This window comes from Chiloscyllium punctatum, chromosome 37 (genome assembly GCF_047496795.1).
Source record: "Chiloscyllium punctatum isolate Juve2018m chromosome 37, sChiPun1.3, whole genome shotgun sequence".
Classification (NCBI taxonomy): domain Eukaryota; kingdom Metazoa; phylum Chordata; class Chondrichthyes; order Orectolobiformes; family Hemiscylliidae; genus Chiloscyllium; species Chiloscyllium punctatum.
In genome coordinates this window covers 63,959,318-64,022,852 of record NC_092775.1, presented here as the reverse complement: position 1 = coordinate 64,022,852, position 63,535 = coordinate 63,959,318, and the positions used below count along the sequence as shown (strand labels likewise).

The following is a 63,535-nucleotide window of genomic DNA, read 5'->3' as shown; positions in this document are numbered from 1 at the left end:
CGAGCCAAATTTAGGGCAGCCCAACATCTGTCTTGACACTTTCTGCCTTGTTGGGGGCTGATTTCTTCCTAGGATGAGAAGGGGTGGGGTCAGTGGGGGAGTGGGAGTAGGTCTTTCTCATAGAATCATAGAGATGCACATCACAGTAACAGACCCTTCGGTCCAACTCGCCCATGCCAACCAAATATCTTCAATTAATATAGTCCCATTTACCAGGATTTGGCCCCCATCCCTTCCTCTTCATATGTCCATCTGGATACCTTTAAATATTGTAATTATACCAACCTCCATCACTTCCTCTGGCAGCTCATTCATTACACACACCATCCCCTGCGTGAAAAGGTTGTCCCTGAGGTCCCTTTTAAATCTTTCGCATCTCACTGTAAATCCTCTGGGGAAAACAGCCCCAGCCTATTCAGCCTCTCCCTATAGCTCAAATCCTGCAACCCTGGCAAAATCCTTACAAATCCTTTACGAACCTTTTCAAGTTTCACAACATCCTTCCTATAGGAGCGAAACCAGAATTGCATACAATATTCCAAAAGTGGCCTAACTTGTGTCGGGTACAGCTGCAACATGACCTCCCAACTCCTATACTCAATGTTCTGGCCAAGAAAGGAAAGCATACTAAACATCTTCTTCACTATCTTGTCTACCTGTACTCCATGTCTCTTTGTTCAGTAACAGTCCCAAGGATCTTACCATTAAATGTATTAATTGATGAAAAGTAGGTACCACAACCATAACAAGTAGGGAAGTACCCTGACCAAATGAGCAGGCAGTCAGAAGGTATGCAGGGTTAAAGATGGTCTGAGTGAGAGAGTAACAGCAAATGAGGGAAGATATTGCAGGCATTGGTGAGGGTGCTAGAACATGAGTCTGAGCAAGTGATGGGTACTTTAGCAAATATAACGTGAGTGATTTAGAGGTGCTGGACTGGGGTGTATAAAGTTAAAAATCACAGAACACCAGGTTATAGTTCAACAGGTTTATTTGAAGCACTAGCTTTCAGAGTGTTGCACCTTCATCAAGTGGTTTAGTGTGCGGTATTAGAAAAGAAGTGGTAGTACAGATACACAAACCTTTATCCGAAACCCTCGGGCCAGCTGGATTTTCAGAACATGGAATTTTTCTGATTTTCGAATATGAGTTTCTCAATGAAATAAAAAGTCTTACCGAACAGCAGACACACCTGTAAGTACGAGGACTGAGACAAAATTGATGCCTGCCAGTGCTGGGCCACACCACCACATCACATCTGAGTGACATGGGTTGAGCGGGTGTGAAGTTGGTTTAACTCTTTGCACGCCAAACAACATTGTTATGGAGAAATAAATTCACGCAAGAAACTTCGGATTTCAGAGCTTTTCGGATAAAGGATTTGTATCTGTACTTACACTGGTGAAGATAAACTTCTTCCCACATTACTGCACTGACCCAGGCAGCAACCTTGGACCAGGCTGGCATAGTCTGATTGAAAAAGTGTGGCACTGGAAAATCACAGCAGGTCAGACATCTGAGGAGCAGGATAGTCAACGTTTTGGGCATAAACCCTTCAGCAGGGGTGGGGGGTGCACATTAGGGAGTCCCTCATTAGGTCCATGTCGGTTTTACACCTCCTTTCCCTCACCTGCATCCAAGGCCCCAAAGGACCTTTCCACATCCGGTAGAGATTTTCCTGCACCTCCACACACGTCATCTCCAACGTCTTGTTGTTTTCAAAGTGGTCTCCTCTACATTGGGGAGACAGGACACCAACTTGCGGAACGTGTCAAAGAACATCTCAAGGACACACACACCCAACAACCCCACCGCTCTGTGGCCAACCACATCAACTCCCCCTCCCACTCTGCCAAGGGCATCCACAGTGAAATCCAAGCCACCTGACGCCTGGAGGAAGAATACCTCATCTTCCACCTAGGGTCCTTCCAGCCACATGGCATCAATGTCAATTTCACGTGTTTGCTCATCTCCTCTCCCCCCACTTATCCCAGATCCAACCTCCAATCGGCACTGCCCGCTTGAGCTGTCCTACCTGTTGCATCTTCCTTCCCACCTATCTGCTCCATTCTCCTCTCCGACCTATCACCATTACCCCCGCCATCTACTTATTGCCTTCCAAGCTACCTTGCCCCCAGCCCCATTTATCTCTCAGCCCCTTTGGAACCACCGCCCAGCACCCCACATTTCTGATGAAGGCCTTAAGGCTGAAGCATCAACTCTCCCCCTTGGATGCTGCCTGACCTGCTGTGCTTTCCCAGCGTCACACTTTTTGACTTTGGTTTCCAGCATCTGTAGCCCTCACTTTCTCCTGGCATAGTCTAATGTTGTGCCCTCCTCTGGTGATCCTAATAAACGGGATGTCCTGTGCCTGCACTACCCTCCCCAGCAGGATATCCCAGGTTACTTGTTGTAAAGTAATTTTTCCCTTTATCAATTTTCCCTTCTCTGCCACATCTGGGGCAAATATCAGGATCTGAGCGAGGCATCTCTGAACTGACAGCATTTGGCCTGGGGCAGAATGTCTTTTCAAAGGTAGTATTAATGCCAAAGATCCTGTTCCAGTTCACAATATACCACCAGTGGTGACTTGTATGGAAAATGATAGAATGGGGCAAGAGGCGCACCACAAGGGTAGACGAGGTAGTCGCGGAAACAAACTTGCTAGGTCTCACAGAGAAACTAGGCATGAAACTTGACAAAAATGTCATTGTCAAAAAGCATTTAAGATTCAGCCCTTGTTTACAAATATAAGTGGCTGCAAACTTCAAGTTCTAGTTTATACTACATAAATTCTTCAGCTTTAGATTTGCTTCCTTTGTGCATCTGTAATGATGATAATAGCAATTGTATTGCCAGACTTAAAATATCTTGTTGCTGGCTTGCTAACAAATGAATTGCACTACTTTGACAAGGCTCACTGCCTTTATTCCTGAAGGGCTTTTGCCCGAAACGTCGATTTCGCTGCTCGTTGGATGCTGCCTGAACTGCTGTGCTCTTCCAGCACCACTAATCCAGTATTTGGTTTTCAGCATCTGCAATCATTGTTTTTACCTACTTTGACAGTTGACAGTTCTCCATTGGAATGTGGGCATCACTTGTTAGGCCAGCATTTATTGCCTCATCTTAAATCATCCTTTGAGTACACTGTGGTGAGCTGCCATTTGAACTGCTGCAGTTTATGCGGTTGGGGACACTAACATGTTAAGCAGTATTCCAGAGTACTGACCAAGGAGAAATAGCAGAATACGAATATAGTTCCATGTCAGGACGAGGCAACTTCCAGGTGATGGAGTTCCCATGCACCTGCAATCCTTGCCCTTCTAGAGTCACTGACAGCTGGCTTGTGATGCAAAATAACATATAATGCAGTTTTGATTCCCACATCAACATGTTACCACGAAGCTCATCTTCTCAACCTCTGCCTAAAATATGGTGATCCTCTGTGTAAATGCACTACCAGATATGTTTAATTATAGAACAGCCCTGTGTGACCATGACTTTACATTCTATAGGTGGTCAAGGCATTGGTAAACTGTGTAAGATGAGCCTTGCTAAGTATATTGTATGGTATGCACTGATATTACTGTGCCTCATCAGTGGAGACGGTGGATGTTGAAGTTGTTAGATGGAGTGCTAGTCAACTGTGTATTCTTGCCCTGCATAACATAAAGCTTCTGTTGCAACCATCCAGGAAAGCACTTACTATTGAATTCAGAGCCTCTGATTAAATATTGTGACTACAAGAAGCAAACAGCTGGTCCAGTTTAGTTTCTGATCTGTAGTAATCACATGCAGTGATGCTAATGCCTTTAAATATGATTATCTCCTAGTATTGATGCAGTAATAATTGGGCAGGATTCATTTGCCCTGCCGTTTTAGAATATCATTTCTGGACAATTTTCCACATTGTCAAGCATCTACAAGACTTCTAACTATACTGTACCATCTTATCTAGGCTCAAGTTCTGCAGCACAAACCTTTTACTTTTACCAGAAAGTTGTCAGGGCCCATGACTTCTGTAGCAGTCAGTACCTTAAGCCATGAGTGAATTGTATTAGGTAAACAGTGGAATCTGCCCTATTTGGGATCTCAAGAAGTGGAGGTAGACTGTCTGGCACTTCGCCTTGAGCTCCATGAGTCAAAATAGGGATTCTTGTGGAGCTTCTTCTCTCATTCTGTAATGACTAATGATGGGCATGACAGGATTGCAGAAGTTACACCCAAGAGATAAATAAATATATTGGCAGTGAGGTCAATAGCTTTACAAAACTAGTCCCATGTTGTACCATCACAAGATTGGCACCTTTCAGGTATGCTTTGTGCTCCTCCTGACATACTATTTTGCACTCTTAATTGAAATGGTTTGAATCTTGGTGACAGTGGCAGGACGTTGGATAATGACAATGTTAGAAATTGTCAGTAGCAAGTTGCAATTGACTCATCACCCACACCACCGCATAGATGCCCAGTACTAAATTGCTTGACTTGTTCTAAATCTGTCCCACACAGCAGTAGTAGCAGCATAATGAATGTGAAGACAGTATTTACTCTCCATAAAGACAGTGCGATAGGTGCACCCGATACTGTAAAGGACAGATATCTAGAGGTAGATTGAGGACAAGGTCAAGTAGATCATGGTTAGTTTGGTTCCTTAAAAAAAACAGGCCCAATCCAGCAGTTATATCCTTCAGCACTCTGCTCTTTGCTAGCCTGGTCAGCAGTGGTACAACCTAGCCACTTTTGATTTTAAAAAACAAGTTTGTGTTGAAGTACAATGAATGGTTCTGTAATTTTCAATTTGCAAATCTGTTGTTCAACCAGCAATTGAGCCAATTTAAACTAGTACATCTAAATAGATTCTCTGTACTGCAAAAGCTTACTTTGTCTAGTCATTTTTACAGTTGCAACTTTTAATTCTAATCCACTCTCTTGCTCCCCAGAATGGCTCATAACCTTTCTTAAACTCCTTATGCCATCCCAACTTCAAAAATTAATGCAGATCAAGAGGAGATAATGCAAGACTGTTTGAATTTGTATGAGGATAATGCTGCATTCCATGTTCAGCACCTGACAATTAGCACATTTTTGAAGTGCAGTTCATGAAAACATCCACTCCCATATAACTAGTACTGCTGAATGCTATTAAACTAAAACATTGCTCACTCCACTATTGTGACATGCTGCTACCCTTTCCTCTTCCCTATCCCTCCCCACATCCACGAAAATGACTGTTTGGAAGAGTTAAACCTTGCATTTCAAAATGAAAAAACACAACACCACTTAACAATGAAAGGCCAATCAGCCTGCATTTATTACAAACAAAAATCCATTGAAACAGGCATGAGAATTCTCCCTGTACTAGTCTGCAAGTTCTCTCAAAACTAACAAGTCAAATATACATACTGTATAGATACAATTACACTCCACCCCATTTCAACTTCCATTTTGTCAACATGACAGTATTTCAGCTGCAGTGTATTGGTATGTCAGCAGCTGCTCAAGGTGGCAATTTGACATATCTTCCCCTGTGTTGACCAACAGATGAATGAACCTAACTATAGGCAGGCCATTTGTGTAGCAGCCACTTACTGGTTTCAGGTTACCAGCCAACACAAGAGGGAATGTTAATCAGGTGGGAAACAAGCTAACTACCATGCATCAGCTCTTCCCTCAAATAACATTTCAGACTGTCCATCAAAGTGGTATTGAATAAATCTAAACCAACATCAGTTAGGTAATCACCTCTACCAATAAAAAGACCTTGACGCTTGACATCAAAAGGGTGTTCTATGAATTTTTGGCCCTTATATTCCATGTATTGTTTTAACACCCCATTTATAGTTCTCCTATCATTCTCAAGTGGAGCACCAGGCTCAAAAGCCCAATGGGGTCGTGGGAGCAATTCTGAACAAACCAATATAGTCTTTGGTAACAGGAATTTCAGTGCTTCAAGCACTTCTTTTGCCGTGTATATTATGTCACTAGCCTGGATGTAACCTATGTCATTATCTCCCAAATGAATGACCAGGTACTTTGGGGGCTGGTATCGTGCCAGATGATGCATTAATAGGTCATGGAGCTCGTGCCATCTCAGGTCAGGTGCGCTCAGCCAATGAATTGAAAAACCACGTTTATCAAGGCCAAGATTGATCCCGTACGGTTTGGTCTCTGCTCTGTCACGTGCCTGGCTGATGATCACATGTCCTGCTATCCACACAGTATTCTGGGTGTCTGAAACATAAATAATACCCTGTTGAGCAATAAGGAATAAAAGTATGTACTACCCCACTGCTTTACCAGAAAAGGGATACAGGGCTTGTGCGCAATTTTATCATTGCTTTAGGTCATCAAGTGCAAGAGAGGTCATTATACTTGACAGGGCTTCTAAAGATATATATGATCAACAAGTCTTTCAAACAAACAGGCTTAATTGGTAATTGCTGTTGCTCAGATCATGAGCGGTCATTATTAATAGTAGCAATGCAGCAGTGCCATTTAGTTTTTCTTCCTGCCCCTATCTGCGAACTCCTCTTTGATCAATCCTAAAACACACCAAAATAGAGTGTTAACATCACAGGCCTACATGTGAGGCTATAAATAAAGACAATCTCTCCAGTCTAACTTATTTGACTTTCCCTTTTCAAAATAATCACAAGGTGGAAAACACTCTATTGCACTATCACTCAAGCTGAGAGCACCCATTTCTGCACAAATATGAATTTCTCAGTTATTATCTTAACCAAACTTGCCAGCCTTGCATCAATTTCTACATTGTACAAATGCACCTACAGAAATAAGATTGATACAAATTGCAACCCCAAAGATTGAAAGTCTCAAAGCTTATTCCATACATACACTCTTACAAACACAGAAGACCATTCTCTTTTAGTACTAATGCACAAAAATATTGCAGAAATATCCAAGTATGGTTAAGAAGAAGTTACCACTGGGCATATGTTTGCTATCATTACTAAAACTAAGAAAATAAGACACCACAACTGCTTTAATCCATTGTTTCTACCTGCACCCTGCATCATTTTGTTTTGGAGGTGGGGGGGAGACAGCACACGCGAGTGCGAACATGCACCCATTCTAATTTTTCATTATACAATATTCAGAGACTGAATGGACTGGTTAATTGGCAGTTTTTCTTTGTTTGTGTGATGAATAAGAGAAATGTAGAGGCAGATAACAAAGAAAGAGCAACATTCAATGCTCAAGTGCATCTGAGAACTAATGACCTTCATCAATTAATAGGTGATGGACTGTTAAGCCTTCACTGGTTATCGTGAATATTTCAAGTCCTCAATAAGACAAGTGATGTATAGGTTTACATCACTGATACACTGCTCACTAGGCTGAACTTCTGCAGGGAGGGAGAACAAGTGACAGTAGTCAGTACGTTGCAAACCACTTAAATGAAGAAACATCATGGAATTTAACACATAGGCAATCTAAAGAGACTGCCCACAGACAATCCTACCATACATTGCACTACATAACCTGTCACAACTGTTAAAAAATAACTTCACAACTATTTGTCCAGAACCTTCAAGTATTTTGACAGGTATACAGATTCTACAAATCCATTTAAACTCTCTCCGCCACATTCTCAGTACATAACCTTCAGTTCAGCAATCTTCGTCTCCATTTTAAATTGAAAAGTATTAATCTAGATCCCCAACTTAACTACTTCATAGTTGGCCTCAAGTACATTGCTAAGTTGATAGGCAACAGTCCATGAAACCCAAACCTTGACAGCATTATTGCAATGAAAACTGACACTCCACTGCCATTAATTTTAATTATTTCAGCAAAATCTCTTAAAAGTTTTGAATTTTTATAACATTCTCCAGTGTCTCCCACATTAATTTCTGGTGCCACAATTCTCTTGCTGATCAATATTTAACTTTACACAATGTTTCTGCGCATTTCAACAATGGTAAGAAGTTTGCCTGGAATCAAACAGCAGTGACTCCCGAAAGGTTGCCACTGGACTTCTGCCATCTTCCTTTGTCAGGTTTTGGATCTTTTGAGTTACCAGTACTTAAACAACTACCTCCCACCCAAAATACATACGTACATACATACATACACATACACACACACACATACATACATACATACACACACACACAACCAAGGGGAAAAAATGGAAGAGAAACCTTTATTCTTTACAAACCAGATGAAAGTAGTGACTCAAACATTGAACTACCAAGAAATATACAACAGCCACCATTCCACAACTGCAAATGGCACTGGCTACAAATTAGGCATGTAAAGCACTTGCTCATAGCTGGAGAATGTACAAAAGGAAAAGGGGATCACAAATATAACAGGAAAAAAATAAAACTTACAAAAGTCAATCTTACATGGCTATTATGACAATGGACAACTTGTCTGGCCTAGAATTTAGTTATAAAAGGAAAAAAAGGTGACAAAACATTAAAATATAAAAACTTGTTTAGTTAGATCTGCTATCCTGGATTTTAGTTACATCTTTAGAAATATCCATTTAAAAACACTGGATTCAGACTGCAGCATCATGCTTTAATTCTTTAATACACAGAATCATCTGGTTAACATTTCAATTTTTTTTATTTTAAAAGATCAATGTCAACATAAACCAAGTGATTACGATTAAGGCTTTGTTCATGAACAAATGTAGATCTTTTATATATATACACACATTTGCAAGATGAGACTGCTTTTATAAAACATTGCCAATTGCCTGGTTACTATAAAAACTGGACTTTTTCAACACTGGAACTAAACAGTAACCAGTTTTTAATGAAGCACTCTTTCAATAACTTACATTTGTTTATGAAACCTTAAACAGGAAGCCTTAAAGAGTTTCAGTGGATGTGCTGACTGCTCCTCGATAAGAGCATCTCCCTTACTTCCCCTTTACACCCAGGCTCAATAGTGGCGCTGGTAAGATGCCATAGAAGCCTGGTTCATTGGCTGCCCAGAGCGTGGTACCTGGGTAGAGGCTTGGTTTACCAAGTGGGACAAAGACGGACCACTTTGAATCAGGGTATCCAATGCTTTCTGCACACTAGGATTATCAAAGTTTATACCTGTTGCAACACCAGATCTCTGGGCCTGAGACAAAGCACTTGACTGATTTGGGGTTGGACCTCGAGGTTGCTGCTGGCCATAAAGACCTTGAGTTTGAGGCAGAGGCGAGCGAATAGCAGTGGCTCTCGGTGCAACTGCTTGACTCATTAAAGGTGGAAGTTGTGAATTAGGACCTGTCATGCGCTGCTGAGCTTGAGACAGATATGAAGAGTTATTGAGACCTAGCTGGCCTCCTCGGTTTTGAGGTTGGGTATTCAGTGCACTTCCATAGACTGGGCCCTGTGCCCCTGCAGTATTTGTATTTGAGCCAGATGATCCACTGTTGAAGAGGCTTAGAATCTTGGCTTGCAACTCCTGCTGCTGTGCTGCCTGTGTGTCTTGTGGCCCTCCCTTTAAAGATGGAGCAGGTGGTAGCGATGGCTGTGCATCAAGTGGGTTCATTCCTACGGAACCCATGTTTGGTCTAGGCATGGGAGCTGGATTGTGAACAGATCCTGTCAAGAAAATTGGTAAAAAGACATCTTTATCACAAAAATCTCAACTTGCTTTAGATTAATGAAAACCAAAATAATCAGTATTTAATTATCTCTGAAGATTAGGTTTTGTTACAAATTGTATTAGATCAACTAAAGAGTCTGTTGCATTGTGGATAATGGACTCTTTAACTACTCCCCATAAACTAACTTAACATTTAATTCATAGCATGAATATTAGATCTTGTACCTGAAAAGACAGTAATTCCTCTTATTTGCTCATGAACATCAGAGCTGATATATCTTCCAAGCAAGCCATTTAATGACCAGGAATATTTATGGTGAGGTTTTAAGAGGTAATCAAAGTACACAGTTCCTTCAAGGGATATACAACTATCCTTTTTTGAGCCATTTTATTAACAAAGTTAATTAGATAACAGTTGGTCTAACTTGCTACAGCATCCAAAACAAAATAATTCAATCATTATTTACTATCTAAACAGCTAGCCACAGGACTTCCCATTACAAGTTACAAAACATTACCATGCAAGGAGTCTCCTCCTCGAAGTAATCGCTCCTTCTTTTCTCTCAGATATTCTATGATCTTGTCAATTTCTTCTACAGTAAGGTATCTTCCATCAGCAAGCAAATTCAACAAAGGCTGAATGCCAGGAGGATTTCCTCGCTCTTCCATAGCCCCTTGAGTAGGCTCCCTTTCCCGCCCTATTACTTCATCTGCCATTTTAGCTGCCTTTCTTGCAATCTCCTCTCGTTCCTTTTCACGTGTTTCCGTCTTATACCTCTCATAATTACGTGCAACTAAGATCATTGCATCAGCCATTGGCATGTTACGATGTTCTGGATATGAAAAGAAAAAGAATCTCAATGTACACAAAATTACTGCAAGATTAATAACTGAAGTATTAAGATTAGTTTACCTGAAATAAAAGCAGTAATAATTTATGCTGTACTAAAGAGGAAACATCAGTTTCCATTTCAACAGCAAAGAATGTTGGTAAGCTTTGCCTCACTTATTCATTTCAAATTATATATTAGCTATTTTGTGCAATAATCACTACATCAATTTCTCAATGCCTTCCCATTCTTAAACCAGATACAATTTGCATGTACTACCCACTGATCAAAGGAAGTCACCATTCTAGCATTTGCAATCACAATAGTTCCTGAAAAAATTGTAATAAAAGTTACTAGTGAGCAAAAGAACTTTCACAATGCAGCCAGCTACTACAGATCAAAATGACTGCTGGTTTTATACAGGAACATTTCCCAAACAACTGTCTCTATTGCCAATGCAAAACAAAATAGATAATCAACAAAGTTAGTTAACACTTGCCTTGCATTAGCCATGTGAATGCAAAAATGATCATTTAAAAAATCTTGAACCCCTTATTCCTATATTCTCACCTACAAAGGGAGCAGCTAAATAATGATGCATCTTTTACTGTAAAGGCCAACAGGTTTGGAGTGGGTTTTGCCAAATAGAATGAGACCTTGGATACATGCCAGAAGCCCCAATATTGAATAAAGACTTGACAATTCAACATATTAGTTGTGGTTGAGTTGCAGGCAAACTAATCAGTGCTATGCCTCCACTGTGATGTTCAGGAAAAATTATATTTTTAACCAACAGCGTCCTCACCACCATCCTAAAGACAAAAATAATTCTTCTGGGAGAATAATGAAAGGATCATATCTATACCGAGAGCAAAACTCTTCAGTATTCTGCTGGCTGTCAAGAGCGCACTCAGCATTGTTTAATTATAACACCCTCATTAGTCAGAAGAATACAAATTCCATATGGGAGCATGCGAGAGATTGGCACCTCCTGGATTACATCTTTGTCATCAACACTTGTTCAAATCAGAGAGACTTCTGTATCACTTGATTCACATCAGGGACTGAAACCCACTGAACATGTTGGTCGACCAGGTGTTGACAAGGCATTAGGTCAGAGATGAACATCCAAAGCACCTAGATACCGATCTTTCTCCTCGATCTTTTGGTTTTACAATCTCTCAGCCCTAAGGCAGCTTAACCAAAGAAACACATTCCACTTGCAGCTCATGCCCAATTTGGACATTCAATTCTAGGAAAGTGGGATCAAACTAAGCCATCTCTTACCACATTACTGTGCTCGGACTACTGGTGCTGGTATCAAAATGCCTGATATTAACAGCACTGAACCATGCAACTTCCTAAAACAAACACATGCAGCTTTAATTGTTTAACACAATGCCCCAAAGTTGCATGTCAAGGCAGCAGCATTCCAAAAGCTCAAAGTTACAAATGCTTCAGGATAACATTAATGGATAGCCAGAATAGTCCAACAATTTGCTGACCATTATGACTTCATCACAATCCAGCTACTGTTTCATAATATGACTGCAATCATCTTGAATAGGAGTCTTGAACTCCTCAAGCAGACATTTCAAAAACCAGCATGAGGTGCAACAGGGTTACGTCACAGCCCTGATGCTCTCTATAATCTACTCAAGTGGTTGTTCACCTCAAAGATCAGATGCCCTCTGGAAAGAAAGTCACAAACATCATGGAGCTTTCATGCTAAAGATAACAGAACTTTAAGAGAACAAAAACTGCAGATGCTGGAATCCAAAGTAGACAAGCAGGTGGCTGGAAGAACACAGCAAACCAGGAAGCATTAGAAGTTGGAGAAATCAATGTTTCGAATGTAACCTTTCTTTAGTACTGGAGGTGGGGGTAGGGAGTAGCTCAGATAAAGGGGGAGACTTGGTGGTGGGGTGGGGTGGCATGAGGGCAGGACGAGGGGGGAGTGGGTCAGAAAGGAGGGGGGAGCAGATTACTGAGTTTGTGGATACGACCTAGTTGGTCGTGTAGAGGTCCTTCACACGTTAGGGAAAAGGGGGGCCTAGAGTGGGGAAGGGATGGAGGAAAGGGAATGGAGATGCCTCCACATTAGAGGGTTGAGTGGAGAATCCAAAGACAGAATTGTTTGTGGAGACATTGGAAGTATTGAACATTGAAGGTGGGTCAAAATTTAGATGGTTTAACATAACTGAATACCAGAGACACAACTGATCTGCAGTTTACAAGTCACTTCATCTCTTCAGTCCAGAACGTGAGAAATTCTATCTGGATTCCAATATTGCCAAAACAAAAAACTCAACCCATACCAGATAAAGTAAAAACTAAAAACCACTGCAAAGGTAAACACTGAATTAACTTAGAGGGCAATATTTACCTTGTGGTGTTCCAAACAGGATATTGACAGTACATGATCTGTGTATTTCATGTTGTTGAGTGATGACAATAGCAAATGCTGTGCCACCTCTGCTAACATCCTCAAGAGCTTGTGTAAGTGATACTTCAGTGTTGAGGAATATCAAATCGACAACCATACCAAGGTCACGAACTTTTCGACCAACAGACTCTGCATATTCTCTGACCAAATAGAAAAAGTCAATCTCAGGGTCAAGGTAAATAACTGAACCTCTTTAGGAAAGTAATTTACAGAAACAAAACCATATTGAATGTAGTAGCTTTGAAATCTATTAGCTTCAGTATCTGCAGTTGAAAAGTAAAATGAACGTTCTGAAAAAAAAGCCAGAGTTTCAGATGTAATTGGATGTGTAGCAATACTGAAAAGTGTCACTCTTTAAAAAAATGCATTTCCACCAATGAGTACCTTGGGAATTAGTCACAGCATTCAAGACACTCAGTAGGAGAATACCGTGTGTAGAGAATGAACAGCCTAATCAGACTCTTAACATTACTTCAGTTTCTGCCTTCACAGATGTTGCCAGATGTGATTTTCTGTAGCATTTCACCAGCCCCAGTATTTTCCCTTTATTATGGCCATTGTCCATGTCCACAGGTCACTGAAGATAGGTGGACAGATAGGCAAGATTATTTTTCTTAAAGGAGACGTATGGATGCTATCTCTTTTCAAAAAAAAAAGCAAAACACAAATCAGGGATGTTACACTAGAAATAGTGCAGAATACTATTTAGACCACAGTCAGAATTCTGCATACAACTCTAATCACTGAAGTATAAGGAGGATGCAACTGCACTAGGAGAGACTTAAACATTTAAAAAAATGATTAGATAGGCTGGGATTGTTTTCTTCAGAACAGAGGAGGCGGAAGCGAGATTTCGCTATACTGTATAAAGTGTTGAGAGAACTCAAAAGTGGTTAGGAGAACCTATTTCTTTGAAAGGAATCAGATCCAGTAAGTGGTAGATGGGGAAAAGGGGAGTAAAGAATTTTTTCATCCAGAAATTGAAGGGGGGAGTTGGAGCAGAATATTTGAAAGGACTGTTACAGAAAATAAAAAATCAAGCTTGCATCCTTTATCTTTTAATGTCCCAAATTTAGCTGGATATCACTTTGCTGTTGTTTGTGGAACTATGCTGCATTTAAAATAACTGTGAGGCTCACTTCTCTCGTAGAAGTACGGCCCAAAATATTTAACTGGCTATTATTTGAGTGTGTATACACTCAAAACGATACACAGGCTTACACCGACTACATAGACAAAAACTTCTGACTCACTTTTGTTGTTTGTTAACAACAATTACGGAACAATCCACAGGTCTTTCTGCATCATAACGTCTCTGGATTTCATCATAATACTGCCGATATAGTTCTTCTCTACGACGCTCCCTTCTCATCGGATCTTCAAATGTGTTTTTTTTTGCGGGTGGGTAGGGGAAAAAAAATCAAAATAAATTTTAAATTCATCTGACCTATACTGCTCACTGCAACTTAAAGCAAGCTAAATGAAGCCCGTGGGAGTTACCAGTTTGAATAGCAACAAATGGATTTCTTCCATTTACCCCAAAGATGGGCTTATAGACTTAAGAGAAATGTCCTGGCAGGAGTTGCTGATCAGACACCTTGGTGTTTAGGTTCATAATGTCCTTGAAAGTGGAGTCACAGATAGACAGCACAGTGAAGGCAGCGTTTGGCTTGCTTGCCTTTATTGGTTACTGCACTGAATACAGGAGTTGGGAGGTCATGTTGTGGCTGTACACAACATCAGTTGGGCCACTTTCAGAATATTGTGTTCAAGAGACTGAACAGCCTGTGGTTATTTCCCCTGAAGAAGAGAAGACTAAGAGGCAACCTTAGAGGTTTATAAAATCATGAGGGGCTTGGATAGGGTGAATAGCCAAGGTCTTTTACCCAGGCTGGAGGAGTCCAGAACTAGAGGACATACGTTTAAGGTGAGAGAAAAGATTTTAAAGGCGGGGTAGCGCATGTATGGACTAAGCTGCCAGAGTAAATGGTGCAGGCTGATAAAATTACATTTAAAAGGCATCTGGGTAAGTATATGAATAGGATGGGTTGAGAAGTAGAAGGGCCAAATGCTGGCAAATGGGACTAGATTAATTTAGGATATCTGGTCGGCATGGACAAATTGCACCGAACAGTACGTCTTATGTTGTTAGTAGAGGCATAACGTAGTGCTTTCCAAACATCAGACTGACAAAATCCGGAGGGTGTAAAGGACTTAGCATTTGGTCTCAACTTAATTTCTGCATTCCTGCAGAAAGCATCTAGGTTTGGAACTCTGGACTAATCCTCACATCCATTTAGAAGTCCCAAAACTGGCAAGTTGCCAATTAGCAGATGACCAGAACAGGACAGAAAGAAAGAAATTTTGTTGCACCTGAGACTCCAAGATCATTCTTTCTTCTCTCCATCCCTGCACTAACACTAGTGAGGTATGATGCTGTGCTGTTTTTGTGGAATAGGAGATTAATCAAAAGGTCATGGCTTCAAAAGTATTCTACCCATTGCAGTGAACCACACAAGCAATCTCAAAGACAATGTACGAGTGCTAGCACAAAGCATGTTTCGTACAGAGATCTTGATTCCAAGAAAGTGATCTTTTCCCACCTGCGTCCTTGCTTTTCCCATATAGACTCAGTGAATTAACAGATCCAAAAAATGTAGTCTCCAAGTGTATGTAGCTTCTTTCAAGTTGCAACCTGAATTTATCAAGGTTATTTAGGATTGCTAATAGTGTCTATTTACAGGTACAAATTTGCAGAGGTTACACTTCTGTTTCTTTCAAATCACACAGCTGATCATTAAACAATAAAGCAGCATGGAGTCTTAACTGAAAAAAAAACAACAGCTAGTAAAGCCATTTTTACCATTTTCTTCACAGCAATAGCACTGCTACCAAAACTAGAACTTGTTGCCCAACTAAAAATGCCCTCAAGATGTTGCTCAACAGTCTTTGCGAACTTCTGCTGTTCAAATGGTGCATGTACACACAGACAGGGTCAGAATGTCAAGATTTTGGCTCTGTAATAGTAAAGAAACAGTGATTTAGCTCCAAATCATGATTGCGCATGTTCCTGTCTGGAACATGCAGATGTGCCGTGGCATCCCAGTATCCTGTGCCCCAACATTCTAACCAATAGCAATGGCAGATTTGGAAGTTGCTTTTGGAGGAGGCTAAGGAAGTTACTACAATGTACCTTGTGTACGGTGGAGGGAATGACATCGAAAGTGGTAGATAGAGTGCCAAATGAGCAGGCAGCTTTGTTCTGGATAGTCTTAAGAATTTGTTGAAGCTGCACTCATCCACACAAGTGGAGAATTCCATCACACTGCAGACTTGTATCTTGTAGACAGGATTTTGGAAGTGAGGGTTTACAAATGACAGAACTCCCAACCTCTCAGCACAGTTTTACATGGCCAGTCTAGTTCAATCGTTAACCCCAAGGACGGTGATTGCATGAGATATTCAACAATGGTAATATGATTGGTAATGCTTTGGGAGATGGCTAGATTTCTCGTTAGACGATAAAGCCTGGCACTTGTGTGGTTCAAATGTTACTTGGCACCTCTTGGCTCAAGCAGTTGCAAGTGTACCCTGCTATTTCTTGCCTATTTAGTTTCCCTTCAACTGAGTTCCTTGTTGGACATTTCAGAGGACAGTTTATTTTTAACTATGGGTCTGGAGTCATACATTGACCAGACCAGATAAAGACAACAGATGATCTTCACTAAAAGAACATTCGAGAACCGGATGGGTCTTTATCACCACCAAGATGACAGTCTCTAAACCTAAAACTGCTGGAAAAACTCAGCAAATCAGGCAACATCTCTGGAAAATGCAGAGTGAAATGTTTCAGGTCCAATGACTCTTCTTCAGAACTAACTGACATAAATGTTAATGTGTTCCTGAGTACAAACAGGGGGGTGGGGAAGTAGTAAACGAGGTCATTGAAATGGAACCCAGAAAGGGAAAGCAGTTCAGCAGAAAAAGGGGTGAGTAAAGGTCAACTAATGGAGACCGTTAAGGGCTGCCATCAAGTTGTTTGTTGTAGCAGCCCATGTGATGACAAGATCTGGGTTGAGGTAAGGAGGTAGGACAAGGTGTAAAGCCCTAAAATTATTGAACTCAAAATTGAGGCCAGAAGGTTGCAGGGTTCCCAAATGGAAAACAAGGTGTTCTTCCAGCTTGCGTTGAGCTTCACTAGAACATTGTAGCAAGCCCAAAACAGATGTTAGCCAGAAACACAATGGTCTATTCAAAAGTCAGACAACTGGAAAGCTCAGCATAATTCTTACAGACAGAACATCTACTGTATTTGCTGCTCACAATGTTGCCTCCTCTACATTGGAGAGACCAAGCGCAAACTGGACAACCACTTTGCAAAACACTTACATTCGTTTTCCTACGTACAATTCCGAAGGAGGATCATTAGACCAGAAACATTAACACTGATTTCTCGCTATAGATGCTGCCAGACCTGCTGAGTTCTTCAAGCATTCTGAATTTGTTTCCAATTTTCAGCATCAACAGTTCTTTGGTTTAAGGTTACTGACTCAGCTTTCAGTTCTAGGTACCCATTACTGACAATAATGCATATTATCACATTATTATTGAATTTCAACGTCACCAGGCGTCATGGTGGCATTTATGCCCACAGCGTTAGCCTGTGCCTCAGAATTACCAGTCCACTGACATTAGCGCTTCTATCCACATTATATGGTATTGAACATTATACTGTGATTTTTCAAACTTCTGGTCATGTGACAACAGGTTGTCAATAAAACAGTTGACTGCCAACAATCACAACCTTCGTACTTTGTGTCACTCCAAAGTGGCTTTATTTTGGTTGAGGCTCCTTGCTGCTAAACTTAGTCAACTCACCTCATCATGAGCATTCAGCTTTGCCCCTGCTTGGACCAAAATGCAATAAGGTCAAGAATCAATTGGCCCCAAAACCCAAACTGAATATTAACGAAGAGATTACTGCTCAGTAAACACCAAAAACAGTATCTTCCACCAATTATAAAGAGTGGACTAATGTGCATTACCTGGTGAAGTGAATTTGAGCTGCATTTTCCAAAGCAATATAGCTGGGCAATTTTTAATACTTTGGGTTAAAATTGGTTGTGTGTACACTTGAACAGTTCGGCTAGAGCTAGATCTGAATCAACTCATTACGATTACTGCCAGAATGTTGACAGGACACCATTACTGTATCCACTAACTTCAATTCAGTTTTGCTATCACATGGAATGCTGCTAGAGAATGAGAGAGAATTTAGAGTCCAATCCATGAAAGTAGTTGCAAATACTTCAACCCAGCTTTTAAACTGATCTCTCGTTATTAAAAACTTGTTGAGCTGCTCCTGACATGCCCTTTTGCACTCATTGTCAATGCAGGAATGAACCCTGGTTCAATAAAGTGACAGAGTTTCTAGACAGAGGTTGCAGCTTGGCTAGGCCATTGCATAGGAGCAGTTAACAGTGAATACTGCTGAGAGCCTGGAACCAAATGTAGGCGACACCAGCAAAGAACAGCAGATTTTCTTCCTATAGGATATTGTGAACCATCGATGATTTCACTGTCATCACTGCTTGGACGAACATTTAATTCTTAATTAAATAATTAAAAATTAGCTTGATTTGAATGAGAGACCCTACAGTATAAGCTTGGGCCTCTGACTTTCTAGCATAGTGACATTACTAATGAAGTCACTGCCATGCTGTGTCCAAAATACCCAACCAGGTCAGGAATTTTCACAAAGCTCACAATGTGACAATTGTTTTATTTTTTGAAAAAGGACAGAAGTTCAAGGAGGACCAATGTGTTAACCAGCATATCATGTTGGTTACCAATTATAAAGAAAACTGTAATAATTTCTGCTCAAATGTTTACAATGAAATCTAGGAAAATGTCACATGCCCACAGAAGCTTGTTGGATTGTTGAACCAGCTACTCTAGTATTTCAAATTTCCAGAAAGAACCTACCACATTTTCACATAGAAAGGAGGACTGGTTCAGACAAAGCAGAATGTGAAGTTTTATACGCAAAATTCTGAGACTCAAAGTGCTTATTCACACGCAGGATGAAAATCAAAGGAACTTATAATCGTGGTACAAACAGATAAGTTATAACTTAAGCGCCTACCTCCCAAAGGATTTTCTAGGCCACAATAAAATAAAATTCATTCCACTACTTGGCACAGATCTGTTTATTACTTACCATCAACTTCACGAGGTGCCCTGGAATCCCATGGCTCCCGGAATCGTTCCACATACGGTTCCTCCTTCCTTCGCAAAACATCGTCAAAGCGATAATACCTATCATAGACTTCTTCTCGTCTACAATACACAGTTACAATGGTTACACACACATTATAAAGGGGGCTCAGAGAAAATGTACTGCTGACTTAACTTTAAATATTCTCTCATCCTTTAGTCAACTCTCAGTGCTACTGTTATTATCATCATACCCATATTTCGCACCCTCAAAATGAATGCGAAACTTATCTTACAAACATATAGTAGGAAGTAAATTAATTCCATCTCATGATGTTGCCTAATCAGTCCAGAGAGCATTGTTTGAGAAAACTGACCCTAACTTCCTTTATATACTCCTTTCTAACTTATCTGAAGATTAAATCAGCGTACAATACTTCCTTTGCTATACATGCTGGAGTAGGAAGATATGGTCAGTAAGAGACTCACTACAATTAGGTGAGAATGAAATGACAGTGAAATCACATCTAACAGAATGACAGATGTAAAAACGTTGGTGTGGTTAGTCACGTCAAAAAGTGCATACATGAAGGAAGTTTATTTTTATCTCGGTTGCAGCAACTCCAGTGGTACATCACACAATGGGCTTTGGGCTATCTGATATTACTGTTAACATCACAAATGGATTTTTTTGAAGAAGCACGTGCCCATAGAATTTCACATTTATGATAGCTGCCAATCCTTGTAAAATTAATAAATAACTGAACCCAGTCTCAAAAAGCAACATTATACACTAATAACATAACCCCTGGCCCACAACTTACCTCAATCCTCCACCCAATGAATCAAGTAAACTTTGGAAAAAAAACACTATCCTTGGTCCAAACTATAATCTCTGTTCCTAAATACCCATTTCTGACTTCATATGGAATCTGTGCCTAACCTGTATGTCATATCTGATTCAAAGGATAAGCTTCCATCCCCACAGCTCCAAATATCACCGAACCAATTTCCATCTCTAACCTGAAGTATAATCTGACTCTACCACTGCCTAAGTTCATCTAAACAGTCATTATTTTTAGTATTCAAATTGCCACATTCAGACTTATGCCAACTAAAACTGTCAGTGCCCTTATTCAGTTCTATTCATTACCCAAGAGCAAGGTTTGTCTGTCTACTTCACCTCAAAGTTAAGGAACACCACAACTTCCAAATTTTCATCTTTGTGCTACCCTTTCTTCGAGAAACTCAAATTACTCCATCACGTCAATTCTCCAAGATATCAGATCTCATCTAATCCCAATTTCCTGAGCACCCCTAGATTTTAATCACCCCTCCACTGGTGGCTGTACTTTGTTGCCTGGACATTCCTAAATCCATCAATTTTCTTTATTACTTCTATATAACCCATACCTAACATAGCAGCCATTTGTCCAAAAATTTCCTGTAAATCACTGGCTGTTTTATAACAGATCTGTGAAGAACATGTATATACAAGTAGAGATGGCAGTTGACAAGGAGGGTAGACAAATATACACATTTTCAATACTACTGGGAGTTGGAAACCAGTCAATTTTGCCCAGGCAAGGCAGAGCTAGGAGACTGAAGATGTTTCTTAGTTAAATTCTAACTTCAATTAAAACTCAAAGTTGAGAAAAAAAACTGAAAGGTGTATACGGAATCTGATCACCAAATGTAATAGTTTTTATGTTGCAGTTAATGGGGGAAAAAAAACCCACAAGCCCCAAAAGCACCAAGTAATTGTCACTGTTGTTCTGACCACACTAATTGAGGGGATTGCTGGATTATCTAGATCAAAATGGTCACCACACACGCAGACATGACCTACAGCCATCAACAGATTCCAACAGGACATTGGTCACATTCTGTCTGTGGTTATGTCATCAGTTGTAGAGTCCAGGGACAGAAGTCAGAGTCCTAGCAGTTGAGAGTGGAAGCAACGATTGTTGCAATAGAATGAAAGGTTGGCGGGCCGGAGTTCGTGGGGGGTGGGGTGGGGGGCATGTTTGTGATGCTGGAGGAGCAATGGGAAAGAGAGGAAGGTCAACAGAAGGAAAGAGAAAGGTATGCTGCAAAGAATTCATCTAAATAAAATCTTAAATTTTGTTATATAGGGTATTCTATTTTACATTCTGAAAGTCATCTTTAGAAAGACTGCTGCTTTCCAACATTCAAGAATAATATCAGCTTTTCTTCTACTTTTGGTGGCCTCACAAGAAACTCTGTCTAAACTATAATTGCTGCAGGACATTAAAAAAATCATACATTGGGGTACTGTGCTTCAAGGTCTCAACTTCTGATTTCAGCAAAATAAATCAACTGTTATTAATGCTGGATAGGAAAAACTGTTAAATGCTCTTTAAAGAAATAAACAGATTTACCCCATGACTGAATTTCTACATGTCAGTGTCACTTAGAAAAAATGACATCATCTTTGCTCCACTCTCTCATCTCTCCAACTACATTCTAACACCATACATATTTAAATGAGTAAAGACTCATTCATAACTTTTGAGGTATTAGTTAAGAGTCAAGCTCTGAAAGGAGACTGCTACCTATCCCCACTTTCATAACATAACTCAAAATTTGCCCCTCAGCTTATCTTAACTACCACAACTCTGAACAATGGGTCTCTTATTTATAAGCTCGACTGCAGGATCATCTCAACTATTCCCCATCACTTTGTAGTGTACATAAACCAGTGCTTGGCCATAACTATCTCACCTACATACCATCCTCTGTGTGAAGCAGCTGACCCTCAGGTCCATTTTAAGTCTTTCCTGTTACTTTAACACCTGTGCCTTCTAGGTTTAGACTCCTCTACTCTGCAGAAAAGACTTTGACTATTCACCTGATCTATGCCCCTTATGATATTATACACCTCTACAACGTTAGCCCCCCAACCTCCTACAGTCCAGGAAGAAAATTCCCAGCCTCTCCTTTAAACTCAAACCTTCAGATCTTGGTAACATCCTTGTAAATCTTTCTTGCACCCTTTCCAGTTTAGTAACATCCTTCCTATAGTAGGTCAACCAGAGTTGTTTGTGTGACTCCGAATGTGGCCTCAACAATGTCTTGCACAGCCAAAACATGATACTCTAACTGCTGTACTCATGAAATACTCAACTGCTGGACCAATAAAGAAAAGCGTGCTAAACACCTCCATTACCCTGTCTATCTGGGATGCCACTTTCAAGACACTATGCAGCTCCAGCCGTAGGTCTCTCAGTTTGACAACACTCCCAATGGCCACCATTATCTATGCAAGTCCTGTCAGGGTTTGTCTTACCAAAATGTAAGATCTTACATTTATCCAAATGCAACTCCAATTGCCATTCCTTGGTCCATTGTCCCTGTTTCTCAAGATATCGTCATCTTAGATAACCTTTTTCACTGTATGTTATAGCACCAATTTTGGTGTGATCTGCAAACTTATTAATCGTGCCTATTTTCTCAACCAAATTATTTACATAAAATGACAAACAGACCAGCACCAATCCTTACAGCATATTGTTCACAGGCCTCCAGTCTGAAAAAAAAACCCTCTGTCACCACTATCTCTTGCCTTCAAGCCTATTTTGCATCCAACTGTCCAGTTTTCCATGAATCCCATGCGATCTAACATTACTGACTCAACCAGTCTACCATGCAGAACGTTGTAAAAAGGCCTTGCGAAATTCCACGTATACAAAATTTACTGCTCTACCTTCATCTATCTTTCTCATCATCACTTCAAAAAACTAAAAACCAACTTGAGGAATGATTTCCCATACACAAAGCAATGCTGACTATCCCAAATTAGACCTTGACTTTCCAAATGCACGTAGATCCAGTCTCTCAGAATCTCCTCCAGCAACTTACCCACCACTTATATTAGGCTCACCTGTCTGCAGTTCCCTGGCTTTTCCCTGCAGCCTTTCTTACATAATGGCACATTAGCAACCCTCCAGTCTTCCAGAATCTCACCCATGGCTGTCGATGATACAAATGTCTCCGCTAAAGACCCACAATTTCTACCCCAGCTTCCCTACTCCTGCCAGCCTTACCTTCTCACCATCGGGAACATGCTGCCTCTAAATTTCCATTATCTCATGTTTGAAAGCCTCTCACTTTCAATGTGCTTGGGATTCCGGTTCACATGGTGGCACAGTGGTTAGCACTGCTGCTTCAAAGCGCCAGAGATCCGGGTTCAATTCCCGCCTCAGGCGACTGTCTGTGTGGAATTTGCACATTCTCCCAGTGTCTACGTGGGTTTCCTCCGGGTGCTCCGGTTTCCTCCCACAGTCCAAAAATGTGCAGGTTAGGTGAATTGGCCATGCTAAATTGCCCGTAGTGTTAGGTGTAGGGGAATGGGTCGTGTGGACTTGTTGGGCCGAAGGGCCTGTTTCCACACTGTAAGTAATCTAAACTATACAAGAAGGAGGTGTTAGCAATTCTGGAAACTGTGGAAAACTTGGAGTGGGTACAGTGCTGAAGCATGTTGCAGGTTACAGAGGGACATAGATAAGCTGCAGAACTGGGCAGACGGGTGATAAATTAAGTTTAATGAAGAAAAGTGAAAGAGATTCACTTTGAAATGAGCAACAGGAATAAAAGAGTACTGGGCTAATGGTAAGATTCTTGGTGGTGTAGATAGTAGAGAGATCTCAGTGTCCATGTGCATAGTTCCCTGAAAGTTGCCATCCGGGTTGATAGGGTTGTTATGGCATATGGTGTGTTAGCTTTTATTGGTATTGAATATCAGAGCCACGAGGGCATGCTGCAGCTGGACAAAATTCTGGTCCGGCTGCAACTGGAGTATTGCATACAGTTCTGGTCACCGCATTATAAGGAGGACGTGAAAGCTTTGGAAAGGGTTCAGGAAGATTTACTAGGATATGAGGGAAGGTCTTTAAGGAAAGGCTGAGGGACTTGAGGCTGTTTTTGTTAGAGAGAAGGAGGTTGAGAGGTTACTTAATTGAGACTTACAGGATGATTAAAGATAGGGTGGACAGTGAGAGCCATTTTCCTCAGATGATGATGGCTAGCACAAGGGGACAGAAGATAGATGTCAGAGGTAGCGTCTTTACTCAATAGTAGTGACATGGAACGCACTGCCTGCAACAGTAGTAGACTTGCCAATTTTAAGGGCATTTAAATGGTCATTGGATAAACATATGGATGAAAATAGAATAGTGTAGGCTAGATGGACTTCAGATTGGTTCCACAGGTCAGCGCAACAGGCGGCCAAAGGGCCTGTACTGTGCTGTAATGTTCTATGTACTTGCCAGACATCCCTTTACCTGCAAACAGCCTATTCCAATCACCTTTTCATTGTTCCTGTCTGATATCATCAAAATTAGCTGTGCCCCAATTTAGTCCTTTACTTTGTGGACCACACTTATCCTTTTCCATAATTCTACAAGGTTTAAAATAGTAAGGGTCATTGCCCCCAGAGTGCTCTCTCACTAACACCTTAGTCACTTGACTTGCCTTATTTCCCCAAGTGGAGGTCAGATTTTTCTCCTTTTCTCACTTGGCCAGATACATTTTGATTCACAAAGATCTCCTCAACAGACTAATTCCTCATCCATTCCCTTAAAAACCTATGGCAGTCTCCGCTATTACAATCCTATTATTCTTACAGTTGTGATCTCCCTGTATATTTGCTCCTGTATTTCCCACTGATTATTAGGGGCCCTATAGTACAATCCCATCAAAGTGATCTTTTTTCTCAGTTTCACCCATACAGCCTCAGTGGATGATCCCTCAGGTATATTTTAAGTACTGCCATGATATCTTCCATAATCAAAATGACACTCGCATTCCATCTTGCCTTCCCTTATATCATTCCAACCACAGAACATTGAGGTGGTGGTCCTGTTCCTCCCTCTGCCATATTTTGTATTAGCTAAGATATCCCAGTCCCATGTTTCCATCTATACCCTAAGATTATCCACCTTACCAGTCAGGCCCCTTGCACTGAAATAAATACAGTTTAATTCAGTCTTCCCTCATCCCCTGCCGTGCCTCTAATTTGTGTATTGGCCTCAACACTGTCTTTTGTCTCATCACAATTTAGGGTGTCATCCCCATACTAGACTAGTTTAAACCTTCCAGAGTAGCTCTAGGAAATCTCCCTACCAAGGTATGGGTTGCCATCTAGTTCAGTGTGACCAGTCCATCTTGTACAGGTTACCTTTGACCCAGAAGGGATCCCAATGATCCAAAAATATTACACAAGTTTGTACCATCTACAAGCTGTACTTGTTTAGCAGTCTGCAGAAGATGGTGTCTCAGGGTACAAAATAAAATACCAAATACAACAACAAAAAATTCAAATGGTACCATTTGGAGTCAGAAAGAGACTAGTCTCTCTCAAGACAGTAAAAGTACAGCTTGGGTTGTATTCTCTACTTACAGAATGATATGATTAAAACAGTTTTTTTTAAATAAACAGCTGCACTTGTGGTTATTCAAGTTATTTTCTTTAGGACATTTAAAATATCAAAGCTGATAAAATAAAATACAGAACTCACAAGCTAATCTATCCAATGTTTCATAACAGATTCAAATTACTTTAACTTTGAGAGGAATCATCCACTTTAAACAACTTTTTGATATTTATTAAAGGAGTCATACAATCGCACAACATGGAAACAGACCCTTCACTCCAACTTATCCATACCGACCAGTTATCCCAAATTAATCTAGTCTCATTTGCCAGCATTTCACCCATACCCATCTAAACACTTCCTATTTATATACCCATCCAGGCAACTTTAAAAAATTGTAATTGTTCCAGCCTCCACAATTTCCTCGGGCAGTTCATTCCGTACACACACATGAATAGGTTGCCCTTAGGTCCCTTTTAAATCTTTCCCCTCTCAGCTTAAACCTATGTCCTCGAGCTCTGGGCTCCCCTAACTTCAGGATTTTATAAACCTTCAACACTCCAAAGAAAATAGCCCCTACCTAATCAGACCCTCTCTGTAGCTCCAATTCTCCAACTCTGGGAAGGTCTTTTTAAATCTTTTCTGAACCCTTTCAAGTTTCACAACATCCTTGTTATAGAAGGGAGACCAGTTGCACACAGCATTCCAAAAGCGGCCTAACCTATGTCCTACATAACTGCAACAAGACCTTCCAACTCTTGTACTCAAGCCCCGACCAGTAAAGAAAAGCATACTAAACGCCTTCTTCACTATCCTACCTACCAGAGACCCCACCCTCAAGGAACTTTGAACATGCACTCATTGCATGTCTTGGTGTTCAGCAACACCCTGCAGGAACTGATCATGAAGTGTACAAGTCCTACCCTGATTTGCTCTTCCAAAAATGCATCTCATACCTATCTAATTTAAACTCCATCTGCCACTCCATGGCCCAATGACTCACCTGGTCAAGATCCCATTGTAATCGGAGGTAACCTTCGCTGTCCACTTCACCTCCAACTTAGGTATCACCTGCAAACTTACTAACTATACCTCCTATGTTCACATCAAATTCATTTATATAAATGACCAGCAGCACTGTATACAGCGCCAATCCTTGTGGTACACCACGAATCAGAGGCCTCGAGTCTGAAAAACAACCCTCCATTACCATGTCTTCTACCTTACAAAGATACAAAGCTAATTTTGTATCCACATAGCTAGCTCTCCCTAAATTCCACTGAATCTAAACTTGCTAACCAGTTTCCCCATGCAGAACCTGTCAAATATCTTGCTGAAATCTATATAAATGATGTTTGCCAATCTGCCTTAGTTGATAGATTTGTAAGTTTTACCTGTAGTTTGGGTCCCTAGGGTCTCTAGCATCCCTGTATCGATCAAATAGGGGATCCCTTGCATCACGATCATCTCTGACAGGTCTGAGTGGAGAGCGTTCACGTCTTACATCACGTTCATCACCAAAGGCAAATGGGTCCCTATTGAAATCAGATAAAACAAGGTGCAAGTTACAACTTGTGCTTTAAAACCCAAGATCAGTAGAGCCTGAATCTGAAAATCCCCAATATCAAATGAGTAAGGGTACTATTTCTCAAATTGGAAATGCTAGACAGGGCAGAAGTCTCCAAACCTGAACCACTATCTGTAACCAAATGAAAAAATTGGTAATGTTTGTTTGAACTTCTAATTCCAGATACATAATACTACAGATTACGTATTTGCAAACTCAGATTAAATGGAGTCGATGTTTACGGATTGAAATTTCCCTGGAAAAAAAAAGTGAATGCTTCAACTCAGTAGCCGTTAATTGCTCAACAGTGGTAAATATCATGTAAAATCTAACCTCTAACCCCTTTCCATACCTCAAACACCTCATGATGAAAACAAGAAACAATCCAACAGGAGAAATTCACATCCTTGATGCTGTTGATTTAATATATTTGATTATGATGCATCTTGAAAACTGTCTTTCAGAACAGTATCATTCAACAGTGGATAAAAAGATTGGTCTGGAAACAACTGAAGTTTCAGACTTTATGAAATAATGGTCTTCTATTATGTAACATCTAACAGCAGATCACTCATCTGACAATCTTTATAACCAAAGAAACATAAAAAAATGTCAATACTATAAATAGAACCACGGTTAGGTGAGCGCACTGAATCAAGATCACTCCCATATCATCAATATACTGGGTCTTCCTAAAAAATTTAGTTTTTTCTCCCCAGTGAATCAAATCAGGATGGAACTGTAGCTATAGCTTCTACAGGCAATAAAAATCCAGTTTAACCTAATGTTTTTTTAATCCCCCAACAGCAGATTCATCTTATGTCAAACTGTCTTTGCACAGACTTCATGCAGATGTTGATTTTCTTTGTATTCACTTTCTAATCATTACTTCCATACACGTCCAAATTAAATATTTCACTAATCAATTTTTACTTACCTTTAACTGAATATCTTAGATGAAAGAAACAATACAAATGAAAGAGGAAAAAGAGTGTGTTTGTCCCTACAAAGAGAATGTGATGTTCATTAAGAACGTGGCTCCAAGATCCACATATAGAAACATACTAAAACATACAAAAGTGTCACAAGAACTCCAACGCTGCTAGGATTGCTCAAACCGCTCCTTTCAAGGAAGTTTCACATGCTACGTTGTTGACACCAGTAGCCAAGAATATTTGATGTTGGAGTCTACATGCTATGACAAATGGAGCATGCAGGACAACAGTGATATTTCTATATCCTTTAACGTAGAGAATAGGCTTCAGCATTCTCAAAAGATTTGAGAATAAGATCTGCTTCAAGCCATACTGCACGACTGAAGTTTGATTCAGTTCATCTGAACTGAAATTATTGATTTGGCATCTGCTTTTAATTTAATCTTTTTAGTCTTCATCACGGTCTGTGTCTCAAGATGACAGGAACAATGGAAGGATGTATCAGTATGTACCATCAGGTTATCAAGGCAACAAGCAATCATTGCCAGTTTCATATCAGCCTCGTCCTCCCTTCATTTAATTCTCCTCTGATACTTACCTAACTAGAACACAGTTAATAAGCCCAATCATGAAAAGTGAATGGACGCAATAGCAAACAAGACGTGAGGTGATGTAAAAAAGAAGCACACTGATAAGAATCACTGGGACACATGACACATGGTCAATGCCCCAAAAGAATACTTGGAAAATTCATTGCAAATTGCAATCCATTTCAAAATGCATCAAATTTTATTATTTTGTATAAAAACTAAATTACATTGTTGACATACACAAGTATTAATGCTACATACTTGTTATAAACTTGCAGAATGTACAACTGACTCACTACGAAAAACGAGAAGTAAACAAAATTAACTTATCATTTAAAATGTAAAACTTACATCGCAATCAAATGGAGGATAGCCATAGCAAGCTGGCCAGTTTTAGAACTTTAATATGCTGATAACAAAAGACGAGCGTCATCCCATCATTGTCTTGTCTTCGTGAAAAAAATGCACAATTTTATTACCTTCTCGGAGGACTCGGTCTCCGTGTAGTTTTATTCGAATTTCTTCTTTCAGCTGCCATATTAACATCTGAAAAGAACCAACCAACCAATTTGTACAAAACAAAAATACACTTAAGAATGCAAACATATCTGAAAAGACTGATGTAAATGTTTATTAACAATGTTTTACCGCAATAAACAAAATTGATTACAGACAGGATTTTCAGAAAAAGTCACAAACTGGCATCTGAATTATGTACTCAACCATACAAATTTCTGGTGAAAATGCCACATTTGTCACAAGCTTGGAATATTAGCAAATTAGGAAGTAATGCTTCAGTACAGCCAAAAGTAAACTAGTTATCACAGATCTTCACGCCCAAGATTTGAACAAAACCGATAGCAAGAAGTTATCCCTGGAAAACGAAACTCTGCTTATTCCAAGATAAAAATTCTCAGATGTACCAAACATTTATTAGTTTGAACGGAATGAGTGGTGCAATGTTACCACATTCAGAATAAACGCTGGATTACCACAGCATAACATTCTTGGATGCCAAACATGCCAAAATAGTGTTAAGATACAAGTGCGCACTTTCAATTCCATTCATTTGAAAATATGGGCCAATGCACAAATACACAGAGTCCAGAATAAAATGAGCGTAGTCAACAGTTAAGCAGTACACTCCTTTAGAAAGATTCTTTAAAGGTTCATAAATCCCAATGCATTCACAATATACATTTGAAGACACTCGCAGTTATCTCGAGTTCTTACCTAATCTGTACCCTCTACACATTCGTTCCTTCTCTCCTTGCACGGCAGCTTTAGCATCCTCAACACGATCAAACTGCACAAACCCAAATCCATGGTGCATTGACAAAGCTGCAAAATTAATGTTGTTAATGAAAATGTACATACCTGTGGGATGGAAAAATTCCAGATGTTCAAAAATCTCCAGTCAATAGAGCAAAATAATTTCCCTTGACCCTTGCAAGTTAAACTGGCAATGTCTAGTTCACAAAAGGTCAATAGAAACGATGTTGAAGTCCAATAATTCTTCACATGGTCAGACAAAATTCCTGTGCAGAAGAAATAACTCCAAAAAAAGTTGTGGCCTCAGCAGCTTAAGCATCAGCCACTTGCACGAGAGTGATGCCCTTGTGCTGAAGCCAGGCACCAAAACCAACAGCATGATCACTATTAAAACCTTTACAACTTCCTGAAATTAAAAACCAGCTATTAGCTAATTAAAAAGCAGACTTCAAGTCAGTGATTTATGATAGTAAACTGGGATTTGCAGAACATCTTTAAGATAGCGACATGGGTACCATTTAAATATATTCCAATTTGTTCCAACTTTCAAGATCCAATTCTAGCTCGATGCAAAATTGTGAACACCTTTTGGTTTACCTCCCTATTGCAGTCAATTTCTATATTTAAACAGTCCACTGCACGTTTATTCCATATAAACCTGAACAAATGTTTTCATTTTAACATATCCAATAGACCACTCAAAATTTAATGAAAATCAAATAAGTAAGGTACTGCATGAGATGGCAGGGTTTATATTTTTTTGATCAAAGGCAACTGGATTCCACATTAAAACGTGTTAACAACAGCATCTTGCATTTAAATATTAGGAAATATTTAGGATAAGCTTTAAAATAAGAAACTAGCCAGCAGCTCAATAAGTATGTAATTGTCAGGGTAAAATCCAAAGTGACAAAAGCATTTCTTAATATAAAAAGTTCACAAACATTAGGAGGGCAGAATTCGGAGTCAGGAAACTGCAACCAAACAGGAAATCAGGAATTGTAATGGCAATTCATTTTTACCTGGATCTCATGGGATTTTCAGCATTGAAGGAGAAAGCACCACCAACAGCAGTGAGAAACCATAAATGCATTTTGTGCACGCACGAGCATTCAGCCAATTAACTGATCTCTCTAAGCATAAATGGAGTCACAAAGAGAAACCATGGGAATGGAGGGTTTGAGCTCTAAAAATAGGCTGGGACATTTTGCACTGGAGTATAGGAGGGTGAGGGGCTTAGCTAAGGTGAATAGCAAAATTCTTTTCTGTAAGGTGGTGGGCGGGGGGGGGGGGGGGGGGGGGGGGGAAAGAGTTCAAAACTAGGGGACATATTTTAAGATGAGAGGAGAAAGATTTATAAAGGACATGCGGGGCAACATTTTTAACAGAGTGGTAAGCGTGTGGAATGAACTGCCAATAGAAGTGGTAGAAGCAGATATAACATTTAAAATACATTTGGATCAGTACATGAAAAAAAGAGGACGTTTGGACAGATATGAACCAAATGCAGATGGGTGGTCTAGTTTATTTTGGTCTAAAAAGGACCAAAAGGGCCTATTTCCATGTTGTACGACTCTATGACAAGTTCTCAGCTTAAATACAGAAAATTTAAAAATTGTTAATAAAGTTAACATTGTTAAATATGGTCATACACTAGCTTAATGTGTTACACAGGTGACAAACTGAAGTAGCTGAGAAGATGGTTTGGTTACAAAGAATTATTCCACCAGGATATTATTTAGTAGACATTGCCATTTTAACATCAATAGAAGCGCTGTTTTACACAGGCCAATCTCCAAAAATCCACATACAAGCTAATAAAAATACAAGTATGACTATCCAACATGCAATATCTTTTACTTTGAAAATTAAACAGGTTTTAAAGCAGTGCACAACTAGTTGTATCTCTTTCCATCACGCAGATGCTAGAGTGTCAGAAGGATGGTTCACTATCAAAAAATAACGCAAAAACCTCTAAATCCACTCAAGTTAAATTTTTAAACCATGTATCGAAATGGTCAGCAGCAGGGAACCTAGATATCTAACAGAATAATGAAGCAAAAAGCCTCACATTCCAACCATATCCCTCGTAACGTGGCAAAACACTTTTGTGCATAATATAGAGGAGGGTTTCAGTGGCTGGTAACAGCCATTATAGTTGAAGACAGCCAATGCAATTAGAATAGCGTGTTTGAAAGCAGAAAGGTAAACTACTTTGAAACAGCACAACTACCCTTGAACTGAGGCTCAAGATGTTTCTGGGTGGGCGTGCCAAGCATTTGGAAACTCAAATCAAGATAGCACGAACAGTTGACAAATTTCTTCCTAATCCTTTGACAGAAGGACTCAAAAACTGAGGACAACAACTAAAAAGGTGGCAACATACAAAACTGGCAAAGGAAAGACATAAATAGAATACCTTTCTTGCCATTAGCTGTCTGATTGTACATAAACTACCCAGGTGTGGTAGGCATAAATCCAACACGTTCCCCAATAAAAAATATGAATTATCTCAAAAGATTGTAGGACAACAAGGAAAAGGGCTGAGCAAGTCAGTCTTATAGACAGCCAGTATGGAGTCATTGACCCAAATGACAAACTTCTGTGCTGTAACCATTCCATAGTTGAAACTCAATGTGTCAATTCAACTTTTAAAGAACTGAAGAATGCTAGACAATGCCATAGAAAAATGGAAATACAAATTTTCAATATCACCCACCAACCAACTGACCCAGAGGACTAGGATATGTGATCAAAAATTAGAAAATGAATGACGTGTTCCAAGGAGTGAGTGAAGATATGTGCACATTACAGAATAAAGCAGAAAAAATTATGTAGAAAAAGGGGTCAGGAAACAATAGCATAGTTGCATTTCTCTACAGACCAACAATTTCTCGGTACCCAAACAGACTTCAAGTGTATAGAGTCAGGTTTACCCACTAACTGTCATGACAGTGGATCAATAGTCAGTACAAAGAATACAGAATGAAGCCCAAACTAGGAAAGCATGGTTCTTTCAGTACTAAAATTTTACAAGTTTACTGTTACCATTTAGCAGAGCCTACGTACAAGGTCATTCATATTTTTCTTGGAATTTTAATATGATGCAATAAAAACTTTACATAAAATCTTTAACAGAAAAATTATTGCACTAAATGTGAAGTAGCATTAGGACAGAAGACTAAATACCTGGATAGAGGTAGGTTCTAAGGCAGTTTAGAATGTGGCAGTATTAACAGCCAGTTTGGTTTCTATATGGAATAAACAAGTAATTAACTATCAACAAGAGGCATACCATGTTAGGCAAACATGGTTCAGGATGGAATTACTACACCAGACAGTTTAATCATACTACAAACATGAAGAGTATACAGCAAACTATAAACAGCCTATACACGAGCAAACAAGCTGGAGAAAAAAAACCCAGGCCCAAGTCAGAGTACACATTGTCTGAATTGAGTAAAACTATATTTGAACTATTTTAATTGATAATCAAAGGTCAATGAGAAGTGTTCTCAGTGTAAAATTGTTCTCAGTGTAAACCAAATAAACTTCAATATTGCAGGTCATAACAGAAACCCGCAAATGATGGAAGGGACTTGTATCAAACCATGCTCAAAAAGGTAAAAGCAATTCAGTTCTTTGCTGTAGAAATTGGTAACAATTAAATGACAACTGTAATTGCCAGCAATCTAATTACTTGATCGGACCACTTATTGACCACAATAAACTAGCATCTCAAGAACCAACACAGAAACAGTTTAAGCAAAACCAGAGATAGGAGTTGCTTAATCTTCCTCCACTTCACAGCACACAATCAAAAATGCATATCTGGCCAACACAGGACTTGGAGCGATTTCTTCATTGGAACATAGAAAATAGGAAGATTAGGGCATTTGACCCTTCAAGTCTGCTTTGGCATTCAGCATCATGCCTGATCACCTTACTCAGTGCGCTGTTCCCACTTTCACCCACATCCTTTGATCCCATTAGCCTGAAGAACTACACCTATCTAGTTCTTGAAAATATTTACTGACTCGACATCCACCACTTTCTTGGGTGGATATTTCCAGTCTCAATGCTCTCTAGGAAAGAATTTCTTCAACCAAACTCAGTCAGAAGCAATCTACTCCATATCCTCAGACTGTGACACTCTATTCAGCAGCCATCTTCAGTGTGAGCTAAAACTATTCACATGCACTCCAGGTCTGAAGAAAGAAAGTAGCATATTCTCAACCTCTGCAACAAAAAAAAATCACCACTAGTCTTCAACACAGCTCCACTGAGCCAAGAGAAGAGCAACTTGGGAATCTGATGGATTCTACAAGTCTAAACAGCCAAGAGAAGCAATGCATGGGGATAGAGTAGCTGAATAAGTTGCATTATTTTTGTTCAAGAAAGGTAGCAGCGGTGGGATTGCAAATTTCAATTTTTAACTGGGAAGAATTAATAGCCATGCCAGTATTCTACCAAAGGGCAGAAATTCCTCATGAATGGCTCAAAGTTTAATTTGAAATCATTGTTGAGAACTGCTGAAATATGGTGCTCTTTGCTGTATATTTGCTACTGAAATTGCTCTGACATTTAATTCTCTGAAGATATCAGTAAATGCTGCCATAAGTGCAACATGCTGTCACTGAAAAGTTGACACTTTTCTAAAGCTCTAGTGCATGGAACAAAATGAGACAGACATCAATCTTAACATCAACAATCCCATAATTGTTATGCCCATCAATTCATATTGAAAACCATTTTCAATTGCAGGTAATCACAGGCAAGATTTCAGGTGCTGAAAAAAAATAAATCGCTAAACAAATAAAATATACATAAACCAAGTGAATATAATTTTCAGTTGGATAGACAAGGAGTCAACAAAATTTCATCTTTTGCTTGAGAAAACCAGTCTGGACAAATATCATCAAATGTGCTTCACATAAATAACATTTGATCTCCAAAATTACTTTTCTTTACAGTTTTAATTTAATGACCACTTCATTAAGTATTTTACATCCTTTAACTTGACCGTGTCAGTCTACTAGCCCAACCTGTTTTGTTCAGAGAACTATAAACTAAAACATGCCATATTTTGTCTCAACTTGCAAACCTTAAATATAAGATTTGTGTCATAGGCACTAACCATAAAGTTTCGCAGTAGATCACTTGGAGAACAGTGCCCATACATGACATCTGAAACTTGCAAAAGGTTTCCAAGTTTGGTAAAAATAGAAGGGATGATACTGTAAAGTCACAGATCATACAATCTTCTTTCACTTTGACAACCACAGACCTAATCAAATACTTCTGGTTCAATACAAAGCGAACTCTGATTTGCCATTGCCATATGTAATCAGCAACAAGCAACTCTTAAGCTGGCAGATAAAGGCCAGCACTTGAAACCTCATCAGATTGAGCAGTTGTATGGAAGAGATCGAGATACTGAATGTCCAATTCCATTATAGGAATATCTGACCAACAGGTGGTATTCGGGGATAAATAGATGTAAAGACAGGGAGTATTCAGCAGGTTTGCTTGAGAAGAAAACTACGGAGTAAAAAAGAATACTCAGAAGGACTAATCAATTTTCTTGCCAACATGACCCCTATACTGAACAAGACACTAAGCTAAAGAATCTACAACTTAATAAGGCTTGGTACATTGATCCAATTCCATCCCTGATCCAATGGAAAGAGAACATTCCCAGAATTACACACTTCATTGCTGCATTGCACCTTATAAGCAGCATGCATGGGGCAGTAGCAAACAGGGGGATATGATCAAGCAGGCTATTTTGTCCTGGATGGTGTAGCTTCTCAAAATGTTGGAATTGCTTTCATCCGAGCAAATAGAAAATATGCGATCACATTACAACTGTAACGCTTAGAGATGGTGGACCAAAAGGTTGTGAGCGAAGTTAGTTGCAGATTTCCACTTTCTAACTTGTTCTTGTAGTCAGTCATATCTCAGTGGCCTAGTTCAGTTCTTGTCAGTGTCAGTTCCCAAATAATTATCCATTACTTCAAAACAGAATCAGCTAGGGTGATAAATTCAATTATTGTTCTCCACAACTTGAAATCACAGGTTATTCCCAGTTTCTTCCTTCAAAACCAAGGCAACTCCTTAACAGACATCCACCTAAAAGTCAGCCAAGTGGAAACCCATTTCCTAAACATCACACATCAGTGGACTCAAACAAAATCATAGCAAAAAATTTGATATTACCAGTTTCACAAATGCACAACCCATCAGTGTCAAACAATATTGAATTAAAGTAAAGTAATAGAAAAATTCACTAGGTCAGTTCACAATATTTAATTAGAAACTTTAATTTGTTATGCCCAGCTGCATGAATAACCTTGTCTAACATTTCAGAAAACGATTGTAAGAACTTAGTTCACACAAATAAACAATTAGCCATGCTAATTAATGAGATTCAAATGAAAGCCATTAAATGAAAGCCAACGATATAGGAGAATTCAAAAGGGAAAAGATAATTCAAGCTACAAAACATTTAAAAATTGTAAATTACAGTCCCCTTCCTCAAATTAGTAAAAATGTGGTATTTCTTGACAAAAGAGCACCATCTCCAAACAAGAAGAGAGTTAAGATCAAAGTACCCAAGGTCAGGTTTTGTAACACTGTAAATTTGTGTTCAGTGACATGTTTAAATTTTGACAAGTGTGGTCATATTGGAAGATGGTCTAAGCCTGAGTAAATCAATGACCTACTCTTGTAAATTCTCTATAACAAAAACAAATTTGCAATTCAATGAGAAAGGAACATGCTGAATTAAGTCAATTCACATCAGAATGCAAATTTGCATGTTGGACAATGACTCAGAATGCAAACCACATAGAAAATTAACTGTATACAGAGGAACATCAATTATCCGGCATTCGATTATCCAGCAAGAATGTATGGTCCTAATGCTCGGCTAAACAACTTTCCAGAATTTGATTAACCGAACTGCCTGTCAGTGTCCTTTGTATAATCAAGGTTCCCTTGTACACACATTCTCCCAGCAGTACTTATGTGACAATAACATGGAACAGTAACAGTAAACAGGCGAAAATAAGTATCACACATGCGAACATTCTACTGGCTGTGCCTGCACAGCAAAATTCATTGTTGAATTTCATTGCAGCAAGCAGGTAAGAAACCTGCAGGTCATATGCAAGAACCCAGTCATCCTCCTGCACACCCTAATTCCAAAGATAGTTAATCCTATTTTGGGCAAAAATGGCCAAACCCATGACATATCGTGCATCATGGTGTGGTACATAACTTCAAAGAACCAAACTTACCTATTCTAGATAAATCCATTTAAACACACCTCTCTTACAAGTTTTACAAAATGTCTACTACATGCAGTGGAAATTCAGAGATGTGCAGGCAGCAGAGGTGAACAAACCAATGCTTCCAGTTGTTTTAGCATATTGCTCCACCCAATCTATTGGGTCAGAAGTTCTCTCAGTCTTGGTGCCTTCCAATTGGAACCGTTGCAAACTTCTTGGGAGCAAATGGCATCGAACAGTACGACGAAGGTATAATAGTTCAACTCTGAAATTGTGGTAACATACCTTTGAAGTAGTAACAGGTAGGACATTAAAAATCAAGTACTAGATTCAGATGGAATGTCTAAGGTTTCCAGATACTAACCATTTATCTTGCCGTATTTAATGAACATATCTTCCAAATCCTTTCTCACCATGGAATCAGTGGGCAAATTTCCAACAAAAATGCGCCTCTCAAGATCTCGAGGATCAGCGCTGTCAGTCTTGTTACTTGCACCACGGTCTCCACGCATTCGGCGTTCTCGAGATGGGCTTCTGCTTCGTCTCCGGGACATCATTTAGAATCCTTTACGTGCTTTACCACGTGAAACAAAAGAGAGAAAATTGCCATGTGCATTAGATTTTGAAACTGAGGGGGAAGTAGTTACCAAAAAGTGCCCTGCAACTTACAGATTAGATGACACTTTTAGATAATTAAGAGCTACCACTTTTCGAAAACATTAATGTGAACAATTGTTCCCTACATTTCATTGTAGTCAGTAGGTAGCTAACAAAATCCCTCGATTATTACACAACTGTAACTTCTGATAAATATTTACAAAAATCAAGTAAATATTTTTCACAATAACTAAATTATGTAAGACTCCTATACGTTGTTTTCAAAACAGTTGTACATGCCAGCTTGCCCACTTAGTTCTCATTTCCTGAAAAATCTGATCCTTGGGTATCATAAAACTGTTTAAAGATCAGTGACTACTGCAGTTGTATTAAAATCAGTTGGCAGTTAGCTAAAGGTAGAAAACTAAGTAAGAGTAAGTTATTGTAATTCATTTTTGAAGTCCAGCTAAGGTTGCAGGTTGTCAGGTTATATGTAAAACAACATACAAAACCCATGATCTGGCGTTACCTTTGATGGACAGCTTTTATATAAAAAACCTCTTGAAAAATGAAGTCAACATGAATCCGCCAGTTAGATTGCTATGGTTCACCATTATAGCCACGAGTGTATTCATTTCTATTGAGAACACAAATTACTGCATGTTTGGAGCTCACATTATAAATTTTTACACAAGAGCAATATTATAAATTGATAAAATTTGCAAGAAATTTATATTCATGAATCAAGTACTAGATTCAGATGGAATGTCTAAGGTTTCCAGATACTAACCATTTATCTTGTGCTTGATATTTAACAGAAGGTATTCAAAAGTAGCTTGCACAAGCAAATGCGGAGTACAATTCCGCTGTTCTAAGAATGCTGTTCAAATTAAAATACATAAAGACCAAATGGATTTCAAGCTTTGTACCACTTTGGAAATCATATTCAAGTTACCATGTTAAAAACTGCCTCACACTGCATTGCCCTCGATGACAATGGTTCTTACACAAACATCTCTTTAAAATTTCCTACACTCTAAATTATATTTTACCAGAGCAAAAGGGAACTACCATCCCCTATACATGCTGTCAGCAAGTTCAACTCTTGTGCATTTCTTAATTGCTAATAATGAAATACTTTTCATGATGATAGCAGAGAAATTGTATCTGGAATACACATCCTCATGGAATACAATTGACCGAATCACTCCAACTACTTAGCCCCAGACTGCAGTCAGCAGGCAAGCTCAATCAGCCATGAGGATAAGCTAATCATCTTCTGATGTAAAGAATGCCAATGTGATTCTGTAGTGTTTTCATATTTTAAATCTTTAGGTTACTGCAAAAGTCACAAAACTTGCATTTAATGCAAATTACACTGCACAAATTTTTTCTGGATCATCACTTCACCAAACAGAAGCCATGGGTAGATTTTCCAGAACCCAAAGATCTCCCAGGTTACCTCAGTATGGCCTGACAAGTACCTGATGGTCCTTCTTGCATTTTGCCCATATGTACTTAATTCCTTTCAGTTTGTGATTTGCAAACCCCCATCCTGCTATAATAGCATTTAACACACTAGACAACAGCTGAGGTAAGAAGCACAAAAGCCACAATGACACAGAAAACTGTTATCTGTAACCGCACAGGATCATCTTAAGGTATCAGTTACCTATAATTTGTTACTTGCAGTCACATATGGATGGAGAGAAATGTTTCAATGTCCTCATTTTTGCTGTGTACCTCCATAAAAATGGCAGGTAAGAAAAAAAGGCAAGCTTGGAAAGGAATTGCTAAAGAATTATCAAGCTGAACCTCATGAACCAGTTAGTGTAGACTTGCTGTCTCTCAACGCAAAGAACAGGATGTCATCTGTGGGATGAATTCTATTCTGTACTAACATTCCAAAAGTATCAATCATTGAAGTTCTGTACTGTACATTCAAGATGCTAATAAGTGTTTTAATATACCCACATATTTGAGAAAATGCTGTCAACAGCTTTCACTTATCACACTTTGCATCTATTGAGCTCTATTTCTTGACAAGTACAGAAGATTTTATATATTTGATAACAAATTACTTCAGTGCTGATCTGCAGCATGTTAAATTTGATCTCACCGTTGCGAAGTAATGCTCTGCCTGTAGAATAAGCTGCAAGCCACAGCTTTGTCAGAGAAGTGGAAAGAAACCAGACTGGTCGACCCCATACCTTTGCTGCATTAGTAGAACAGAAAACGCTTACAACGTGGACAAAACGGTACTTTATTAAGAAATGTACAGAGAACGTAATTCCATAGGAGGCAAAAATGCACAGTGAAGAGGGGAAACAAATGTAGGCAGACATCAGAAAATGAATTGAACCTAGAAAAACACAAATGATTATGGAAACTATCGGTATGCGTAACGAACAGTTTCGCTAAACCACGTAAAGAGTAAATTTCATTGGTCATTGCCAACCCCCCCCCCCCACCAAAACAAAAATTGATAAGCGAAATACTATGAATCCCAACACCAAGCGGAAAAGTTCCGTAAGGAGCGCGAAGACAGATCAGCCATTTTAAAACGCAGCAGTGTTCAGTCTTCCCACAAGATGCCGCCTCTTCTTTTGCTCCCTGCTCATTTCACGGTGAGGCAAATGTCACGGAGAGAAAGGTCGCACAGCTGAGCGACCTTTCTCCATACCACCTCTGCTCCGGCCAATTTACGGAGAGGAGGGAAAGCTGGAGTAAAAACGACCCCACCGTGCGCACCCTCGCCCACCACCACCCCCCCAGCACGGTATCCAACCATTTACCGGGCCGACGACCGCGAGCAAGTTAAAAAGCGCCTCAACTGCGTTAGTCCCGGTGGAGCAGGCATCTTGCGCGTGCGCAGTCTGAGTCCACCTCCCGGGAGGGTAGACTGCGCCAATGGAGAACTGGATCCGCGCACGCGCGTCGTCCGGCCCCGATCCTTTCAAAAACGAAGCTGTTAGTCCGTCCGAAAAAATATAACACGCCAGACAGCGTCACGTAAGTAGTCCGACGAAGAGTGTGATTCCCGACCTAGAACCGCCGGGCAAATCTAGGGCCCAGCTTGCGTACACGGAGCTGGCGGTCTCTGAACACCAGCGTGTGATCCAGAGTCCCAGTGAGTCGTGCATCGCCCACCCTCAAACCCCTGCCCAGGTAGGGGGGCTCGTCCGCTCTGATCTGTCTTCAACCCGCGCAAGTCGGAAAAGTGCTCGCCGAAAACGGTCCCCCTCGTGAGTCACGACCGCAAGAGCGAGAAAGATCGACGGGCGAGAAACTGCAAGGGAAATAAAGCTGAAGATCCGGGATGAAGGCGCGAGGTACAGTGAATGGGCGCGGGATATCAGATGTTCCGCGGTAGCCTGATATAAAAACGACAATACTACTCGCCGTGCCTCTTCTTCCTCCCCTCCCCAGGAAAGTGGAGAGACAAGACGATGACTGACCCGTCAGGGAACAAAAATCGTCCGCCATTTTGTCATTCTTCTCCCCTTCCTCCCCCCTCCTCCTTCACTCAAACGTCCCGGTCACACAGCTTCTATACAACAGCAACTCAACCTCCACCAGACACAATCTGTCAAGATTCATAACCCCCCCCCCCCCCCCCCCAACTTCATCCTTAATACCACTCCTAACCCCCCCCCCCCACCGAACCCATCCTCTCCCCAGCCTCCGTCGCCTTCCCTTTCCTCTTCTGTCGGCCATGTTGAGCGAGCTCTCCCTTTGTAGAAAGGCGATCCAGCCGCCATCTTACAGGCAGCGACTTTCACTAACGGCCGAAAAGCTCCGTTCACGTCCCCATCCCAGCAAGGGAACATTCCCCATTACCCTCCCTCCTAACCCCTTACCGTCGTCCAAAACGAAGCTACTGGCCACTTTAGTGTCTGATTACGATGCGAGGTATGCTTTCAATCTCTCTCTGAACTGGCTGCTGCTGGACACTCCGCACTATCTCCTCACTGAGAAAAACCGCGGCTCCTGTCCAGCGCATGCGTACACTTTGGTGAGGGGGGTTGGTGTAGACGGCAGATCCAGAGTGCTCATGTGCACGAAGGAGACATCAGGCCCGTGCCGTGTCTGCGCAGGTGCCGTGTGTAGCCCCGTGCAGAGCATGGCGCATGCGCGGTTTTCGAGATGTACAGGTCGGTTGGGGATAGTGCGGTGGTGCCGCCAATCCTGACAGAGATGGTGGTCCCACAGACTCTGCACGGAACTGCCAGCGGTGTTGGAGGCTTTTTGTTGTGTACGTCTCAGAAAGAGGTACTTTTTTTTTCATTTCGCTCGTGTCCCATCGAGCGCATACCTTCTAATCTCGTTTTCCAGCAGTTGTCCCACAGCCTTCTCATGATAAATTTCTCATTAACCTGTATAGATGTGTTAGGTCACACCTTTGGGAGCAGGTGGGCCTTACAGTTCCGAAGTGGGATCGTTGGACTCGAAATGTTAATTCTGCTTTCTCTCTACAGATGTGCCGGTGTTGGACTGGGGTGGGCAAAATTGTGTGTTTTGTTTTAACCATCTCTCTACAGACGCCACCAGGCCTGCTCAGTTTCTTCAGCAATATGTTCTTGTTTTACATTTCCTGTTCGCAGCCCTTCCATTTTCACTGTCCGCAGTAGCCTTGCCTATTATTGAGTTTCAACTTTCGGCTGAATGGCGTTTTAACTGTCTTGAGGGTTCATGTCTCCACAACACTTGTAGGCGGAGAGTTCCAGGTAGCCACCACCAGGTGAAAGAAAACTTTCCTCAAATCCATCCTAATTCTGGATTAGTGGTGCTGGAAGAGCACAGCAGTTCAGGCAGCATCCAACGAGCAGCGAAATCAACGTTTCGGGCAAAAGCCCTTCATCAGGAATAAAGGCAGTGAGCCTGCAGCATGGAGAGATAAGCTAGAGGAGGGTGGGGGTGGGGAGAGAGTAGCATAGAGTACAATGGGTGAGTGGGGGAGGAGATGAAGGTGATAGGTTAAGGAGGAGAGGGTGGAGTGGATAGGTGGAAAAGAGGATAGGCAGGTCGGACAAGTCAAGGAGTCAGTAACTGAGCTGGAAGTTTGAAACTAGGATGAGGTGGGGGAAGGGGAAATGAGGAAGCTGTTGAAGTCCACATTGATGCCCTGGGGTTGAAGTGTTCCGAGGCGGAAGATGAGGTGTTCTTCCTCCAGGCGTCTGGTGGTGAGGGAGCGGCGGTGAAGGAGGCCCAGGACCTCCATGTCCTCGGCAGAGTGGGAGGGGGAGTTGAAATGTTGGGCCACGGGGCGGTTTGGTTGATTGGTGCGGGTGTCTCGGAGATGTTCCCTAAAGCGCTCTGCTAGGAGGCGCCCAGTCTCCCCAATATAGAGGAGACCACATCGGGAGCAACGGATACAATAAATGATATTGGTGGATGTGCAGGTGAAACTTTGGATGTGGAAGGTTCCTTTAGGGCCTTGGATAGAGGTGAGGGAGGAGGTGTGGGCACAGGTTTTACAGTTCCTGCGGTGGCAGGGGAAAGTGCCAGAATGGGAGGGTGGGTCGTAGGGGGGTGTGGACCTGACCAGGTAGTCACGGAGGGAACGGTCTTTGCGGAAGGCGGAAAGGGGTGGGGAGGGAAATATATCCCTGGTGGTGGGGTCTTTTTGGAGGTGGCGGAAATGTCGGTGGATGATTTGGTTGATGCGAAGGTTTGTAGGGTGGAAGGTGAGCACTAGGGGTGTTCTGTCCTTGTTACGGTTGGAGGGGTGGGGTCTGAGGGCGGAGGTGCGGGATGTGGACGAGATGCGTTGGAGGGCATCTTTAACCACATGGGAAGGGAAATTGCGGTCTCTAAAGAAGGAGGCCATCTGGTGTGTCCTATGGTGGAACTGGTCCTCCTGGGATCAGATACGGCGGAGGCGGAGAAATTGGGAATACGGGATGGCATTTTTGCAAGAGATAGGGTGGGAAGAGGAGTAATCCAGGTAGCTATGGGAGTCAGTGGGTTTGTAAAAAATGTCAGTGTCAAGTTGGTCGTCACTAATGGAGATGGAGAGGTCCAGGAAGGGGAGCGAGGTGTCAGAGATAGTCACATTTGGTCACCTATTTTGGAATACTGCGTGTGATAAATTTTGTCTAATAAAGTTCTTCAGAGCATCTTGGGATCTTCATACTACATTTAAAAATACTACATAAATGCAAGTGTTTTGTTCCAAGGAGTTTTTTTTAATTGTCTGACAATGTGTCACTGTACAGGTAATGGATAAGCTCTGAGCATATGATTTTTAATTGTATATTTAAGGATCATCCATATATTTTCATTCCCTTCAGTACATACTTTACTTTATCCTTGTTTGTCATCATTATAAAATGCCAATGATTCTATTTCTTAGAATGTTCTCTGCAGTCACTAGGTTTCCTCCTACACATTTGTCTGGCTTTCTGAATCATCTTTTGATACTGCTGTAGCATTTTGTTAGTTTCACTTGTAAATCTCAACTGAATTCCTAGTTCTGGCCATTTGCACAGATTGTATATCGTTTAACAGTTCCATACTTGCCTCTGTGATCTCACTGATTCTGTTCTGTCACCTTTCACACTGACAGCTGGCCACCCTGACTGTTCCAACTGGGTGAAAATGAGAACTGCAGATCCTGGAGGTTAGAGTCGAGGGAGTGGTGGTGGAAAAGCACAGCAGGTCAGGCAGCAGCCGAGAAGCAGGAGTTGATGTTTTGGGCAAAAGTCTCCAGTTTACCTAATAATACACTCAAATGTTGAGCTATATACAATTTAACATTATGGAAATGAGTTTAAATATTAAAATTTAATTTTCTTTATTTCACCAGCTGGTGGGATGAAATTTGAACCTTTATCCTCGGAGCATTAGCGTAAGCCAGTGGCTAGTAAGTCCAGTGGTATTTCCACTATGCCATCATCTGCCCCAAGTGAAAACATGTCAGTGCAAGCTATCGAAACATTTATTAATTTTATAGACCTCTAAGGCAGATGGCACGGTGAGGGTTCATGGTAATTTTCGGGATATGGTCAACACAGCATTGAGGACAGATTGCTCCCCCTTCCATTCGTTCAGTCGACTGGTGGGAGGAAAAGCAAAAGTGAATCTGTCACAGGCCCAACTACAGCTGGCTGTTATGAAGGAGTCACAGCTGCTGCTGGAAATAGTGACTCAGAACTCCTCCACTCCAACTTCCTTTCAGCATCATGTCCCCACCACCTCTGTTTTAGAGGTCCATGGATCACATGTTAAGTGGGTTGCTAGGGGTCCACTGTTATCTGGATAATATTTGATTACTGGATCCCCTGAAGAGGAGAATTTGAAAAACCTAGAAGGGACCCTAAAGTGATAGCAAGAGCACAGCCCACAAGTAAAAAGGGAGAAATGCAAGTGTTTTGGAGATTTCATAGAGTACCTGGGGCATGTTATCAATGGCAATGGAATACACAACCAAAAAGGAGGTTCCCCGAGAGCAGAGAATGTCAGTTGAGACACATTGTTCCTGGGATTTGTCATTTAGATTAGTTTAGATTGAATGGATTTTATTGTGTCACATAAAGTTAAAAGATGGACAGCACGGAAATAGATGCTTCTGTCCAATTCGTCCCTGCCGTACAGATATCCTAAATTAATCTAGTCCCATTTGCCAGCACTTTGCCTATATTCCTCTAAACCCTTCCTATTCATATACCTGATGACTTTTAAATGCTGTCATTGTACAGCCTACACCATTTCCTCTGGCAGCTCATTCTATACATGCACCACCCTTTGCGTGAAAATGTTGCCCATCAAGTTTCTTTTAAATTTTTCCCCTCTTATTCTAATCTTATGTCTACTAGTTCTGGACTCCCTCAAGCCAGGGAAAAGACTGTCTATTTACCCTATCCATGCCCCTCATGATTTTATAAACCCTTATAAGGTCACCCCTCAGCATCCAACGCTCCAGTCCCACTATAGTCGGTCAAATCTCAGATGGTGAGGAAACAGGCTACAGTCAGGAGGTGGCAGATCTGAAAAAATGGTGCACTGAGAACAACCTAGCTTTCAATGCCGGCAAAACTGAAGAACTCATTGTTGACTTTCAGCAGGATGTTACTTGTGTCCCCGCACGCATTAATAGCACAGGTGGAATGAGTGGAGAGTGTCAAGCTCCTGGGAGTGGTCATCCACAACTGGACTTTTCATGTGAATGCACTGAATAGAGGCCCAGCACCATCTTTTCTTCATGCAGCTGACGAAATTTGGCATGATTTTTGCCAACTTTTATAGGGGTGCCATCGAGAGCATTCTGTCTGGATGTATCACTACCTGATATGGCAACTGTACCATTCAAGATCGGAGATGGTTACAGAGAGTGGTGAACTCGGCCTGGACAATCACCAAGGTGAACCTCCCAGCTATAGAATCCATCTACCAGGCCCGCTGTCAAGGAAAGGCCACCAGCATTCTCAAAGATCTATCCCACCCTGGCAATGTTTTTCTCCAACCTCTACCATCTGGAAGAAGGTACAGAAACCTGAACACATGCACCAGTTGGTTCTGAAATAGTTTCTATCCTACTGTTGTGAGAATACTGAATGGATTCACAAATGCTTAACACCCATCTGTACCTGTGCTTTTGTTTTTGCTGCCATTTACCTATTATTTACTTATCTATGCTACTTAACAATGTGATTTGCCTGTATTGCTCGCAAGACAAAGCTTTTCACTGCCTCGGTACATGTGACAATAAATTCAATTCAATTCATGTAGGGATTGCGAGTTGTTATTTCTCCCCAATTAAGAAGAAAGGTGCTGAAACAAGGGCACCTTGGTGTATTGTGAATGAAAGTGATAGACAGAAGCTATTTTTCATGACTGAATGTGGACTCCCAGATTGAGCAGAAAGTGGGATCATGCCACCATTGTTGCCTCTTTACTCATGAAAATAAATTCAAGCATGGTGGCAGTGGATTTACATTGATTTTGTAGGACTGGTAGAGGGACAGGTGCTACTAGTGCTCATGGATGCCCAGTCCAAGTGATCCAAGAGACCAGAGAGTTAGAGCAAAATCAAGAAGGACAGATGGCCAGAAAGGTGGGAACCTCAAGATCTGGAGTGTTCCAAAGTGGAGCAACCATGTGCAGAGTTGTGTTATATATGTAACTGAGGCGATGCATGATTAAGACCAGCAAGGGGTGGAGCTGGAGGCTCTGTCTATAACAGGCTCTGGAGGTGTGAGCTGTTCTGAGTCTTACCTGTGCCTCCCTTTTGTATAGTTCCTGATTGTCAGTGAATTGTCAATGTAACAGACTTTCATTGTAATTCTTTGCAAACTCAAATTTTTTTTTTAACCAAAAATAGAAATTGCTGGAAAAGCTTAGCAGGTCTGGCTGTGTCTGTGGAGGGAAACCAGAGTTAACATTTTGGGTCGAGCAATCCTTCCTCAGAACTGATGTCTCATTATTTCTTGTGCATTCCCCGATGAGTGCTAAACAAAATGTGTTTCTTCTTCAGTAATACTCAAGTTTTGTATAACTGTGCAACTAATATCTAATTTATAAGACATAGGAGCAGACATTGGCCATTCAGCCCATTGAATCTGCTCCACCATTCAATCATGGCTAATAAGATTTTCAGTCCTATTTTCCCACTTTCTCCCCACAATCTTTGGCAAGGGGATCAATCAAACTGATCTCAATCTGTTTTAAATATACCCAGTGACCTGATCTCCACAGCCTTCTGTGGCAATGAATTCCATAGATTCACCACACTCTGGCTAAAGACATTTCTCCTTATCTCTGTTCTAAAAGGTCTTCCCTTTACTCTAAGGCTGTGCCCTTGGGTCCTTGTCTCTCCTCCCCAATGGAAATGTCCACTCTGTCCAGATTGTTCCGTTTTCTGACAGTTTCAATCAGATCCTCCTGATCCTTCTAAACTCCATGGAATGTAGTCTGAGTCCTCAACTGTTAAGGCTTTCGTTCCTGGGATCATTCTGATGAACCTTCCCTGGACCTGCTCCAGGGGGCCAATACATCTTTCCTGAGGTATGGGGTCCATAATTGCTCACAATACTCCTAAATGTGGTCTGATAAAAGCCTTATAGAGCCTCAGAAGTGCATCCCTGCTTTTATATTCTAGTCCTGTAAATATACAATAAGGGAGAATGGGTTTGGGTGGGTAGCTCTTCGGCGGGTCATTGTGGACTTGTTGGGCCGAGGGGCCTATTTCACACTGGGAATTCTATAAAATTCGTAAAAGGCAGCACAGTGGCTCAGCGGTTAGCACTGCTGCCTCACGGGCGCCAGGGATCTGGGTTCAATTCCCCAATCAGTGCTAGACAAATAGCTTCAACACAATGTGTGTCTTATTCAGTAATACTCAACTTTTCTATAAATAAACAACTAATTTCTAATTTCCTCCCACTCATAGAGCTTTAGAATCATAGCAACACAGGAGAGGTCCCAATGGCCCACCTGTCTGCACCAGTCATCAAGCATCTTTTTTTTTCTAATCTCATTTTCAAGCAATTGGCCCATAACATATGCTATGGTATTTCAAGTGATCATCCAAATACTTAAATCCCTTGATGGTTCCCGTTTCTGCAACCTTCTTAGGCAATTAGTTCCAAATCGCTTCTCCTTACCACCTACTCCTTACCCTAAAATTGTATCTCTGGTTATTGACCCGCTCTATAAAGGTGTGTGCCTCTCATAATTTTGAACCACCTTCTCTTTCAGTGGTTATTCTCTTCCCCAAATACATTTTTTAAAAACACTTTTGGATTTTCCCTAATTTTACCCACCAGTGTTTCTTTATGTCCTCCCTTCACTCTCCTAATTTATTACTTAAGTAATCCCCTGCACTTCTTGTGCTCCTCTTGAGCTGTGGGTATCTGCCATAAGTTTCTTTTTCTCCCCTTATTAATCCTATTCATCCCTTGATATCCAGAGTTCTCTGCACTTGTTGGTCCCATCTTTCATCTTTGTGGGAATATGTCTGACCTGCACTCTCACTATTACCTGTTTGAAAGACCTCCACTGCTTTAATGTGGATTAACCTGCAAGTACTTTAGCCAAATCCTTTCTTCTCATTTTAAAATTGGCCTTCTCCCCAAGTCAGAAACTATTTCTGGTCTATCCCTGCCATTACTCATGATTGACTTGAATCTTACTGAGTTATGTCACTATCACCAAAATGCTGACCCGCTGACCCACTGACACATTAATACTTGCATAACATAAAGTCAGATCCAGAACCGTGCCATCTCTTATCCTAATGAATATTGTGGAGATTGAAATTTCCTGCTACTATTACCCTATTAATTGTATGCTTCACTGAGATTTGCCTGCGTATTTATCTTTCTATCTTTCCCTGACTATTTGGGTGTTTATAGTACAGCCCTGTCAAGTGATTGTTCCCTTTTGTTTTTAAGTTCTACCCATGTGGCTTTGGTTGAGGAATCTTTTAAGCTATTGTCCCTCCCTAATGTAGTAATTAACTCCTTGATCACTTGTGACACCAGCACTTCTTTTATAACCCCACATTTGTCTCAACTATTATTGAGCTTAGGATATTGAGCTGCCAATCCTGTTCCTCCCTCACCATGTTTCTGTGATAGCAATTATGTCATATTTCTATGTGTTATTCAGTACCCTAAACTCATTCGCCTTACTTGCAAAATTCATTGCATTAGAATAAATGTCATCCAGCTTTGCTATGCTCCCTTGTGCCTTAATTTGGCTATATTCACAATGCCTTTCAGATTGACTTGGATCATCTTCTACATTTGTGTACATGTCACCTCGCACTGTTCCTCCACTCTGAATCCCAACCCCCTGTGGAATTAGTTTAAACCCTCACCAACTACACTAGCAGCAAAACCACCCCCAGAAAAGATGTTGTTCCCATTCCAGCGCAGATGCAACAATAGGGTAGGTCTTACCTTCTCAGATGGTCCTAGGTGTCCAGGAATCTAAACCCCTCCCTCATACTCCATCTCTTCAGCCATACATTCATCTATTCTGTCTATCTATTCCTGTACTCATCAGCACATAACACCAAAAGTAATCGAGAGATTGCAACCTTTGAAGTCCTGCTTTTTAATCTGCTACCAAGCTCCCTATATTCTTGTTTCAGGACCCCATCCCTCTATGTACCTTTGTTACTGGATCAAGTGAACCACAATCTCTGTTTGCCTTCCCTCTTCAGAATGCCCTGCTACCTTTTAGTGACTTTCTTGACACTAGCCCAGTGAGGCAACACATGTCTATGGCTGCAGAAAAGCCTGTCAATACCCCGCCATTTGTATCAACCACCTGCCACTAATGTTCTCCCTTTCTTTCTGCTATCCCCTTATGCGGCTAGTCTGTGGCTGCACTCCCCAAAGCAGTTGCCTCTCTCACAGGTTTTCAACACACAAAATCTGTGCTTGTGTGGGTTGTACTCTGGGCTTTCTTAACTACTTGCCTGCCTCACTTCTTCTGAACAGAAGACACACATTCCTTCTCCAGGTGCACTTACTTGAGTTGCAGGATGACTACATCGAAAGAAAAATATGGTATCCATGTAATTCTCAGCCTCAAAGATGTATAACATGCCTCCAGTTGATGCTCAGGCACTGAAGCTGACCAAACTGGTGGCATTTGCTTCATATCGTTGTCATACAGACTTCCATGAGAGTCTAAAATGTCCCACATCTCCACAGGCCATGCAACACAAGGACTGAGTTCCCCTGCCATACCTGGTCTCAGTCTTAAACTAACTTCCCTTATGTTAAATTTACTCTCCTTGCCTTATTGTACTTTGGCTTCCTTATGTTAGTTTTTTAAATTGGCCTTGACTCTCACTTATTTCTAATGTCTCTGTGTTACCCTGTTCTTTCAAAAACAGTAGAACACTTCGCTAATCTATAAGACAGCCCTTAACAACATCTTATCAGCCAATGAACTTATAGATTTTCTGCAGTGTAACTTTTTTTGAAATCCAATTCAATAGTGGTTGGTTCCTAGCAGCTTAATGACGTTCCTCTGCTCCTTCCAGGTAATTTGTTGTTTCTTAAAATATACACTTGTTTAATCACAAACCACTGATCCACCTTTCCAACCTGTTACCTGACTTTGTTTGTATTTTCTTTCCCATTCAGGTGTTGTCTCGAAGCTCCAGCTGTTAAACCTGGTCTTCCTCTCTTGCTATTGTATCGCTGAACTGCTGCTCACCCTTCCCTGATTCGAGGCCTCAATATATTCTCTGCTGCCTCCTGTCTTATTGCTATATTGTAACTGGAGTGCTGGGCTCCTTCTGCTGGTAGATGAAGGTGATGATGCCTTTCCTCATGGATTCAAACTGCCTGCCAGAAACTTACTCTGGTATATGTGCAGCAGGTCCTGCCAATCACGTCCCACAGAAACGAATACAACTTGGTTGTAAGCTATCATTTGAGGAGTTTTACTCTTCTGAGAACTTAGATTAGATTACTTAGTGCGGAAACAGACCCTTTGTGCTGGCCACAGTCATTTCATCTATAAGGTCACCCCTTAGCCTCCGACGCTCCAGGGAAAACAGCCCAGCCTGTTCAGCCTCTACCTATAGCTCAAATCCTCCAACCCTGGCAATGTCCTTGTAAATCTTTTCTGAACTCTTTCAAGTTTCACAACATCTTTCCGATAGGAAGGAGACCAGAATTACATTCAATATTTCAACAGAAGCCTAACCAATGTCCTGTACAGATGCAATATGACCTCCCAACTTCTGTACTCAATATCCTGACCAATAAAGGAAAGCATACCAAACGCCTTCTTCACTATCCTATCTACCTGCAACTCCACTTTCAAGGAGCTATGAACCTGCACTCCAAGGTCTCTTTGTTCAGCAATACTCCCGAGGACCTTACCATTAAGTGTTCTGAATTAAGGATGAATTTGAATAGTTATATTTGAAATAAAACTCAGAATTTCAAAGGTCTTTGCTAAAGGCTTTATCATCACATCGTGTTGTAAAGGCTTTCCCGTTCCAACCCTGACTAACATGTCAGTGAGGAGCTCTACAATTTTACAACATGGGTGAGGTTTTGATCTCCACAAGAATAGATTAGATTCCCTACAGTGTGGAAACAGGCCCTTCAGCCCAAATCAACCCACCCAGACCGATTTCCCTCTGAATGATGACTAATCCAGTCTATAACCAATTCACCTGGCCTGCACATCTTTGGACTGTGGGAGGAAACCAGAGCACCCGGAGGAAAGCCATACAGCCACAGAGAACGCCTAAGGCTGGAATTGAACCTGAGACCCTGATGCTTTGAGACAGCAGTGCTAAACACTGAGCCACCATGCCACTCCCAAGTACTAGGGTTCCCCACTCTATCAATTAAATGTGCACAGAGTTCTTGCCAATACTAACCGTTCAGTCTGGACTCCCACACAAATACAGGGAGCCGAGTCCACACACTGCCAGTTGTATCAATGGTCCACCATTATTTTTGTGGTGAACGTGGATGAAGTTGTATTCATTACATTAACTTCACACATGGAATACCAAATCCCACCCATGGAGTGAGCTCACAGGCTCCCATCAGAATCATTCCAGGATTTCGGAACCAGTTCAGCCAGTGTATGAAACTCCCAATTGTCAGGATTATTTCACCTTGCTCAGTCTTTCTAGAGTGATGATTGTGATGTGAAGGTGCTGATGTTGGACCGTTGTGGACAAAGTTACAAATCACACAACATCAAGTTATAATCCAACAGGTTTATTTGGAAGTGCTAGCTTTCAGAGCACTGCTCCTTCATCAGGTAATAGTGGGGCAGGACCATAAGACACAGAATTTATAGCAAAAGATCAAAGTGTCATGCAATTAAAACAATATATTGAACACACCTAGATTGCTGTTAAGTGTTTCATCTTTTAGAATGGCTTGCAGCTTTTGGTTCATTAATATGTAAATCTCAGAACTTTTTTTAAGTGACATTCTTGAGATTACTTAAGGTTGTATTAAAAATAGTGACATCTCAGCTCAACCAGTGTATTAAAGGTGTGAGGTTAGAATCTGTCTGTATCCCAATCTTAAGTCAGACTGGTTCTATTTCCAAAATAGGAATTTATAAAATGTTATATGGATTGACTGGCTGCAGGTTGTGTGCTTTTTGAGCAAATATAGTACCTCCAAATGCAATTCTGCCAATGCAAATTCACCCCTTTGACTTGTGTGTGCGTGTGCGCACGCATGTGAGGGGGAGAGAGAGAGAGAGTGTGAGTCTGTGCAATGAGTGTGCCTGAGATTGTGTGTATGTTTGCATGTGTGCATGCTTGCTGGAGCATGTACATGAGTCTGTTGGAGTATAAGCCTGTGAGAGGGTGTGTGAGTGAGTGTGGGAGGTGTAGGTGTGCCTGAGAGAGTATTATATATATTGGGTCACCTGTAATGTGACATGAACCCAAGGTCCTGGTTGAGGCCATCCTTATGAGTACCGAACTTGGCTGTCAGCCTCTGCTCAGCCACTCTGATTGTTACATATCCCAAAATCCACTTTGGAGGATGGTCACCTGAAGATCCGAAGCCATATGTCCCTGACTGCTGAAGTGATTCCTGACTGGGAGGGAACATCCCTGTCTGGCAATTGTTGTGCAGTGTCCATTCATCCGTTGTCTTCGTTTCTGCTTGATTATACCAGTGTACCATGCCTCGGCGCAGCTTTGCCTACAGTGTATGAGATAGACAATATTGGCCAGGTCACATGAGTACCTGCCGCATACACGGTGGGTGGTATCCCCATGTGAAATGGTGGTATCCATGTCCACACTCTGACATGTCTTGCAGTGGTTGCCATGACAGGATTGTACGGCATTGTAGTCAATGTTGTCTTGAAAGCTGGGCAGTTTGCTGCAAACAATCTGTTTAAGATTTGGCGGTTGTTTAAAGGCAAAAGTTGGAGGCATAGGGAAGGTCTTGGCGAGATGCTAATCCTCATCGCAGGCTGCGAAGAATATGGGCTTAGTTTCTCCGTTGTGGGAAATACTGGACAACGAAGGGTACCCTATCGGTTGCATCCCGTGTCTGTTTCCTGAGGAGGGTGATGATGACGGTGCCATTGTCCGTGGATTGTACTATAACTAGAGTCCAGTGAATGGCGGATGTTCCTGTGACTGTTCCATTCTCCCATCACTCCCATAGAGCAACTAAACATATTTCCCAGGCGGGAAGGAAATGTTATGTTCTGTGTTTGTTATTGGCCCCTCCCATGCCCCCACAAGTAACATCGGGACCAACAGGTCCCTATGACAATATTATGACTGACCCCCACCAGTTGGGACATTGTTAAGCTCCATAGAATCCTTGTACATTTTTAATTGTGTTTAGTGTCTCCATCTACTCCACATTTTCATATCTATCAGTGCACATATATCAACTATTCCATTCCCTCATAAAGGTCGAGACTGGCTGGAATCCACTGTGGTCTGGCCCCACATTTTCCAATACATTGCCTCATTGTCCCTGTGATTACCAAACTTGATCTCATTTTAATGTCCTCGGCTACCTGTAGGTCCTTGAGTTCATTCAGAATCATGTGGAACTGTTTACTTAGTCCCCCGATGTATTCACAGATTTTACCATTAATGGATCCTGCAGAGACCCCACTCACAATTATTCCTTTTAGCAAATCCTTAGCTCAACCATCCATTAATCCAAACACTGTGATCCCCTTATTATTTTTTGGATAACTCATTAATGCATCAAGATCCCTAGCAGGACTGTCACCCAGTTTTCCTGTGTCTTCTGCATTGACTTTGCTATCGAGGTTTTTCAGGTTTGATTTATTCTGTCACCCTTGTCAAAGCTCAATGATGTGAAATTGTTGTTCACGTGGTTTTTAAATTGACAGAGACTTAGCTCCATCACATCTAACAATTTCATATCTCCATGCACCCAGAAATATGAACTCTGATACATTATAAACACAAGGCACAAAACATATGAAATCTCAAGCTACAGAGGAATGTATGCTAAATACAGAACAAACATTTACAATTAGAATCCCTACATTGCGGAAATAGGCCTTTCAGCCCAACAAGTCCACACTGACCCTCCAAAGAGTATCCCACCCAGACCCATTCCTTACATTTAACTGCTGACTAATGTACCCAACCTACACATCCCTGAACACTGTAAACAATTTAGCACAGCCAGTTCAGCTAGCCTGCACATCTTTGAATTTTGGGAGGAAACCAGAGTCCACACTGAAGAGTAACTCATCTAGACCCATTCTCCGACCGTATTGCTTGAGATTTATCCCTTACTAATTCTCCAGTTTCCTCATTTCCCCTCCCCCCACCTTGTCTCAGTCCCAACCCTCGAACTCAGCACCACCTTCCTAACCTGCAATCTTCTTCCTGACCTCTCCGTCCCCACCCCCACTCCGGCTTATCACCTTCACCTTAACCTCCTTCCACCTATCGCATTTCCAACGCCCCTCCCTACCTTTTATCTTAGCCTGCTGGCACACTTTCCTCATTCCTGAAGAAAGGCTCACACCCGAAACGTCGATGCTCCTGCTCCTGGGATGCTGCCTGACCTGCTGCGCTTTTCCAGCAACACATTTTCAGCTCTGATCTCCAGCATCTGTTGTCCTCACTTTCTCCCTTACTAATATGCCTACCTTACACATCCCTGAACACTACAGGCAATTTAGTATGGCCAATTCATCTAACCTGCATATCTTTGGATTGTGGGAGGAAACCGGAGCAACTGGAGGAAACTTATGCAGATACGGGAAGAATGTGCAAACTCCACACAGACAGTTGCCCGAGGCTGGAATCGAACCCAGGTCCTTAGTGCTGTGAGGCAGCAGTGCTAACTACTGAGTCAACATGCATCCCAATTAAGAAACAAAAGCAAATATTTCAGTGACTGTTGGCACTTGCAAAATTCAAACAAAAAACTTTTATCATTCCAAAAGATACAAGAACACACTTGCAATTGTTGTTACACAACAAAGCCTTCCAGGCACTTTCATCCAGTCTCTGGCTTTAACTTGAAATCTGAATCTTCCTTGTTGTAGGAGTGAGAGGTACAGACATTTTTACATTTGTGATCAAAAGCTCCAGACAAAAGTACACTGCTGTGATATGGGAGCTTGTCTCCTCCATATCAGCTGTGACTACAGACATGGAGTCATAGATTCATACAGCATGAAAACAGTCCCTTAGACCCAACTCATCCACACTGAATGGATTTCCAAAACTGAACTAGTCCCATTTTTGCCTGCGTTTGGCCCATACCCCTCTAAACCCTCTGATTCATGTACCCAACCCATATGCATTTTCAATGCTGTAATTGTACCCACCATACTACTTCCTCTGGCAGATCATTCCACACACAATCAATCCTCTGCATGAACAAGTTGCTCCTCAGGTTCCATCTTAACCTTTCCCCTCTCACTGTAAACCTATGCCCTTTAATTTTAGAGACCCTAACCTTAGAAAAAGACCTTGCCTATTCATCTTATCGAAATAACTCATGATTTTAAATACCTCTCGGCTGTCAACCCCTCAGCCTCTGACCCTGCAACGGAAAAAAGACTCAGCCTATTTAGCCCCTCCTTAAAGCTCAAACCCTTCAGTCCTGGCAGCATCCTTGTAAGTTTTATCTATGCCCTTGCCAGTTTAACAACATGTCTCCTACAGTGGGGCGACCACAATTGCACACAATATTCTGAAACTGGCCTCACCAATGTCTTGTGCAGCTTCAACATGACTTCCCCACTTTTATACTTGATGCTCTGACCGATGAAGTCAAGCAAGCCCAGCACCACCTTCATCACTCTGCTGCCATGTGAGGCCAATTTCAAGGAACTATGTACCTTGGTATCTCTGTTTGTGAACACCCACCCCCACCACTGGGCCCTCTCATTAACTGTATAGGTTCTGCCTTTGTTCATCTTATCAAAGTGCAATGTCTCATAATTTATCTAAATTATACTCCATCTGCCATTCCTAAGCCCATTGGCCCATCTGATCAAGATCACATTGAACTTACGTAAACTTCCTCACTGTCCACTATACTACCAATTTTGGTATCATCTGCAAACCTACTAACCATGCCTCCTATATTATCATCTGCATCATTTAGATAAATGACAAAGAGCAGTAGACCCAGCCTCAATCATTGTGGCACAGTGCTGATCACAGGCCTCCACTCCAGATAACAACCCTCTAACACCAACCTCATTTTCTGACTGTAAAGCCAATTTTATTTCCAACTGGCTAACTCTCATTGGATCCCATGTGGTCTAACCCTATTAACCAGTCTACCATTCAGAACCCCTAGAAGGCCTTGTTAAAGTCCATGTAGATAATGTCTACTGCTTTGCCTTCATCCGTCTTCTTGGTCAACTCTTCAAAAAGCTCCATCAAGTTAGTGAGTCAAGATTTTCCACAGGCAATTCCATGCTTACTGTCCTTAATCAGTGCTTGTATTTCCAAATGCATGTAACTCCTGGCTATCAGAATAATATCCAAAAATGTATCCACTGTTGATGTCAAGTTCACTGCTGCATAGTTCCCTGGCTTATCATTGCAGCATTTCTTCAATAATGGCACAGCAATATCCACTCTCCAGTCTTCCAGCACCTGACCCATGGCTGTCAATGATACAATGTCTCAACAAATGGTCCTGCAATCTCTTCCCTCATTTTCCACAATGTTCGGAGGTGCCCTCAATCCTGATCAGGTTCCTGGGATTTATCTACTTTTATGCATTTAAGCCCTCCAACTCCTCCTCCTCTGTAATTTGGACTATTTTCAAGTCTGCACTATTTATTTCCCCAAGTTCCAAGAACAAACGGAGTCGTGTCCTTTATAACTGAGTTTTTTTTTCTTCTGAGTTTAGCTGCAGTTAGCAGCTCATGACTGAAAACCATTAAGTATTTCTGTGCAAGTTATTTTTTTTTAAAAAACCCGTTTTAGCATTCTATAAATGCTCATATGTCAGTTGCCTTCCAAATAACTTTATCAACCTGTACACAAAGCTTTTGTGGCTCATGCATGAAGGCACCCAGATCTCAGTGTATCAACAAGTTCTGCAAGCTCTCTTCAGAGGCTGCTTGTCCATTATCTCTGCCAAAGTAGACAAAATTTCCACTTATTACCCCATCTGCCAACTGTTTGTCCAGTCACCTAATTTTACATCCCTTTGTAAATATGTTATGGTCTCCTCACAACTCACCCCCCCCCCCACCCCATCTATCTTTTTACCATAATCAAATCATAGAATCACTGCAGTGCAGAAAGAGGCCATTTGGCCCATCAGGTTTGCACCAACCCTTCAACAAGCATCCCGCTCAGACCCTAACACTTACCCTGGATTTACCATGGCTAATTCACTTAGTCTACACATCCATGGAAATTACAGACAATTTTGCACATCCATGGAAATTACAGACAATCTAGCCTGCATATCTTTGGACTTCTGGAGGATACCAGAACAGTGGGTGGAAACCGATGCAGACACAGGGAGAATGTGGAAACTCTGCACAGACAATCACTCTAAGCTGGAATTGATCTGTGTCCTTGGTGCGGTGAGGCAACAATGCTGACCACTCAGCCATTGCGTCACCCCTCAATATAGCTACCAGAAATATACTTCCTTCGTTCATCAAAATATTTTTGAAGTCTGTGAATAACTGGTCTCTGTGGTACTCAACTACTTACATCTTACCAACCTAAAAATGACTGATTTTTGCCTCTGCTTACTGTTAACCAACTAATCCAATCCATGCTAATATGTTATCCTCTTCACCATGAAATTTTACTTGATGTCATAATGTCTGATGCAGCATCTTTTCAAACAACCTTTGGAAAATCAAGTGCATCACATTAACAGCTTCCACTTTATCTATGTTGCTGTTACTTCAACTAATGCTTTCTGGAAATTCAAATTGCTTTCATTCACAACAGTATGATCCATATCTAATTGATTTAGCTGAGAACAGTGAAATATGTTTGTCTTCCTATCTTTCATGTCCCTCCTTTTTAGACCTGCCACGTTATAGCAAAATTACAACAGCCATGAAAGTATTTAGATTTCTCCTTTTGTACAGAAATGTAGTGTGAAAGAAGTAAAATAAGTGTTAATTAGTATACTACCTGAACAGTTATAATGTGGGTAGGGATTGGGGTCTGGGTGGGATAGTTGTTGAAGGGTCAGTGAAAACCTGATGGGTCAAATGGCCTCTTTAGTCTCAAAGGTAATACTCTGTGGTTTGTAACCTGAGCTACATTTCAATTAACGTAGTATTCAAGGACAAACTTCACACTGTTCTGTCTGTCAGGATGACTAAAGTGGCTGTGATGTTCTGAACATGCTCAGCAGAACCCTGCTCTTTTTTGTTCAAATGGAAACAAAAACTGCCACCTACATGTAAATAAAAATGTATTGCAGGTGGGAAATAATGGACCTCAGCCCTCCCCTCCCACCAATCCACAAAGCTTCATGCTTACCAGTGAACAACATGTACTCCCTCTCCAAGGACACCTGGGCATTGATATAACCACGAAAGGGGGCTTTCACATGACCGGCATGCAGAACCTTCTAACGATCAGACGGCAGGACAAAATACAAGTCACTGAGCTGCTCACCTGAGCTGCCATGCCAAATATCCATCCTGTATTTGGACAGTCACAGATATCAGAATGCATGAGAAATGCTACGGAACCGACACTTCTATACATAACTTGAGACTGATCTACTCTCTCATGGTGGTCAACACAAGCTTTACAAGGACATTTGCAAGGCTTCACTTAACAGTTTTGATTTTAGTTTCCAGTCCTGGGGAACGTTTGTGTACCTCACCTGATCTGGCACAATCAAATAAGAGAACGGTGTGTCGAAGAACAGTCGCTGGACCTGAAACGTTAACTCTGATTCTCTCCGCAGATGCTGCCAGAGCTGCTGCGATTCTCCATCAATTTCAGTTTTGTTGTTGTTGAAGAGAATGGTGTGGCAACTTATCACATCGCAAGCACATATCAAGTGATAGAAAATCAAGGACAGAAACTCTTGAGCCAGCAGTTCATCCAAACCTCAATCTGCAGTCTGCTGCTCTACATGCAGCAGAACCTTCAGGGTGCAAACCTTCCAGGCACAGATTGGCCTGAGCAGCGATGTATATACCCAGTGGACTCTTAGCAGACCCATCCAGATGGTCATCTTCACATCAAAGGACAAAGAATGCATCTACAGATTTGAGAATTAAACTTCTATCTCAGAATATGGAGTGGGAGGAAAGGGGAATTTGCTTCATCAGGCACTGGGATCTCTCCTTGGGAAAGATGGAAAAATTCCATTGAGATGGGTTCCCCTTAAACTGGGCTTGGATCAGTATCTTGATAAGTTATGCAACAAAGACAGTTTTCAGCTTTTTAATATAAAATAGGGAAGGTGTGATATTTAGGGAGTGAATTATGCCACAAACAACTTTCAGAAAGTTACAAAGTTTTATCATAAACATATAGTTTAGCACAAGGTAAAAACAAGGACTGCAGATGCTGGAAACCAGATTCTGGATTAGAGTGGTGCTAGAAAAGCACAGCAGTTCAGGCAGCATCCGAGGAGCAGGAAAACTGATGTTTTAGGCAAAAGCCCTTCATCAAGAATACAGGCAGAGTGCCTGAAGGGTGGAGAGATAAATGAGAGAAAGGTGGGAGTGGGGAGAGAGTAGCATAGAGTACAATAGGTGAGTGGGGGTGGGGATGAAGGTGATAGGTCAAGGAGGAGGGTGGAGTGGAAAGGAAGATAGGCAGGTAGGACAAGTCACGGGGACAGTGCTGAGCTGGACATTTGGAACTGGGGTGAGGTGGGGGAAGGGGAAATGAGGAAACTGGTGAAGTCTACATTGATGCCCTGGGGTTGAAGTGGTCTGAGGCAGAAGACGAGGCGTTCTTCCTCCAGGTGTCGGGTGGTGAGGGAGCGGCGGTGAAGGAGGCCAAGGACCTCCATGTCCTTGGCAGAGTGGGAGGCGGAGTTGAAATGTTGGGCCACAGGACGGTGTGGTTGTTTGGTGCGGGTGTCCCAGAGATGTTCCCTAAAGCGCTCTGCTGGGAGGCGTCCAGTCTCCCCAGTATAGAGGAGACTGCATCGGGAGCAACGGATACAATAAATGGAATTGGTGGATGTGGAAGGCTCCTTTAGGGCTTTGGATGGAGGTGAGGGAGGAGGTGTGGGTGCAGGTTTTGCAATTCCTGCAGTGGCAGGGGAAGGTGCCAGGACGGGAGGGTGGGTTGTTGGGGGGTGTAGACCTGACCAAGTAGTCATGGAGGGAACGGTCTTTGCGAAAGGCGGAAAGGGGTGGGGAGGGAAATATATCCCTGGTGGTGGGGTCCGTTTGGAGATGGCAGAAATGTCAGCGGATGATTTGGTTTATGTGAAGGTTGGTAGGGTCGAAGGTGAGCACCGGGTGGTGGGGGGGGCGGGTTCTGTCTTTGTTACGGTTGGAGGGGTGGGGTCTGAGGGTGGAGGTGCGGGATGTGGATGAGATGCGTGAGGAGAGGCTTGAAGTGTGTATACTTCAATGCGAGAAGTATACGAAATAAGGTAGGTGAACTTGCAGTGTGGGTTGGTACCTGGGATTTCGATGTTGTGGCTATTACGGAGACATGGGTAGAACAGGGACAGGATTGGCTGTTGCAGTTTCCAGGGTTTAAATGTTTTAGTAAGGTCAGAAGTGGGGGTAAAAGAGGGGGAGGTATGGCATTGCTTGTCAAAGATAGTATTACAACGGTGGAAAGGACGATGGATGAAGACTTGCCATCTGAGGTAGTTTGGGCTGAGGTTAGAAATAGGAAAGGTGAGGTCACCCTGTTAGGAGTTTTCGACAGGCCTCCTAATAGTCCTAGAGATGTAGAAGAAAGGATTGCGAGGATGATTCAGGAGAAGAGTGAAAGTAATAGGGTGGTTGTTATGGGGGACTTTAACTTTCCTGATATTGACTGGGAAAGCTATAGCTCGAGTACGTTAGATGGGTCGGTGTTTGTCCAATGTGTGCAGGAGGGTTTCCTGACACAATATGTAGACAGGCCAACAAGAGGTGAGGCCATACTGGATTTGGTTCTGGGTAACGAACCAGGCCAGGTGTTAGAATTGGAGGTAGGTGAGCACTTTGGGGACAGTGACCACAATTCGGTGACTTTTACTCTAGTGATGGAGAGGGATCAATGTGCACTGCAGGGCAAGAGTTATAGCTGGGGGCAGGGAAATTATGATGCGGTGAGGCATGACTTACGATGCATGGCTTGGAAAAGTAGGCTTCAAGGGAAGGGCGCATTCGATATGTGGAGCTTGTTCAAGGAGCAACTATTGAGTGTCCTTGATAAGTATATACCTGTCAGGCAGGGAGGAAAGGGTCGTGTGAGGGAGCCATGGTTTAATAAGGAATTGGAATCCCTTGTTAAAAGGAAGGGGGCAGCCTATGTATAGATGAGGCGTGAAGGTTCAATTGGGGCGATTGAGAGTTATAAGGTAGCCAGGGAGGATCTAAAGAGAGAGCTAAGAGCAGCAAGGAGGGGACATGAAAAGTCCTTGGTTGGTAGGATTAGAGAAAACCCAAAGGCTTTCTATAGGTATGTCAGGAATAAAAGAATGACTAGGGTAGGAATAGGTCCAGTCAAGGATCGTAATGGGAAATTGCGTGTGGAGGCTGAAGAGATTGGGGAGATACTGAATGAATACTTTTCGTCCGTATTCACTCAGGAACAGGATATTGTTGCCGATGTGAATATTGAGTCACAATTAATTAGAATGGATGGCTTTGAGGTATGTAGGGAAGAGGTGTTGGAAATTGTGGAAAGGGTGAAAATAGATAAGTCCCCTGGGCCTGATGGCATTTATCCTAGGATTCTCTGGGAAGCAAGGGAGGAGATTGCAGATCCACTGGCCTTGATTTTTATGTCCTCATTGTCTACAGGAATAGTGCCAGAAGACTGGAGGATAGCAAATGTGGTTCCCTTGTTCAAGAAAGGGAGTAGGGATAACCCTAGTTACTATAGGCCGGTGAGTCTCACTTCTGTTGTGGGCAAAGTCTTAGAGAGAATTGTAAGGTTTTGTGAAGGGCATGGTTTTGTGAAGGGCAGATCGTGCCTCACAAAGCTTATTGAATTCTATGAGAAGGTGACTAAGGAGGTGGACGAGGGTAAAGCGGTAGATGTGGTGTATATGGATTTTAGTAAGGCATTTGATAAGGTTCCCCATGGTAGGCTACTGCAAAAAATACGGAGGTATGGCATTGAGGGTGAGTTGGAGGTTTGGATTAGGAATTGGCTGGCTGGAAGAAGACAGAGGGTAGTAGTTGATGGTAAAGGTTCATCTTGGAGTGCAGTTACTAGCGGTGTTCCACAAGGATCTGTTTTGGGACCATTGCTGTTTGTCATTTTTACAAGTGACCTGGAGGAAGGACTAGTAGATTGGGTGAGCAAGTTTGCAGATGATACGAAAGTGAGGAAGGATATGGCAGGTTACAGGGGGATATAGATAAGCTGCAAAGCTGGGCAGAAAGGTGGCAAATGGAGTTCAATATAGCTAAGTGTGAAGTGATTCACTTTGGTAAGATTAACAAGAAGATGGGGTACTGGGCTAATGGTCGGATACTTGGTAGTGTGGATGAGCAGAGGGATCTTGGTGTCCATGTACACAGATCTCTGAAAGTCGCCACCCAGGTAAATAGTGCTGTGAATAAAGCATATGGCGTACTGGCTTTTATTGGTAGAGGAATTGAGTTCCGGAGTCTTGAGGTCATGTTGCAGTTGTATAAGACTCTGGTGCGGCCGCATCTGGAGTATTGTGTGCAGTTGTGGTCACCATACTAT

General features: G+C 41.5%; 1 protein-coding gene and 1 long non-coding RNA gene across 4 annotated transcripts; one reads left to right on the top strand and one right to left on the bottom strand.

Annotated features, from left to right (window-relative positions):
* Positions 1-5,283: 5,283 nt before the first annotated feature.
* Positions 5,284-41,750, bottom strand: LOC140463164 (nuclear receptor coactivator 5-like). Of its 3 annotated transcripts, XM_072556933.1 has the most exons (11): positions 41,583-41,750; positions 37,490-37,699; positions 29,795-29,902; positions 29,041-29,107; positions 26,864-27,004; positions 19,079-19,197; positions 14,112-14,235; positions 12,799-12,998; positions 10,101-10,415; positions 9,084-9,578; positions 5,284-6,234 (listed from the first exon to the last, which is right to left on the bottom strand). In XM_072556933.1, the coding sequence occupies exons 2-11, from the start codon at positions 37,680-37,682 to the stop codon at positions 5,648-5,650; spliced, it is 2,349 nt and encodes a 782-aa protein (XP_072413034.1). In that variant the 5' UTR covers positions 37,683-37,699; positions 41,583-41,750; the 3' UTR covers positions 5,284-5,647. The 3 variants fall into 3 exon arrangements, with proteins under 3 accessions (XP_072413034.1, XP_072413035.1, XP_072413036.1); XM_072556934.1 differs by lacking the exon at positions 29,795-29,902; XM_072556935.1 differs by lacking the exons at positions 29,795-29,902; positions 37,490-37,699 and having other exon boundaries at positions 41,583-41,704.
* Positions 41,751-41,806: 56 nt separating this feature from the next.
* LOC140463165 (uncharacterized) lies at positions 41,807-46,447 on the top strand. The gene is made up of 2 exons (XR_011954621.1): positions 41,807-41,994; positions 45,970-46,447. It is a non-coding gene; the product is annotated as an uncharacterized lncRNA (long non-coding RNA).
* The last annotated feature ends 17,088 nt before the right edge of the window (positions 46,448-63,535 follow it).

What these genes read in the sequence shown, in the direction of transcription:
- LOC140463164 (XM_072556933.1), bottom strand. Translation starts at nt 37,682, where the DNA reads ATGATGTCCCGGAGACGAAGCAGAAGCCCATCTCGAGAACGCCGAATG. An exon ending in GTGTAGAGGGTACAGATTAG is followed by an intron (nt 29,108 to 29,794) that starts GTAAGAACTCGA and finishes GGTTCTTTTCAG; the next exon opens with ATGTTAATATGGCAGCTGAA. An exon ending in GGCACCTCGTGAAGTTGATG is followed by an intron (nt 14,236 to 19,078) that starts GTAAGTAATAAA and finishes ACACATTTGAAG; the next exon opens with ATCCGATGAGAAGGGAGCGT.